The sequence below is a fragment of the Diceros bicornis genome, chromosome 40, assembly GCF_020826845.1.
Source record: "Diceros bicornis minor isolate mBicDic1 chromosome 40, mDicBic1.mat.cur, whole genome shotgun sequence".
Taxonomy (NCBI): Eukaryota; Metazoa; Chordata; class Mammalia; order Perissodactyla; family Rhinocerotidae; genus Diceros; species Diceros bicornis.
Window position 1 is genome coordinate 20,199,235 of NC_080779.1, and position 72,089 is coordinate 20,271,323.

The window sequence follows — 72,089 nt, forward strand, 5'->3', positions numbered from 1 at the left end:
AAGATAAGCACAATGAGATTCACAACTACACATATTATGGTTAAAATGATCAAAGACAAAGATCAAGAAAATCTTGAAGGCAATAAGAAAAGAACAATTCATTATATAAAGGAAAACCATAATAAAGTAATTTTCTAAATTTTCATCATGACCAGTGGAGACTAGTAAATGGTGACAGATTTAAAGTCCTGAATGAAAAAAAAGTCAACAAAGAATTATATTATCGCAAAACTATCCTTCAAGAATAAAGGAAAAGTAAAAATATCTTCTAATAAGCAAAAATGAAGAGAAGTCATTAATGACAGATGTGCCCACAAGAAATGCAGGAGGAAATCCTTCAGAATCACAGAAAATGGCATAAGGAGCTAACTTCCTTCCTAAGAGGAAGAAATGAAGAACTCAAAAGTAGTAAATAAACAAGAAAGAAGATAGAAACAAAAAATGCTTACTTCAACTTATATGAAGTTCAAGTCCAGGAAAACCAAACTATTAATGATAGATGTTAAAACAGCAGTTGCCTAGTTTGGGTTATGGTGAGTCACTACTGATTGGGAAGCTACATCTGGAGAATTTGAAATGTTCTATATATTGATCTGGACAACAAATATATGTAAATTTTACTCAGTTGCACAATTATTTTTGCCCTTTCCTCTGTATTTTTTTATCTGAATTGGAAAAAAAAAAGACAAACCTAGACTCTTTAAAGCAAACATGAAAATAGAATAAGAATCACCGAATATTTATGGAAGTCAACCTCATAAAAGAGAATGTAAAGGTGGCTGGGAGAGTACTAAAGAACTAGAAATCTAGTAGAGGAAAAGGAGACATTTAACTGTGTCTCTTTCCTCTGAGGCATAAAAGATTTTATCTTTATTAGTTTTCCTTCAAACACAGAGACATTTTATCTTACTTTGCTCTCAGGAGAGCCCCTCCCACACTCCCTCTGGCTCTCTCCACAATGCTGCACCCATCAAGGGATTTGCATATTGTATCCTAGGGAGGACCTTCCCTTGTGAGTCTGAGATAAAAGATCAGCACTAACCTTGCTTTGACTTATCAGGACTCATCAGTACAACTTCTCAAAATGAGGTTCTTTGCTCAGCTCCTGGGGCTGCTAATGCTCTGGATCCCAGGTAACAGCAGGGGGGAGATGAGAAAGGAGCATGGGGTGAGGAGAGTGAGCTCTGGGGGCACCACTGCCCTCCAGGCCTATTTTGCCCAAGTTTGTGAAGCTAATGTCTTATCCTTCAGGAAGGAGAATGTGATATTTAGATCTACAATACTGAGGAACATTCTGGAAGGAACAGGACCTGTGCTTTGGTGAAGAATGTGACATGAAAAGAGGCAGATGGAATAGGCAACTTCTAGAGACCCCTTTGTGCATTGCAAATCTTAGATTCTTTTTTAAATTGATATTTTGGTATAACAAAATCACAAAAATAATTTAGCTTGAAATAAATTACAAAAGCAAAATTATGAACATGGTTCATATATTTGTACATAACCTTTCACTTATCTCTCTTTATTTTAGGATCCAGTGGGGATGTTGTGCTGACCCAGACTCCACTCTCCTTGTCTGTCATCCCTGGAGAGCTGGCCTCCATCTCCTGCAGGTCTAGTCAGAGCCTCCTACATAGTGACGGAAACACCTATTTGTATTGGTTCCTGCAGAAGCCAGGCCAGTCTCCAAGATGCCTGATCTATGGGGCTTCCACCCAGGCCTCTGGGTTCCCAGACAGGTTCAGTGGCAGCGGGTCAGGGATAGATTTTACACTTAAAATCAGCAGGGTGGAGGAGGAGGATGTTGGAGATTATTATTGCTCACAAGGTACACAAAGTCCTCCCACAGTGGTACAGCCCTGAACACAAACCTCCCTTGTGGGGTGGCCAAGCTGCTCAAATGTGCAGCCTGTCTGGGGAGCGGGCACAGCAGATTCTCTGAGTCTTTGTAAGAAGAAGATGTTGGTGAACCTGGGGAATAGGTTACAGCTGAGGGCTCTGGACCATGTGTGTCTCAGCTACACCTCACACACTACACATTAAGGCCCGTCAGCTGCAAAGCCTGGGCGTGACGGAAGCAGCAGGAGAATGGGGGGTCCAAGCGCCCTCTGAGCAGAGTCGTGAGGAAGGGACAGGTGAATGAAAGCTCATCCTAGTTCTCCCTGTATTGTGCACAGTCGTCAAATAAATTTAATCAGCATAACAGACAACTGAGACAGATTTGTAGAACACAAGTTAAATATATGTTGGAGTTTAGCAGTTTTGGTATGTTTTCAAGAGGGCAATATTTGGTAATATTAAGAAATTGTTTTTTTTCCCACTTTCCCAACTTCCTACTTCTCCTTTTTACTATGTCTCTTCCCACTCTATTAACATGTTTTAGACAGCATTCTACACAAGCTAGTGTCAGGTGGGATTAGTGGAAAATAATTAGTAAAACTTTTGAGCTTTGAGCGTTCAAATAGGCTTTTGTAAATTCATAGCAGATGCAAAACCCTAATGCTAAAAGTCTCTGATTTGTCTCAATTACCTTTTGCAGAAGGAAAATGTGAACTCTTGAAATTCCAGAAGTGGAATTTAAGGAAATGAAAAGCATAAATTAGAAGAAAAAAATGTACTCCATAGTCAATGGAAGAATACAGAATGACATGAGATTTTTTCTTTCCCAAAAGTAAAGACTTTCAAAGTTGTGGGAAGACTGCAGGAATGGGAACATGAAGGGAATATAGTAGACATCGGCGATTAGACACAATGCTCTCATTGGCTCACATTTGGTGGCCTTGGGGATGATGGTCAATGTTGGGGGTTGATGATATAAACCCAGAAAGAAGACCAAATGTGTCTTTTGTGAAGAATCATAGAGCTGAATGGACTTCTACCTGGCTTCCTAGGTCATGCCTGGGCTGCTGCAAGTTTCGCAGGAAATGAGTGCATGGAGCAGGGGTTTAGATCTGTAATCATCAAAGGATCAGTGAGGCTCCTGTGCAAGGAGACTGGAGGTCATGTCACACAGTCTCAGTCAACCCAGCACAGTAGGGAGAGCTCCTGAAAACTTATTCTCTCCCCAAAAGTGGTCCAGAATAGATGGTATGATTGGAGTGAGGATGAGGGAAGATGCAGCATACCATGACGTGTAAACCAGAGCTCCCAGCAAAGCCTACATCAGCAGGGGATGCAATGGAGATGGAAGTAGATGTCCATGGTTCAGACATATGTTAAGCATAGTCTGTGCAGCCTTGGAAGCAAAAACAAAAACAAAAACAAAATAGCACCCTGAGTAGGTAGGAGATCTCTGACTTCTGGTCCAGCATCCCCAGCCTGCCTGGCAACTCAGACCTCAGCAATGTCCTCTTTAGAAAGTCGGCCATGTGTTAGAGGGGGCCCTGTGCTCAGGGGATTCTCTCTTCCCTGTTGTGTTCCTCTACCTGAGCCAGGTCAGAACATCTGTCCACATGCAATTTTGGCAAATAATGCAGAGGAACAAAATGTCAGGTAAACATAAGCTCAACTAGAAAGGGTTGTTCTTAGCCTGAAATTTTATATCATTTAATTCTTACTTTCTCCACCACTCTCTGATGTCGTCAAAATATGACTGTTGTACTTTACCCTTTTTATTTTTTGCACCCTTTGCAGTAGTTGTTTTGGACTTCCAAGCCCTGCAACATTCTGTCTGGGAATGGAGATTCCTTTCATTTTTTTAACCTAAATAATATTTCAGAGATGACAATTTGGTACTATATTGTTATAAAAAGAACAAAAATTTCAAACTATAAACAAATGTTATTTTCACATGACAGGGTCATTTCATGACAACAAATCTGATTTATATTTTCTAGTGATAGTTGTATAGAAAATAAATGCTTCAAGTAGAATTCACTTAAAATAATGATCAAAAAAATTTCCAAATTAGTAATGGGCATGTTGGTTACATGTCATGACATAGTTAGATCAAAGGAAGAGTATTTCAGTCAACAGGATAATATAATCCTGTTTCTGGTTAAAGAAATAAACCATATTAGAGATGATTGCCTGTTCCAAGATAATGCATTTTATGGCAAGTGGAAATAAAATTGTATTCTTAATCAGCAAGTCAAAAAGAAAAAAAGAAGAAAATGGTTTAGACCAAGGAGTTGGTAGCATATACAAAGAAAGACAAGTCTTCAGAGTGTATTTCTATACATATTAACAAATGGAGACACACATCCAACAAAAATTCTATAAATTTCATCTTTACAATCACCGATGTGGAACTGGGAGAAGCTGCACATACTCCTGTGAGCAGGACACTCACTGGCCCCTGCAGTGTAACAGCCCCAAACACAAACCTCCTAAGGAGGCTCGGCCTCTCAGGGCAGCAGGAGCAGCTGTGGTGACCAGAGGACAAGTCAACACCATGCTGGGCTCAGGTGGAGATGGCTATAGAGCTTTGAGGAAGAGGCCATGGAGGCCTCAGTCACAGCCACTGGGCACCTCCTCTGTATTAAAAGGGTCCAGGACATCGCCAGGACTGCCTCCCAGAGCCTCTTCCTTCCTCCCCACTTAGGTATTCATGCCCCACAGACCCTCCAGAGAATGGCTGCCATGTCCTCCCTGGAGCATCCACTCAGGTTCCCTGCTGATCTCATGGCTGCTCAGAATGCTGCCATGTGATGTACTGTCCTGATGTCACTCACAGCCACTTAATCCCTTCAGGGCACTTCTTCTCGCCTTTGCCCAGTGGTCATCACTCTCACTAACTATCAGGAGAATGGAAAGCTGCCTGTACTGTGTGATTTTTGGCTTTTAAGCAAGTCATATCTCACTGGAGTCTCAAATATGTACAGAACCATAGTAATATTGCCCAGTACTCCTCTTTGACTTCCCTTGTCACTGAATTCTCTCTGAATACTTATTTACTATAACCATCCAATCTCATTTATTTTTCTTGTGAATCTTCTACTGTGTGTTTTTCTTACAGATTGATATGATTCCAATGCTGCAAACCTAGATATGCACACATTACATTTCCACATTTCTATGGATGCAAATATTCTATAGTAAAACTCTTGATTTTTTAGTTTAATTATTCTTCTTTTACTGGTCTCAAGTTGTAAGCAGAGGTTATTGATTGTGACTTTTGCAAATAATATACATATTTAATACCATAAATTCAGTGTGACATATTCACTGCTTCTTGAAACCCACAAATTTTGATATTCCATGTTTTCTTTCACTTTGAAATAGTTTATAATTTCCCTTTTCACTTCTCCTTTGAACCAAGTTTCACTTAATAGGGTGTTATTTTTTTTCCACATATTTGAGGATTTTTCTGGTAACTTTCTGTTACTGATTTTTAATACGATTGACTTATCTTGTGCCCCAACGTATGGACCATTATAGCAAATATATTTTAAAGACTATGTATTCTATTATTTTTTCCCCTTCTTTTCTCTTTTTTTCCTGAGGAAGCTGCGCCCTGAGCTAACATCTGCTGCCAATCCTCCTCTTTTTTTTGCTTGAGGAAAACCAGCCCTGAGCTAACATCTGTGCCAGTCTTCCTCTATTTTTATGTGGGACACCTCCACAGCATGGCTAGTGAGTGGAGTAGGTCCGCGTCTGGGATCCGAATCTGCAAACCTGGGCTGCCGAAGCGGAGTGCGTGGAACTTTAACCACTGGGCCACAGGGCTGGGCCCAAAATGTATTCTATTATTTTGGTGGAGTATTCCCTAAGTGTCAATGATGTTGAGATGATTGATGGAGTTGTTTAAGTCTTATGCATCCCCACTGGCCCAAATGGCAGGGCTGCTTGCACAGCAGGCTGTACCTGCTGCAGAGCCCATTGCCCTCGTGGGCACCATTTAAAGCTGGCTGACCTCCATGTCACCTCGTACATTGGCCAGTACCAGTATCCAGACTCCCAGGTGTAGAATGTGTTGCTTCCAGAAGTCAAACAAGCTTATCAGTGCTTCCTTCCTTTAGATATAGAGACACGCATTAAACACACTGGAATGGAATGTATAGTCCTCCCTCCCCCGCACTGTTTATGGAGCACATGTGAGGGCTCCATTATCAGTGGAGAAAAAATATTTCATAAGATTTGGTTCCAACAGTAGAGGGGAGCGTCCGGAGATACGAGCTACACAGCAACTCTAAGTAGGGGACGTCAGCTGCAAGACCTCAGACCGGATGTTACCAGGCAGCCCAGAGAGAGCTTCCAGGCCATTTGCAGATGGTTTTGCTTGTTTTGACACAATTTCTAGACTGGCGCTCTAGTTAGGAGGATCCAAAATATGACAGTATAATTTCCATGCTTCTTTTGTAGCTACTTCCTACAGGTCTTTCTGCCAACAGCACAGTAGGGGGCACCCAAGGCAAATTCTCAATAGATATATTTATCCTCTTCCAAGTTCAAGCTCCAAGTTTTTCTGCATTTGCCTAACTGCCTAAGTTGTTAATACTATGGGGATGTTTACGGGGATCAAATTGTGCCTCACTGTATTTCTGAGTCTCTGAAAGTGTTAACCTGGGACAAATTTTGTTAATAGCCCTCTTTATGTCTTCATTTTGCTCTATGAGTTCTGAAGGCAAATTAGTTTACTGATCTTAAAACTTTAGCATTAAGCCAGAAACATCATTGAACACCAAATATATATTTTAATTTCTCCATGTAATCAACAGGCTCTCCCTTTTATTTGGCTTTATATGGATAATTTTGGTGCAATCATTTTTCCTGATATAGATTAGTAAAATATATTCCTATAATTGTTTTCAAATTTCAACTGGGCCTGCTAAATATTAGAATATGAGAGAGCCAAACAGTTTCTGGCTTGTGGAGCTTCCTAATTTTGAGGCAAGCATAAAAAAGATGAGTAAGATCTGCCCAAGTGAGTTTCTAGCAAGTAATCACAGCTTCTAGTTCTGCATTAAATTTCATAATTATGCCTTATGACTGCTCCAATGAGTTCAAAATTAATTTGATTTCATTTCTTTTACTATTGTTCATTCAGATTAGGCAGATGGAGAATATGGTCTTGAGAAAACAGAAAAATCAGGCATGTAAAGATATCTGTTTCTATAAACTCAGATGATAAACACATTCACATGCAGAGGGCCTTTCCTGAGCTCCCTGTGAACCAGAATATTTATCCAGGACTGTGTGACAATACAGTTGTCACACAGAAAGACAACCAACTTCCATCACAGGTACCTTAGAGCTCAGGAAGCCACTCCAGTCACCTGTAGCTGGGGATGCTCGCTCTGCTGGATTGCTTGTTTTCGGTTCTCATGCAAGGAGAAAGTCTCACTTTTATCAGAAAGAACCTCCATTTGGTCCTATCAGGGAACAGGCCTCTGTGTGTTTCTAATCTTGGCCAAAGTATTCTGGGTTTGCACTGTTTGGGCTGATAAAGTTTATAGATTAAAATACAGAATGTATACAAATTCACACTCTCCACCCCCACAAATTCTGATTCCAGGAGAACAAACGCAAACAGTTTCACCAACTAGACTGTCTTCCTAGGTCATAGAAATCACACACAGGCTTCCAGTTTTATTAAACCCAAACTAACATCCTCTGGCAACAGAGACAAAACTACAATAAAACCCACCTGTATAAGTTCCTCCTCATCCAGTTGACTGTGGTCGAGTATAGAGACACAGAGAGACCTGCTCTGTTCCCCACTTGGACACCCAACATCCCTTTACCAACTCTTATTATTTGTGTCCAGGATGGGATGACCAGCCTGGCTAGTGGTCATTTTGTTGTCCAGGCCACAGCATGGTTTGTTAACATGCAGGAGACAGAGATTCTTTTTTAGAATTAGGAATATTACACTTTCTGTGCATAAATAGTACAGGAAAATTTCAAAGCCTTTTTCTGACGAAGAAAGAATTTTTATAAGATTTTACATTTTCTGTACATTTCAGGGAAATATATTAAGAGATAAAATACCGATCAAAATTGGAGATTTTTAAAGGTTTTATGTTAATTTCACCAAAATAACAATATTCTCTCAAACTCAAGCATCTTAAAGAATATTTTGTAAAAGCAGTCTTTTTAAGAATTAATTTGTAACAAAAGAAAACATGATATGTTTCTCACTGTTAGTCATTTTTTCACAAAACAAATTTCCATGTCGTATAGTGAGTGTGTTAGTTTCCTGGGGCTGCCATAACAAAGTACCACAAATGTGATGGCCAAAAGCAACACAAATGTATTCTTCAACAGCTCTGGAGGCAGGAAGTCTGAAATTAATGCCTCTGAGCAGCTCTGACCTAGCACCCTATTCGATAGTGACTGTCTTTGATGAAGGCCCTGGAAAATGTTGGTCATAGGTACAGGTTACACGGAGACTTTAAAGGAGTGGATACAATTTTTGTTGTTCTAACATAGAGATCTTCTTTAAACTGTGGATTCGTAACTTTGGCTGTCCAACATATATGTTGAGAAAGAGTACATAATGGGAAGAATCTACAACCATTCAGAAAAAAATAATAGAACAATATAAAAGTATTTCTTTTTCACTCTGGTCCATCATTCTGAGGGAATTTTTCCCTTAAGAAATCCTTTGATTAATCTGGTATACATATAGTGATGTAAGTGTGATAAGATATTCATCAGTTTATTATAACTGGCTACCAGGAATTTCTTTTTCACTGCCTGAGGCATAACATTGTTCCCCCTTTTCCTTTTGCCTTAAGCAAGACCATTAGCTCCCTAGTTGGAAGAGAGAGGCTTTTTTCCCCAAGATCTTCTGAACTTAGTGCTGTATGGAGTTTAATTCACTAGGTCTCAGAGAAAGACAGTTTCTAACACTTGCATCTAGCTGTTTAATCCTTAAACAGTTAACTTGGTAATAGAACATACCAGACAACCTTTAAACTAGCTCAGGTCCATGCTGTTATTGGAGAAAACTCTGATGATCAATACTAGTGGGGGTGGAAGCTGTTTCTTCTCTTGATTAGCTAGGAGAGACTAAACAGGACGACCACTCAGCTCCCAGAGATTGACCTGCACACACATGTCTACATTGTCAGGGTCTCCGATGCTTTCTTAGAGGGGCAGGGCCGGGTACACTGGGTAATGCAGGAGTTCCTTAAGCGGGTGACCCTTAAATTTTTGGATCACTATTGCACACACATACACAACATATGTCTAATACTTATTTTCAAAATCGATGAAGCAATATTTACCATTAGACCATAGGAGGTACCCTTGGTTTTCTATTCTATTCCACTTTATTTTATTCTATTATTCTTGCTTTTGTCATTAAACATTCTGGTCATTAAATTAATTTAATTAATTTATCCACCCATGAACAGATAAAATCTTCCATTTTATAAAATACTACCTTGGGGAATAGGCTACTTAGTGTGATATTTTCCAAAGACCCTATATTACAAGCCTAAAGAAATTATACTGGATCCAGCCCTAAAAAGACAGTGGGAGTTTTTCTTTATTGTGAGTCATGGGACAAGTATTAGAAAAATAGAGAAAAGATTAAAAAGGCAGAATAAGAGTTATATAAGAAAGAAGAACAACAACATGACATTTTAATTTTTCATAGGGTAAAGTTTTGATATGGATGGTGGGAGGAAATACGTTGAACAGGTGTAGGTGGGCAAGATTGAAGGTCTGAGCAGTTTGGTGTAGATTAAGATGAAACAATTAGGTTTTTAAGAGTTGTGAGCTGAAAAACAGGCCTAGAACTTAATGTGGATGTAGATGAAACATACTTGGATTAGATTTAAATCTATTTTCCATGGTTACTCAGTCTACATGTAGTGATGATGGTGATGATGATGATGATAAATATTATAATGAAACTAATAACAAAATTAGTAGCAGCATACATTATGACCTGGGTACTGTTCTAAATGCTTTATTTTGCTTAGTTAGTAGGCAGCATTATAAGATAGGTACTATTATTCTCACAGTTTCACGGATGGATCTAGACTAAGGGACTCAGGGAAGTTAAGTAACTTGATTGATGTCACACAGACAGTGAGTGGTGGAGCTCTGGCCCCAACTCAGATGGTTAGACTTCAGAACCTGCCATGTTAACGACCATAGCCATGGATGAGGCTCTAATTCCTAAATGGATGGAGGTTTGCTTGGGACTTGCAGTGGCATTAATAAAGCTGCTTTCTTGATAGGTAATGAAAAGTTAGGGAAGAAAAGGAGTTTAACTGCTTTAGAGAAAGCAGCAGATTTATAGGAAATGAGAATCAGAGACAGAGAATGTAGCCCAAAGAGCTGCTGTGCCTGTGCAGGCGAACATCCCTGGACCAAGCACTCACTGCCACCTGTACACAATTCTGAGTAACAAGCAAAACCCAGATTGGATTCCTGTTAAGGTCAGGAATATAAACATAGTTTTCTCAAATTGTTGAGGCGAGGAGGGTCTGAGTCCAGATGACATGGACGCTTTGTGCAGAATGGAGTGTGTAGAGAATAGAGGATCACCCAAGGACTAGTTCCCTGCCTGTGGGGACAGTAGCACCATCCGTCTTTAGAAAAATGGTGTCTCTACACTGATGAGTCAGAGCCCGGGTCCTGCTCGTCTATGCAGTTGTGGTCGTCCCTGCACCCACACTGCTGGGACTAATTGGGTGTTGCTCTTTACTGGGCCTTCAGGAAAGATGGCTAACAAGTAAAAGTAAGTTGTGTCCAGAAGATAGATTTCTTCTCCTGGTTGGAATTCCTCATCCTATCTGATCTAATCATTCACCAAGGGAGTCATATAGGCACATTGGTGATAGAAAAAGAGAAACAGGACCACAGGCTTCTATTTTCTTCTCAACAGGCTTATACTAAATACCATCTGGCAGAGTCTAGGTAATTGGTGAGACAGGAGGACACAGGGATTAAATCCTGTGATCACAAGAGAGAAATTCCTCCCTCAGGCTGAGACCATGGCCTTTTCTGACATGACCACCTGGGGATGGGTTGCTCAAGTGTAGAGAAGAGGAGCCAAATGGTCTCTGCAGCTGGAAGCTCAGCTCGCCCCACTCCAGCTGCTTTTCATGTTCCTGCCAGTCCACCCTGCTGTCCAGAGCTCATATCAATGCCTGGGTCAGTGCTCTGGGGAAGTTCTGCCTCACTTAGGGCACAGAGTGGACCATGGAAGCCCCAGCTCAGCCTCTCTGTCTCTTGTTACTCTGGCTCCCAGGTGAGAGGAACACAGGTTGGTTCTGTGTGTCAGTGAGAAGTTTGTCAAAGTTGTTGGATCCTGTGACCTAGCACCTTTGCTCAGCAAGCACAATAATTAAAGCTCAATGTCGATCAAGCATCCTGGCTTTGCTAGGAAGACAACAGTTAAAATTTAGATGACAGAGGTGATTTTTAAATTTTATTTGTAATCTCAGATATCACCATAGAAATCATGATGACAGTCTCCAGCCTCTCTATCTTTGTCTCCAGGCGAAAGGGCCAGCCTCATCTGCAGGGACAATCAGAGGGATAGCAAATACTAAGCCTGTTACAAGCAGAAACTTTGTCAGGCACACATGCTCCTTATCTATGATACATCCACCAGGGCCATTGGCATCCCAGCCCAGATCATTGGCAGTGGGTCTGGAACAGACTTTACTCTCAACACCAGCAGCCTGGAATCTGAGGGTGCTGTAGTTTACTACTGTCAGCAAGACTCCAACGGGAGCCACAGTGATTCATTCTCCATCGCAAACCTCACTAGCCCCATCCACATTTACCCTCTCTCTTTCACCTCTGGAAAACAATTGCTTACTTTAGAGCCACAGAGAAGATATTTGGCAGTTTTCTCTGTTCCCTCTGCAACCCGAAAAAGGAGACTGTGAGAACTAAATCATGCTTCATTCAGGTCCTATAAAAGATGTGTGGTCTCTTAGACACTTTTGCTTCCCCTCATAAAATGTCAGATGTTAAAGAAAAGCAGAGAACACTGTGATCTCATCTACACATTATACCAGGAGGAAACTGACGCTCAGAATGAGTCATAAATATCCCAATTCATGCAGAGATTTAATAGTGAATATATTAAGAGAAATCTCCTCTCCTAGATTCTCCATGAGCATCCAATTTGACCTGAACAAGTGATGGTCTCATCTGTGAATGGACAATCTCTGACAAAACGGTTCCAGAAATTTTCCCCAGGTCTCCTCAGATGATATGTCCTCTCAATCATAAGAATACGATCTGAAGACTCTCCTCCAAAACCCTACCCTGGAGTCTAGATATTCTCAGTTCCTTCTTTCTCTGTGTCTCAGCACACTTGTCTCTCAGCTATTGCTGCTATTATTCTTGAAGCCCAGGGCTCCACTGAGGTGTGGAAAATGGAGAAAATCATGACCCAGGTTCATACGTTCATTCCTTATATCTAATACTCAAGCTGTATATTGTGGGTTTCTGCTTCATTTCCCAATCCAGAATTCTGTTTTTGCTTGGGTGCTAAATGGACAAGATTGACTTCTATTTTCATGGACAAGGTTCTAGTTCCATCAGAAAGGAGTCTTTGTAGCTCATGGACACTAGAGGCAACAAATCCCAATAGGTCTCTTTCTCATATAAATCTCTGTATCTATTTCCTGGGGAAAATGCTCCTACCTAATTCCTGATATGCATATTTTCCCACTTCTCTACAGATGTTGGGCACTTATTCCTTCTTTGCATTATGTGTGTCCTTCAATGAAAACCCTCAGTGTTTTGCATAAACCTTTTCCCTGGAGGAGAGTTTAAACAGTTTGAACAGCTTGTCAGAAATGCTACCATGTTATGAGTGAGTCCTCTTCTCTGGGATTAGCTACTCTGTGTTCTTGGTCTTGATTTTTAATAAATCATCTTCTGATTATGTCATCTTCTATGGGAACTGAAAGAAAAAATATTTTACTTCCATTTGAGAGCTCAAGGGAGTTTTATGAGATGAAAGGCAAAATGTAGTGTAGAATAGTGGTAACGAACTTTGGTTTTGAAGGTACAATTTTCTCTAATTTTGGCTCCCTTACTTAAAAATGTGTGACTCTGAGGGCCGGCCCCGTGGCTTAGCGGTTAAGTGCGCGTGCTCCGCTGCTGGCATCCCGGGTTCGGATCCCAGGTGAGCACCTACCGCTTCTCCGGCTATGCTGAGGCCACGTCCCACATACAGCAACTAGAAGGAAGTGCAGCTATGACATACAACCATCTACTGGGGCTTTGGGGGAAAAAATAAATAAATAAAATCTTTAAAAATGTGTGACTCTGGGCAATCTAAACTTTTGTTCCTCAGTCCCCTTATTTGTGCAACGGGGATAATAAAAGCGACTTGCTCAGACTTGTACACTGAAATAAAATAAAAATTCATTGAAAGAAATTAAAAAAAAGACTTAATTAAATAGAAAAACATCCCTGTTCATGGATTGGAAGATGTAATATTGTTAAACAGCATTTTTTCCCACACTGATATATAGATTCTCAGGTCCTAGGTCCCTGGCATTTCCAAGTACTCCCCCAAACAGCTGGCACCTAAGCTCAGAGTGCTCAGCGGCAGACTCCAGAATATTCCTGACTGACGAGACAGCTCTCTGCTGGGATGAGACATCGGGGAAGGCAATGCTGGAGTGGGAAGAGAGAAGTAAATATTTCTCTGTGCTTAGTGTTTAGTGTCTTCAATGTCTTTTTCCGTTTATGTGTTTATAAAAATATATATATTTTTGTTTTGTGTAAGTATTTTTACTTTATGTAGATGTCACCTTTTAAAAATGTATCATGGTGTTTGTTTATTACTTTTCTACTGAGAAATCTGTTTTAAATTCCAATAGTGTTGATATGGGTGACATTTACCTGTTCTTTCTCTTTGCTGCCTTTTATTCCAGAGCAGATAATAACCACATTGGCTTATTTTCCTCGTAACAGACACCTAGCTTGCCTCTAACGCCTTACCTTTACAAATAATGATGCAAGGTCTTCACTGAAATCTCCTTAGTGGACCTCAGTTTTGTTTTTGTTTTTGTTTGATTGGTTGATTTTTTGGGATATTACATGGAGCAAAATCGATAGTTCATATGTATATATTTATTTGGCCTGGGTAGTATCAGAATATTCTTTGGAAAGCTTGAATCAACAGAAGATATTAATGCTGTTATGTTAATTTTTAATCAAATTCTTAATTTTAAGAAAGAGACAGCTTCAATAATGATATCGCTTAAAGATCAAAAGGCTAGTGGCCTCTTTCGGGATTCTTCTTTCTCCGTCTAGAGGATAAATCGAGCTTTCCTGTAGAGAAAAACTAACAAAGAATATCAAATTCAAGCAGTGGAAGAGTATTTTTTAAATCTCAGGAAATCTTTAGGTTTAATCAGAACTTCTCAAGAAAGAGGTTCCCTTGTTCAAGGGGGAAACTTTGGGGTTGGGAATGCAAAATCTTATACAAGGTAAATAGTTTATAAGACAGATATTGCCCAGGTGTGTGTATGGTCAAGAGGAATGTCTTCCTCACTTTTTCAATTATAATGTGGTGAGATGGGAACCAAGAGAAAGACAGCATTAATAGGAGAAAATTCTTCTGATCTAACAGACTACGTTTGCCCCCACTTCTCCACAGGGCTCCATTGTGTACTTCCATATGACTGACATTTATTTATCGCAAGGAAAAAGAATGAAAAATAAATTATACCAATTGAGAACTGATTCAGATTATGCAGGTGGAGATCAGGGCTTTGAAAGATTCAGATCCTTCAGTATTGTGACCAACCTGTTTCACACAGGGCTTAGAGGTAGCATATAAACTCAGAAGATAAACACATTTATAGGATCTTCTCTGAGCTCTGTGTAAAACAGAATATTTTTTTTTGTGAGGAAGGTCGGCCCTGAGCTAACATCTGCCAATCCTCCTCTTTCTGCTGAGGAAGACTGGCCCTGGGCAACATCCATGCCCATCTTCCTCCACTTTATATGGGACGCCGCCACAGCATGGCTTCACAAGTGGTACATCAGTACGTGCCTGGGATCTGAACTGGCGGACCGCGGGCCACTGCAGTGGAGCGCGGGCACTTAACTGTTTACGCCGCCACCGGGCCGGCCCCTAAAACAGAATATTTATCCATGAATTTAACGAGCAATTCACAAGTGTTCCAATTTCTCCACATCTTCACCAACACTTGCTATTTTCCTTTTCTAAATTATAGCCACACTAGCAGTTGGTGTGGAGTATTTCAGTGTAGTTTGATTTCCTTAATGACTAATGATGTTGAGCATCTTTTCATGTGCTTATTAGTCATTTGTATGTCTTCTCTGGGGAAATATCTATTCAAGTTTGTAGCCCATTTCTGAATTGGGTAGTTTACTTTTTTTGTGGTTGAGTTATAGGAGTTTTTTAAAGATATATTTTGGATATTTATTCTTTATCAGATATGAGATTTACTAATATTTTCTCCCATTCAGTAGTTTATCTTTTCATTATCTTGATAGTATCCTTGATGCACAAAAGTTCTTATTTTAGTGAATTCCAAATTATCTATTTTTTCTTTTGTTGCCTATAGTTTTGGCAGGATATTTATGAAATCATTGCGAAATCTAATGTCATGAAGGTTTTTCTCTAAGACTTTTATTGTTTTAAGTCTCACATTTAGGTCATTGGTCCTAAATGAGTTAATTTTTGTATGTGGTGTAAGGTAAGGGACCAACTTCTTTCTTTTCCATGTTGATATCCATTTTTTCCAACAACATTTGTTGAAAAGACCGTCCTTTGCCCCACTGAATGGTCTTGGCACCCTTGTCAAAACTTATTTGAACTCATATGTGAGAATTTAGTCCTGGGATCTCTATACTATTCCATTGGTCTATATGTCTGTCTTTATGCCTGTACCACACTGTTTTAATTATAGTAATTTCACAGCCAGGAAGTGTGAGACATCTTTGTTCTTTTATTTCAAGGTATTTTTGGCTCCTCAGGGTTCCTTGAGATTCCATATGAATTTTAGGGTGGATATTTCTGCTTCTGCAAAAAAAAAAAGTCATTGAGATTTTGATAGGAGTTATATTGAATCTGTAGATTCCTTTGGGTAGTACTGACATCTTAACAATATTAAATCTTCTAATCTATGAACGTGGGAAATCTTTCCAATTATTTGCATCTTCTTTAATTTTTTTCAGCACTTGATATTTACACTCTCATTTGGAAAAAATAGTCCATTGGCAACATGAATATAGATATCATGCTAGGGAAATAGAGAGTGTCCCAGAGACAAAATTTAGCTGGAATAAGGAAAGAAATCTGAGTCCTCTGTTGTCAGTCTTAGGAGCAGGACAGGGCTCCAGACCTAAGGGAAGTTAAAATCAAGAATCCTCAAATTCCCCAGTAAGAGTCGCTTAATCAAAACTGGTATTATATGGGTAACTAATGAGCAAGAGAAGGTAACACCTTAAATGGCTATTTTCATTTTCATGTCTTGATTGACATGAAAACAAGTGAATCACCCATTACCTATAATTAAGAATATTCTTTAATGCTTGTCAGAAACTTTGAATATCTCCTCCTTCATGCATCTAAAAATTCAAACTGCAGTTTGAAAATAATATTTTTTACTCTCGTTATTCTTTTTTGTGTGTGTGTGAGGAAGATCTGCCCTGAGCGAACATCTGCCAATGCTCCTCTTTTATTTTATTTTTTTTGCTGAGGAAGACTGGCCCTGAGCTAACATCTATGCCCATCTTCCTCTACTTTATATGTGATGCCGCCACAGCATGGCTTGACAAGTGGTGTGTTGGTGCGTGCCAGGGATCTGAACCAGCGAACCTCCGGCTCCTGCAGCGGAGCGCGAGCACTTAACTGCTTGCGCCACCGGGCTGGCCCCTACTTTCACTATTCTTTTTTCTTAATTTTTTGTTTATTGCAGTAACATTGGTTTATAACTGTATAAATTTCAGGTGTACATCATTATACTTGTATTTCTGCATAGATTACATCATGTTCACCACCCAAATACTAATTACAACCCATCACCACACACCAGCTGAATTATCCCTTTCGCCCTCCTCCCTTCCCCATTCCCCTCTGGTAACCACCAATCCAATCTCTGTCTCTATGTGTCTGTTTATTGTTGTTATTACCTACTACTTAATGAGGGAAATCATACGGTATCTGACCTTCTCCCTCTGACTTATTTCACTTTGCATGATACCCTGAATGTCCATCCATGTTGTCACAAATGGCTGGATTTCATCGTTTCTTATGGCCGAGTAGTATTCCGTTGTGTATATATACCACATCTTCTTTATCTATTCGTCCCTTGATGGGCACTTAGGTTGCTTCCAAGTCTTGGCTATTGTGAATAATGAACACAGGGGTGCATGTATCTTTACTCATTGGTGTTTTCAAGTTCTTTGGCTAAATACCCAGCAGTGGAATAGCTGGATCATATGGTAGTTCTATCTTTGATTTTTTGAGGAGTCTCCATACTGTTTTCCATAGTGACTGCACCAGTTTGCACTCCCACCAGCAGTGTATGAGAGTTCCCTTCTCTCCACATCCTCTCCAACACGTGTTGTTTCCTGTCTTGTTAATTATAGCCATTCTGACTGGCGTGAGGTGATATCTCATTGTAGTTTTGATTTGCATTTCCCTGATAGTTAATGATTTTGAACATCTTTTCAAGTGCCTGTTGGCCATCTGTATATCTTCTTTGGAGAAATGTCTGTTCAGGTCTTTTGCCCATTTTTTAATTGGGTTGTTAGTTTTTTTGTTGTTGAGATGCATGAGTTCTTTATATATTTTGGAGATTAAGCCCTTATCAGATGTATGGTTTGCAAATATCTTCTCCCAATTGTTAGGTTGTCTTTTCGTTTTGTTGATGGTTTCCTTTGCTGTGCAGAAGATTTTAGTTTGATGTAGTCCCATTTGTTTATTTTTTCTATTGTTTCTCTTGCCCGGTCAGACATGTTGCTTGAAAATATGTTGCTAAGACCAATGTCAAAGAGCATACTGCTTATGTTTTCTTCTAGAAGTTTCATAGTTTCAGGTCTTATGTTCAAGTCTTTAATCCAGTTGGAGTTAATTTTTGTGTATGGTGTAAGGTAAGGGTCTAGTTTCATTTTTTTGCATGTGGCTATCCAGTTTTCCCAACACCATTTGTTGAAGAGACTTTCTTTTCTCCATTGTATGTTCTTGGCTCCTTTGTCAAAGATTAGCTGTTCATAGATGTGTGGGTTTATATCTGGGCTTTCGATTCTATTCCATTGATCTATGTGTCTGTTTTTGTGCCAGTACCACGCTGTTTTGGTTACTACAGCTTTGTAGTATATTTTGAAATCAGGGAGTGTGATACCTCCAGCTTTGTTCTTTTTTTCCAGCATTCCTTTAGCTATTCGGGGTCTTTTGTTGTTCCATATAAATTTTAGGATTCTTTGTTCTATTTCTGTGAAAAATGTTGTTGGAACTTTGATAGGGATTGCATTGAATCTATAGATTGCTTTAGGAAGTATGGACATCTTAACTATGCTAATTCTTCCAGTCCAAGAGCACGGAATATCTTTCCATTTCTTTGTGTCTTCTTCAATTTCTTTCAGCAATGTTTTACAGTTTTCCATGTACAGCAGTTTCACCTCTTTGGTTAAGTTTATTCCTAGGTATTTTATTCTTTTTGTTGCAGTTGTAAATGGGATGGTATTCTTAATTTCTCTTTCTGCTACTTTGTTGTTAGTGTATAGAAATGCAACTGATTTTTGTATGTTGATTTTATATCCTGCAACTTTACCATATTCGTTTATTACTTCTAAGTTTTCTGGTGGATTCTTTAGGGTTTTCTATATATAAAATCATGTCATCTGCAAATAGTGACAGTTTCACTTTTTCCTTCCCAATTTAGATCCCTTTTATTTCTTTCTCTTGCCTGATTGCTCTGGATAGGACTTCCAATACCATGTTAAATAGGAGTGGTGACAGTGGGCATCCTTGTCTGGTTCCTGTTCTTAGAGGGATAGCTTTCAGTTTTTCACCATTGAGGATGATATTAGCTGTGGGTTTCTCATATATGGTCTTTATTATGTTGAGGTACTTTCCTTCTATACTCATTTTATTCAGAGTTTTTATCATAAACGGATGCTGTATCTTGTCAAATGCTTTCTCTACATCTATTGAGATGATCATGTGATTTTTATTCTTCATTTTATTAATGTGGTGTATCACGTTGATTGATTTGCGAATGTTAAACCATCCTTGCATACCTGGAATAAATCCCACTTGATCATGGTGTATAATCTTTTTAACGTATTGTTGTATGCGATTTGCTAGTATTTTATTGAGGATTTTTGCATCGATGTTCATCAGTGATATTGGCCTAATTTTCTTTTTTTCTGTTGTCCTTGTCTGGTTTTGGTATCAGGGTAATGTCAGCTTCATAGAATGAGTTAGGGAGCTTCCCCCCCTCCTCAATTTTTTGGAAGAGTTTGAGAAGGATAGGTATTAAGTCTTCTTTGAATGTTTGGTAGAATTCACCAGGGAAGCCATCTGGTCCAGGACTTTTATTTTTGGGGGAGGTTTTTGATTACTATTTCGATCTCCTTACTGGTGATTGGTCCATTCAAATTCTCTACTTCTTCTTGATCCAGTTTTGGAAGGTTGTATGATTCTAAGATTTATCCATTTCTTCCAGATTGTCGAATTGGTTGGCATATAGCTTTTCATAGTATTCTCTTATAATCTTCTGTATTTCTGAGGTGTCTGCTGTAATTTCTCCTCTTTCATTTCTGATTTTACTTATTTGTGCCTTCTCTCTTTTTTTCTTGGTGAGTCTAGCTAAAGGTTTGTCAATTTTGTTTATCTTTTCAAAGAACCATCTCTTGGTTTTATTAATTTTTTCTATTGTTTTTTTGGTCTCTATTTCATTTATTTCTGCTCTGATTTTGATTATTTCCCTTCTTATACTGATTTTGGGCTTTGTTTGTTCTTCTTTTTCCAGTTCCTTTAGGTGCATTGTTAGATTGTTTATTTGAGATCTTTCTTGTTTGTTGAGATAGGCCTGTATTGCTATAAACTTCCCTCTTAGAACCGCTTTTGCTGTATCCCATAAATTCTGACATGTCGTATTTTCATTTTCATTTGTCTCCAGGTATTTTTTGATTTCTCCTTTAATTTCTTCATTGACCCGATCGTTGTTCAGTAGCGTTTTGTTTAATCTCCACGTATTTGTGGATTTTCTGATTTTCTTCCAATATTTGATTTCTAGTTTCATACCGCTGTGGTCATAAAAGATGCTTGGTATTATTTCAATCTTCTTAAATTTATGGAGACTTGTTTTCTGGCCTAATATGTGTTCAATCCTGGAGAATGTTTCATGTGCATTTGAAAAGAATGTGTATTCTTCGGTTTCTGGATGGAATGCTCTGTATATATCTACTAGGTCCATCTGTTCTAGTGTGTCATTTAAGGCCAATGTTTCCTTATGGATCTTCTGTTTGGATGATCTATCCGTTGGTGTAAGTGGAGTGTTAAAGTCCCCTACTATTATTGTGTTACTGTCTATTTCTGTTTTTATGTCTGTTAATAATTGCTTTATATATTTAGGTGCACCTACATTGGGTGCATAGATATTTACAAGTGTTATATCCTCCTGTTGGACTGTTCCCTTGATCATTATGTAATGCCCTTCCTTGTCTCTCTTTACTGTTTTTGTTTTAAAGTCTATTTTGTCTGATATGAGTACTGCTACCCCAGCTTTCTTTTCATAGCCATTTGCGTGGAGTATCTTTTTCCATCCTTTCACTTTCAGTTTGTGAGTGTCTTTAGGTCTGAAATGTGTCTCTTGTATGCAGCATATATATGGGTCTTGTTTTTTTATCCAGTCAGCCACCCTATGCCTTTTAATTGGAGCATTTAGTCCATTGACGATTAAAGTAGCTATTGATAAGTGTGCACTTACTGCCATTTTTAACTTTTTTTTCTCAGTGCTTTAGTAGTCCTTCTCTGTTCCTTTCTTTCTCTATACAGAATTGATGGTCTCTTTAGTTTGACCTCTGTCTGAAAGCTCTACTCTTTAACTCCCCTCCTCCCTCCTTTTATGTTTTTTATATCATATCTAACCTCTTTTTTGTGCATTTGTATCCATTACCCTCTTATCATGGAAATAGATAATTTTTCCTGTTTGTGGTCTTCTCTTTGCCCCTTAAATAAGTCTCTTTAACATTTCTTGTAGCACTGGTTTCTTGGTGACAAACTCCTTTAATTTTTACTTGTCTGGGAAATTTTTGATCTCTCCTTCCATTTTGAATGATAACCTTGCTGGATAGAGTATTCTTGGCTGTAAGTTTTTTCCTTTTAGCACTTTAAATATATCGTGCCACTCTCTTCTAGCCTGTAAGGTTTCTGCTGAGAAGTCAGCTGACAGCCTTATGGGGTTTCCTTTGTATGTAACTTGACTTTCTCTTTGTGGCTTTTAGGATTCTCTCTTTATCTTTAATTCTGGACATTTTGATTATGATGTGTCTTGGTGTGGGCCTCTTTGGGTTTATCTTGTTTGGGGCTCTCTGCGCTTCCTGTACCTGGATGTCTGTTTCCTTCCTTAGGTTAGGGAAGTTTTCATCTATTATTTCTTGAAATAGATTCTCTGCCCTTTTGTCTTGCTCTTCTCCTTCTGGGACACCTATAACACGGATGTTAGTGCGCTTGATGGTGTCCCAGAGGTCCCTTAGACTGTCCTCACTCTTTTTAATTCTTTTCTCTTTTACCTGTTCAGCTTGGGTAATTTCTTCTAGTCTTTCATCCAGCTCGCAGATCTGTTCTTCTGTATCTTCTACTCTGTTTTTGAGTCCCTCTAGTGAATTTTTCATTTCCAGTATTGTATTCTTCATTTCTGATTGGTTCTTTTTTATATCTTCCATTTCTTTGTTGACATTCTCACTGAGTTCATCTATTCTTCTCCCCAGATCAGTGAGCATCCTTAACACTCTGAGTTTGAATTCTCTGTCGGGTAGGTTGCTCATTTCTGTTTCATTTAGTTCCTTTTCCCGGATTTTGTCCTGTTCCATTACTTGGAATGTATTCCTTTGCCTCCTCATTTTGTCTCTTTCCCTGTGCTTGTGTCTACGTATTAGGTAGGTCAGCTACGTCTCATGCTCTTGGATAGGTAACCTTATGTAAGTGATGGCTTAGGAGACCTGCAGTGTGCTTCCCTCAGTTCTCAGTGTTCCAGGGGTGACCCCTATGTGGGCTACGTGTGTCCTTCTGTTGTGGCCTGTTTGCTCTCCCTGTAGGCGCCCAGGGCAGCTGAGTTATGCTCCTGGCCAGCTGTTGTAATACTCAACTGCTAGTAGTTGTTGTGGGCCCTTCAGTCTCTTTATCAGGTGTGGGGAGCCCCAGCACAGTGGGCTGCAAGATCTAATACCACATTTGTGTTGCAGTATTTCTTTTAAATGAGTAGGCCCCCAGCGTGGCAGGTTGTTAGGCTCAGGGGCTTACAATTGCAATAAGCCTCCAGCCTTTAGGTCTCTTGTCAGCTCTCTGAAGATTGCAGCCAGGTGGGGCTGGCCTCAGGCATGAGAGCACCCAATTGTTTCAGGCTTTGGAAGGTGGGGCAAACCCCCTTTGTGGGTCTTTGAGAAGCACAAGTCTTCTGCAGCTGACAAGCCCTGCCGCCCACAGGTCCACACACACAGTCAACACAGTCCTGCCCCGTGTGCATGCCCTGACCTCCCGAAGCTGACCCAGTCTCTCCACGGCGGGAGCCCCACACACTCCACCACCACCCCACACTTTCCACCCACTCCTTGTGCACGCCCTGCCCCACTGAAGTCGGCTCAGTTGCCAGGCTGCAGAGAATCCAGTCATCAATCTATGCAGTCCCACAAGTTGCCTGAGGGCTTGTTGTTGGGTGGGGCCAGTCTCTAGGGTGGGCTGCCTGCCCTGGCTGAGCTGGATTAAATGGGTGCTCTAGCGGGTGGGGCAGACCCTGGGCTAGCAGGCCCCAGGGAGAGCTCCAATGGCGTCTGTGTCAGCAGGCCCACACCAGGCCACAATAATGTCCACTGCCAATGTTCCAGTCACTGGAGAGGTCTCACTTCTCACCGGGGTGCACTCAGGGCCTATCAGGTGAGTCTCTTTTCACCAAAGCACTGTGCACCTTTCTTTCTGGTGATTTTAGGTTGCTTTCTGAAACGGGTGAGTTTGTGCATGGGCCCTTTAAGAGCTGGTTTTAATTTCTTTGTGAACCAGCTTTTCTGGGGGTACTCCCCAATGCTTTAGTAGCAGGCAAAGTCAGTTATTCTGCCCCTTGCCTCAATTCTGCTGGGTCCACAACATGCTCACAGCGGGGGCGCTCCCTGGCTCAGGGCCCTGCACCTCCAGGGAGGGCTGCATACCTTTGGGCTGCTCCTGGCCGCCATGAGGCGCTGCGGCTTGTGAAGGTGGCATTTTTCCTCTCCAGAAGGGAGTTTCTGCCTCTTCTACTTCAGTTAGGATTGTTCATTGTTGCAGGAGTTCCTCTTATCCAGTTTTCGGTTCTGTCTCTGGGGTAATTTTTCCACGAGTAGTTGTAAATTGGCTGTGTCTGCAGGAAGAGGTGAGTTCAGAGTCTGCCTATGCTGCCATCATGACTTCCTCCCCCTAATTTTATTTATTTGAGTCTTTTCTCTTTTTTTCTTAGTAAGTCTGGCTAAGGGTTTGTCAATTTTTTTATCTTCTCAGAGAAACAACTCTTTCATTAATCTTTTCTACTGTTTTTTTAGGCTCAATTTCATTTATTTCTGCTCTAATTTTTATTATTTCTCTCCTTTTGCTGAGTTTGGGCTTTGTTTGTTCTTCTTTTTCTAGTTCTGATAGGTGTAATTTAAGGGTGCTTATTTCGGCTTTTTCTTGTTTGTTAAGGTGAGCCTGTATGAATTGCTATGAATTTCCTTCTCAGGACTGCTTTTGCTGGATCCCATATGGGTTGGTATGGCGTATTTTCATTTTTGTGTCCAGATACTTTTTGATTTCTCCTTTAATTTCCTCAATGATCCATTGGTTGTTCAGTAGCATGTTGTTTAATTTCCACATCTTTTTCATTTTCCCAGTTTTTTCTTGTAGTTGATTTCCAGTTTCATAGCATTATGGTCTGAAAAGATACTTGTTATGGTTACAATATTCTTAAATTTATTGAGGCTTGCCTTGTTTGCCAACATATTGTCTATCCTTGAGAATGTTCCATGTGTGTTTGAGAAGAATGCGTAGTCAGCTATTTTTGGATGGAGTGCTCTGTATATGTCTACTAGGTCCATCTCATCCAGTTTTTCATTTAAGACCTCTGTTTCTTTATTGCCTTTTGTCTGGATGATCTATCCATTGATGTAAGTGGGGTATTAAGATCCCCTACTATTATTGTGTTGTTGTTAAGGTCTCCTTTTAGTTTGTCAGTAGTTGTTTTATGTACTTTGGTGCTCCTCTGTTGGGTGCATATATATTCATAATTGATATGTTTTCTTAGTAGAGTGTCCCTTTTATCATTATATATTGCCCCTCTTTGTCTCTCTTAACCTGTTTTATCCTGAAGTCTACTTTGTCTGATATGAGTATGGCAACACCTGCTTTCTTTTGTTTGCCAATAGCTTGGAGTATCATCTTCCATCCTTTCACTCTGAGCCTATGCTTGTCTTTAAAGCTGAGATGTGTTTCCTGGAGGCAGCATATTGTTGGGTCTTGCTTTTTAACCCATCCTGCCACTCTGTGTCTTTTGATTGGAGAGTTCAATCCATTTACTTTTAGAGTGATTATTGATATATGAGCGCTTAATGTTGCTGCTTTATCACTTATTTTCCGGTTCTTTTGCAATTCCTTTGTTTCTTGTCCCATGTGTTTCAGACTGCCAATTTAGTTTGGTTGTTCTGTCTTAGTTTTTTCTTTATTTACCATATGTGATTTTATTCTGATTATTTGTTTAGTGGTTACCTTGAGGTTTGTGTAAAAAATCTTGTGTATGAGACAGTCCATTATCTAATGGCCTCTTATTCCCTTATACTAAGTCAATTCAATCTCTTTCCTCTTTGCCTTCTAAGTTATTCTTGTCACAACTTATTCTATCTTGTGTTGTGGATGTGTGTTTAAAATGATGAGGTTATATTTATTTTTGCTGTTTTCCTTCCATTGATCTTTTGGTATTCAAGTGATTGCTAACCAATTTGGGAAAGATCTACTGTTTTTCTGATTTTGTCTACTTATTTTTCTCCTTGCTCCAAGCTTTGTATTCCTTTTCTCTTCTTTTTTTCAGGCCTGAGGGCCTTCTTGAGCATTTCTTTTAGTGGCGGTCTCGTGGCCATGAACTCCCTTAATTTTTGTTTATCTGGGAAAGTTATTATTTCTCCATCATATTTGAAGGATATTTTTGCTGGATAGAGTATTCTTGGCTGAACATTTTTGTCTTTCAGTATTTTGAATATATCATTCCAGTCACTCCTAGCCTGTAAAGTTTCTGTTGAGAAATCCACTGACAGCCTGATGGGAGTTCCTTTGTACATTATTATTTTTTTTTCTAGCTGCCCTTAATATTGCTTTTTTGTCATTGACTTTTGCCTGTTTTGCTATCATATGCTTTGGAGTGGGCCTTTGTCTGTTCACATATTTAGGCGACCTATTGGCTTCACTTACTGGTATTTCCTGCTCCTTCCCCAGATTTGGGAAGTTCTCAACTATAATTTATTTGAATGGGCTCTCTGTTCCTCTTTCCCTCTCTTGTCCCTCAGGAACTCCGATAATTCTTATGTTATATTTCCTAATTGAGTTGGATATTTCTCAGAGACGGTCTTCATTTCTTTTTAGTCTTATTTATCTCTCCTCCTCCATCTGGAATATATCTGTATTCTTATCCTCTATAATGCTAATTCTTTCCTCCATATTGTCAGCTCTGTTCTTTAAAGATTGCATATTCTTATCTCCTCCATTGTGTTCTTCATTTCCATCAATACTGATTGGTTTTTCTTTATGATTTCAATCTCTTTTGTGAAGAAACTCCTATCTCGTTGAAATGTTTATCTGTGTTTTCTTATATTTCATTGAGCTTCTTTATGATAGCTATTTTGAATTCTCTGTCGTTTAGGTTATGGATTTCTGTGCCTTCAGGGTTGATTTCTGGGTTCTTGTCATTTTCCTTCTGATCTGGCAATTTAATGTACTTTTGCATCATGCTTGCTGTATTCACTTTGTTTTTCCTCATCTTGGAAATATCTGGTTGCAATTTCCACCTGCCACCACCATGTGGGTGTCAATGGCTGTGTAACCTGAGCCCCCTGTGCTCCACCACAGCTGCCTGCACTCAGCGGCTGCTCTGACTGGTTGGCTGAGCTGCATTGTCAGGCATATGGGAAGAGGGGATCTCTCTTTTGTCCCTCATTATCCACTCTCGTAGGGTGCTCAAATGTTGATGGCACCCCTGCAGCAGTTCTGAGTCCTCTCTATAGTAGTTTCCCACTGGCTGAGAGAGCCTGAAGAGCTATGATTTCCCTGCAGAGGGCCGTGCCTCCCCCCTCTCTGGGAACCATGTGGACCCGAATCGCCGATCTGATGGGGAGGGAGATGATTTATCCTTACCTCTCTCCACTTCCTCTGTATATGTAGAATCTAAAAAAAAGCAAAAAACAAATAAAAACAAGCTTATAGATACAGAGAACAGATTGGTGATTGCCAGAGGTAGGGAGTAGGGCTTGGGAGAAATGGGTGAATGGTTTCTTTTTTTTTAGTAAATAAATTGAATTAATTTTAAAAAATGAACAAAAATATAAAAATAAAATAAAATTTATGCAGAAATTAAGTGAAAAAATAAAAATAAAGTCAAGATTTAAGAAGAAGAACAAAATTTTAGAACTACAATAGACACAGAGTGAGTGAAAATATATTATGTATTCTTTGATACAGTTTTTTTTAGGTGCATCATATTGTAAAATAAAAATATTTCTCTGTTGCATAAATTGGCTTTACAAATATGATTTGAATCATCACATGGACAATTGTTTTTAGACTATACTAGGTCAAGCAGAGAATGATCTTTTTATTTTTTTTATAAAAATGAGTTAATTTTGATATTAAAATGTGAGAAGATAACACAGAAAACAAACCAATGTCATTTATAAACATAAATACAAAAACAGTAAATAAAACATTAAAATTTTCTTCTACTTCCTTATGAAAATGTTTTGACAAGTTATAGTATATTGTAAGAATGTTAGGAATTTGCATGAATGCAAGATTATTTTAATTTTAAGAAATTTATATGAATAAAATGTAGTTTCTTTCTGTTTGTCTGATACTGAATCACACGGAAATGTTGAATGGAGCATTGGAAGTTGTGCTGGGAATTCTTCGGAAGGGTGAGGATAATCTAGCCCCTGTCACCTATGCAAAATACACCTGTAGGAGCCCTCAGAGTGCTGATCTTTCTGCTACAGAGCAGTTAGAGGGAGGAGAGATTTTCATGATGTGTAGAGGTCAAGAGTATAAAGGTTTGTCTCAAAGTACAGACTGTGTGGTGTGATTGGAATTCACATTAAGAGCTGTGGCTGGACCTCTGGGAGATGGACAGCCACCTTCTGAGCAACTGCATGGGAGGAAACGAGGGTCCATGAGACTGCCAATGGGAGAGGAGACGTGTGAGGGTCTATAGATATTTTGCCCAAGAGAATAATAGGAAAAATAGATCCTCCCCCTCCAAAAACTCTAGGTTTTACAATGCAAAGCTCAAATAAAATATTACAAGTTCTGTTACTCAGGGTTGAAGGTGATTTACAATCAAGCTGCTTCCCCCATGGGCAACTCTATGGATGTCATCCAAGAAGAGCAACAGTAGGAAATTGTATGGTCAACCAGGGTGATGATGATCCCCAGGGGCTCCAGTGAGTTCAGATGCTTTATTAATGTAATTGTATTGTAATGAGTTCAGAGTAAAACATTTTAAATCATATTGATGGATGGTATAAATATATATGATAAATTTTTACATGTTACTAATTTTCAATTAAGAAATATCTTAGTAGACTAGGAATAGAGTCAGAATATGGAGTGACCATATGAATTTTCACCCAGGTTGAGTTATTTAGAAGACTAAAAAGGTGATGCTGTTAATGATATCATTGGAATTATATCAGGCATAAAAGAAGACCCAGTTATCCTCAGATATGATGATACGAGAGACAGAGATAGAGAACAAGAAAAAAATTAGTATAGAAAATGATAAAAATTTAATAAATAAAATACATAAATCTCCAAAATAAAGAATAATGCTGGCCATGGAAATATACTCCATCAAGCTATGAGCTTTCTCTACTGCACAGTGTCTGAGGGGCATTGCATAGATTTGCTCCAAACACATTAGTTCTTTCTCCTCTTTTTTTCCCCCATCGCTCACAATATCTACTTTTAGTAACATGTAAAGATAAAAGTAATATTTCACATCCATCTCTAAAGCATGATATTTCACATAATTCACAAGAACAATTATATGTTCATATTAATGTTTAAGTCTTGGAAAGTCATCAAACTTCTTTTCCTTCCTGATTCTTACAGGGAAGACTCTCTATTCCAATTGCAGACTCTTAGATCCTGAGGACAAATAAGGACCATAAAATATGGAGATTTTTTTTCTTGCAAACACTGGGGAGAATCTCCTCTGGCACTGAATGTGAATCCTAACCTGATGTGAACCCCCAGGAGGCACTGAGCCCTACAGAGGCACCGGCTCTGCAGCTGCAAGGCCGGAACTACCCAAACCCTCGGAGTTCATGTCTGCTCTTCAGAATCCTCATGAGCAGGCAGCTCAGTGAATCTGGGCATAAAAGAGCGTCAGGCAAGGCCTGGACTCAACATGGGTGTCCTGACTCGACTCCTCTGCCCTCTACTGTTCTGGCTCCCAGGCGAGGAGGGACACACAGGGAACACTCTGAGATGATGGGAGTTCTACCAACTGTGAGGGCTCCCCAGGCTCTCTGCAGATCTCTGACCCATGATCTCCCTTTAGAGACCCACGTGCTCTCAATTCAGGGGCCCAGGGCAGATAGAATCTTCTGGAAGGAAAATGGAATGGGATCTAGTTAACAATAGTGACTTTGTATCTTGCTTCCTTCTCAGGAGCCAGTGGGAACACTGTGCTGACCCAGTCTCCAGCCCTCCTCTCTGTGTCTCTAAGAGAGAATGGCTCCATCATTTCAGGGCCAATCAGAGCATTAGTGATTACTTAACCTGGTCTCAGCAGAAACCAGGCCAGGCTCCTAAACTTCTCATCTATGATGCTGATGACCGATATTATGGTGTCCCAGCCTGGCTCACCGGGATTCAGTCTGGGACAGAATTAATTCTCAAAATCATCAAGATAGAGACTGATGATGCTGCCAGTTATCACTACCTGCAGGCTTATGCAGTTCCTCCCACAGTGTCACAGCCCTGAGCATAACCCGTCCTCCCAGGCTGGTTGTGTGATGAGGGTCGGTGGTTCCAAAAGCTGCACTCTGCCCTGTGGTCTGTTCAGAGGAGCAGGGTCTATTTCAGGGAAGAGTTTGCAGGGCTCATGGGTAAATGCCTGCGAGAGATTTTAGTCCTTCGAAAGCTTCCTTTTATAACAACATAAAACAATCAAATCTCCATTAATCTAAAAATGAGATCTCTAGGTCAGGCCTGCCAATGAATTCATCCACAACAAGGTTTTTGAATCCCTTCTCTGAGAATCACTCTGAGAAGTGTTTTTCAAGACAGAGTACTAGGCAAAAGAAGATCTCATATCCAAGGAAATATGACAATTACTACTCCTACTCCTACTACTAATAAACATCAACAACAACTACATTGCTGATCGACATTTGCTGAAGTCTTGAAGACTTACCACGTGTTGAATATTCGACTAAGGGCTTATTCATCTAGTGCAATTAATCCCACAATAATCCTTTAGAGATGAGAAATCAGTGATACTCAGAGCTTAAATTACTCAAGGTACCAGTGGTTGTAGAGGAAGAAGATGGAAAAAGAATGTGTTATTCTGACTCTATAATTCATTAATTCACTCATTCATTTAAAAAAAATTTAGCAAAATCAAACACAGTAAAGTACATTTACTGTATATAAAGTGAATTTAAAGTGTACACCTGGATGAACATAAACATATACATGCCCCCCACTTACCACTACTCAGATCCAGATATAGACTGTCTCCATCATCCCAAAAGTCTCCATCATTCTCCTTAATTATCAATTCCAAGCCCCATAAACCACCACCAGAGGCCACCATTGCTCAATTTTCTATCCCTATTGCACAATTTTTCTCTGTTCTTGAACTTCATATAAATGGAGTCAGACAGTGTACAGGTTTTGATGTTATGCTTCTTTTGATCGACGTGTTCTTTGAACTTCATCTATGTTGTTGGTGTGGCCATAATTCGTTCCTTTTTACGGCCCAGTAGTTCTGTAGTATATGGATATGTCACAATTAATTTATTCATTCTTCAATTAGTGAGTTGTTTTAGATTTGAGGCTATCATTAGTAAGGTTTTTAGGAACATTCTTGCAATGTCTTTTGTGGACTTATGCCCTCACTTCCCTTGGGTGTATTCCTAGGAATAGAAGTGCCAAGTCATAGGGTTAGCATAGGTTTGGCTTTAATAAACAGTGCCAAATAGTTTTCAAAAATGGTGAACATATTGCATTCTACCAACCATGTAGAAAAATCACAGTTGCTGCAAATCCTTGGTAATATTTGCTATTGTCAGAGTTTTTCTTATACTCATATTGGTAGTTCTTGAAGTGGTATAATGGTTAAAATTTACATTTCCCTGATGAGTAATGATGTTGAGTAACTTCTCATATGTTTATTTTTCATTAGCTCTTTGGATATCATCTTTCTTGGAAGTGTTTGTTCAAATCATAGTTCGTGTTCTTTGAAGAGTGCTTTATGTATTCTTCAACTGAATCTTTTGTCAGAAACGTTCATTGGAATATCATGTCACAGTTTGTGGCCTATCTATTTGCTTTCTTAATGATACATTTGAAAATAAATTCTTAAAATTAATAGAGTCTAATTTATCTATTATTTCTCCTGTGACTGTGTATATGTGTCCTGTTTGATAAATACATTGCCCATCTTTAGAGCCTAAAGATTTCTTTCTGTGATTTCTTCTTGAAACTTAATTATTTTAGTTCTCACATGTAGACTATGATCTTCCACTAATTCATATTTTTGCTTGGTGTGAAATGGGTCAAAGTTTTTATTTCCACTAGATTACTGTAGCTTTACAGTAAGTCTTGAAATCAGGTAGTGTCAGTCAGCCAACTTTTTCTTCTCCTTCAATTTAGTGTTGGCTATTCTGGGTATTTGTTCTCCATATAAACTTTAGAATAAGTTTGTCGATATCCACAAAATAATTTCCTGGAATTTTGTTTGGGATTGCCATGAATCTATAGATCAAGTTAGGAAGAACTGACATCTTGACAATGTTGAGTCTTCATATCTATGAACAAGGATATCGTTCCATTTATTTGGTTCTTTTTTGATTTCATTTATTAGAGATTTTTTTTAGTGTTCCTTATACACACTTTATATGTATTTTGTTAGATTTATACGTAAGTATTTCATTTTTGGGAGTGCTGATGTAAATGGTGTTGTGTTTTTAAATTCAAATTCCACTTGATCATTGCTAGTATATAAGAAAGCAATTGACTTTTGTATATTAATCTTATATCATGCAACCTTACTATAATTACTTCTTAGTTTCAGGAGATATTTCGTTGATTCTTTTGAATTTTCTATATAGATGTTCATGTCATCTGTGAACAAACACAATTTTATTTCTTCCTTCCCAATCTGTAAACTTTTTATTCATTTTCTTATCATATTGCATTAGCCAAGACTTCCAGTATGATGTTGAAAAGGAGTGATGCAAGGGGACATCTTTGCCTTGTATCTGAGGTTAGTAGGAAAGCTTTGAGTTTCTCACCATTAAGTATGATGTTAGCTGTCAGGTTTCTGTAGATATTATTTATCAAGTTGAGGAAGTTCCCTTCTATTTCAAGTTTACTGAGAGTTATTTTTTACTCATGAAAGGGTGTTGTATTGGTCAAATGCTTTTTCTATACCTATTGATACGATCATGTGATTTTTCTTTTTTAGTTTGCTGATGTGATGGATTACATTAACTGATTTTCTAATGTTGAACCAACCTTGCATGTCTGCAATAAATCCAGTTTTTTATGGTGTGCAATTTGTTTTATTAATTTTATGGATTTAAATTGATGATATTTCATTGTGGATTTTTGCATTTGTGTTCATGAGTGATATGGCAGTTTCATCAGTTTTTGCTGCAAATAGTTTGATGCTCTGTTGTTAAAGCATGTACATGCTAAAGACTGTTGTGACTTCTTGGAGAATTGACTCCTTTATTGTAATGTATTTCCCTTATTCGTCCATGATAATTTTTCTTGCGTTGAAGTCTCTTCTCTCTGAAATTAATAAAGCTATATTTGCTTTATTTTAGTTAGTGTTATCATGGTATATTTTCCTCCATCCATTTACTTTTAGTCTACATATGTCTTTATATTTAAAGTGGGTTTTTCATAGACAACATGTAGTTGGTCTTATTTTTGATCCACTCTGACAGTCTCTATCTTTTAATTCGTGCATTTAGACCATTAGCATTCAAAGTGATTTTGATATAGTTGGATTAATATCTACCTTATTTGTTACTATTTTCTATTTCTTTCCCTTGTCCTTTCTATTTTTGTCTTTCACTCATTTTCTGTCTTTTGTGGTTTTAATTGAGCATTTTATATGATTCTATTTTATCTCCTTTCTTAGCATATCAGTTATACATCTTAATGTTTGCCCTAGATTTTGCAGTATAAATTTAGAGCTAATCCAAGTCAACTTTCAAGTAACAATATACTACTTCACAGGCAGTGTGAGTACCTTATAATAATCCCAATTCTTCTCTCTTGTCCCTTGTATCAATGCTGTCATTCATTTCATTTATATACAAGCATAAGTATATATATATATATATGTGTGTGTGTATAGATAATGTAAATGCATCTATATGTGTTATGTATATATATTTTGTACATGTACATATGTGATATATATATATAAACTTATATAACCAAATATGACAGTCAAATTGTTGATATTTTTAACCGTTTTCTGTTAGATCAAATAAGAATAAGAAAAATAATACTTCTTATTTTACCTTCATTTATTCCTTCTTCAATGCTCTTCCTTACTTTATGTAGATAGGAGTTTCTGACCTACATTGTTTTCCTTCTCTGTAAAGAACTTCTTTCAACATTTATTACAAGGCAAGTCAAGTGGCAACAAATTTCCTCAATTTTCGATTGTCTTTATTTCTTCTTCATTTTTGAAGGATAATTTTGCAAGAGAGAGTTCCAGTTTACTGTTTTGTTTTTGCTTTCTTAAGTATTTCACTCCACTATCTTCTTACTTACATCTTTTCTGAGAAGTTAGATGTAATTCTTGTCTTTGCTACAGTAAGGTGGCTTTTTCTTCTGGCTTCTTTCAGGATTTTTTTTTTGTCTTTGATTTTCTGTACTTTGAAAGTTATATGCTTGGTATAAATTTTTTTTGACATTCATCCTCTTGCTGTTCTCTGAGTTCCTGGATCGTTGATTCAGTGTCTGATATTGTTTTGGAGAAATTCTCAGTTATTATTGTTTCAAATATTTTTTCTATTCCTTTCTCTCTTATATATCCTTCTGGTATTCCTACTAACATTATGTTACACTGTTTGTAGTGTCCCACAGTCCCTGGATATTCTGTTCTCTTTTTTTCAGTCCTTGTTCTTTTTGCTTTTTGGTTTTTCAGGATTCTATTGATATATCCTCTAGTTCAGAGATTTTTTTCTTCAGCCATGTCCAGTGTACTAATAAGCCCATCTAAGTCATTCTTTATTCCTGTTACAGTGTTTTCGATCTCTAGTATTTCCTTTTGGTTCTCAGGATTTCCATCTCTCTGCTTACATTGCCCATCTCTTCTTGTATGCTTTCCACAACATCCATTAGAGCCTGTAGCATATTAATTATAGTTGTTTTTTAATTCTCATCTTATAATTCCAATATTCCTGCCATGTCTGGTTCTGACGCTTGGTCTGTCTTTTCACATTGTGTTTTTAGCCTTTTGGTAGGCTTTGCAATGTTTTCTGAGTCGCGGGAGATAGTGTACCCCATAAAAAGAACTGCTGCAAATCGGCTTTAGTAATTGGTGGTGAGCTGTCAGGGGAGGAGAAGTGTTCTCTACTCCTGTGATTGGTTCTCAGTCTTCCAGGGAGTCTAATCCTTTGGACTGTGAATTTCACAAGCATTTCTCAGTCCCACCGCTTAGGATGGCTGGAGTGGGCAAGGGTTGGGTATTTCCTTTCCCCCAGGTCACTTAGCCTCTGATAATACCCCAGCAGGTTAGGCTTTGGTTAACTAGTTTTCCCTCAGGGCAGACCTTGTTAACAAAATCAGATTGCTCTGGCATATTTCAAAATGTTATTTTACTGCTCCCACTGTGGAAAGCAAGAGTGCTTTTTCTCTGATATTTACTGTGGGGATCTAGTTGAGCTCATGAGGTAAATCTCACAATATTGTAGGGGCACTTCTTATTACTGGGTCCCCCTGGAGTTTTTAACTCTCAGACTTGTCCACACTGAGCCTCCAGCAATTTGTCAATTACACCTCAGGTATTCTTGCACCGACGCTGATTCCGCTAGTGGTGTCTGCTCATGAGTCTCCTCTCCTGTAAGCTGAGACTCCCTGTGTTTGCCTCTTTGACTCTCTAATCGTGGAGGCAGAGGTTTTCCCTGAGTCCTCCCCTCCATCACTGATCCAAGAAGATTTTTGCTTTCTGTCTGTTCAGATTTTTACCTCTTGTTAGGGCAGAATGGTAACTTTCAAGCTTCCTACTTGCAGAACTGGAAATCTCAAGTCAGGTTTTGTATTTAATGGTGCATTCAGAGTATTATTTTTTTTTATATGCCAGCAGAATTGATGGAGCTATGCTTATATTTTCAATCATGACATATTTTTGTTCCATTTTTATCCTGAGTTCTGTTTTTTCTTCATTCTATTAATTATGAGAAACACTATGCAGCAATTTTCTTCTGGAATGTGCATGAGATTTTATTGTATTGTTCCTTTGTTTATCATTTTAATTTATTTCTCTTTTTTTTTCTTTCTTTCTTTCTCTTCCTCTTATCTTTTTAAAGGGCCTCAGGTTCATTAACTGATTGCAATTAATAGTAGTAATCAATGATGATCAATTACTTAATTTTAATTTTTGGTCCATGTCCCTAACATACTTATATCATTAGTCCATCCATGACTCTTTCTTATTTATTTATTCACACACTCACTAATTCATTTATTTGTTAATTTCAGCAATATAATAGGCTTTTGTGACTCTATCAAAAAAATATGTTAGGACAATAACTTATATATGATTTGAGGTTGTCCACAATCCCTTATGCCTACCTCTCTCCCACCAAGTTAATCACTATTCTGAATCTTGTATGTTTTTCTCTCTGTAGTTTATTTCTTCTATATAGACTTATCAAATAATATTTTATATTTATTTGTTTTAAATTTTATAAAAATGAAATCATAATAACAAGGTTTATTTTATTTATCTTTATCTTTATGCTTAGTACTTTGTTTACCTTCTTTAAGAAGTCTTTCCCTATCTCTAGGGTCATGAAATATGTTTCTATATTATTTTCTAGAAGTTTTACTTTTTGTCATTCATATTTATGTTTATGATTCATTTAGAATTGATATTTGCATATGGTAAATAGAGTAAGTTTCTTTTTGATGTAATATAGATATCCAATTCATCCAGTACAATTAATTTATTTTAAAAATGTCGACTAAACCACAGGGACAATTTTATTGTAAATCAGGTGACTACATATGTGTGGATCAGTTTCTAGATTTTCTAACTCATTACACTGGCTTATTTGTCTAACTTTTTACTAATATTATTTTAATTACTGTTAATTTTTCTAAGCTTTGATATTGGGTAGTGTTAGTCTTCCAAATTTGTTCTCCTTATGCAAGATTATCTTGACTATTTTCAGCTTTTTGAATGTATGTCCATATGTATTTCAGACACATCTTTTTAATTTCAACAACAATCTTCTGGAATTTTTATTGTGAAAGTATTAAACCAATTTGGGGAGAATTATCATATTTATAATATTAAGTCTCTCAATTCATGAAAGTGGTATAAACTTCCATTTATTGGGATTTTCTTTATTTTCTTTCAAAAACATTTTGTGGTTTCTCTCTGGTTTTCTTGATCATATTTTATATAACTGTTTTTATTTTGGCATAATGTGAAAATTAAAAAAATATTACAAAAATAGTATAAGAAACCCCCATATACACTTTAGTCAAATTTCATTTTGCATCAATAGATAATTTCTACTTCCATATTTCTTCTACATTTATTAGTTGACATTCTGGTTACTATTGATTCAAAGCTAATCATCCAAAAATTTCATGGCATATGAAAACTATTGTTATTTTACTATTATCTCCATGGTTCCATGTGTTTCCTGGGCTCACCAAGATTTCTGCCTGGGGTTTGTTATATTGATGCAGACAGACAGTAACTGCAGCTGGAGTCGTCTCAAAGGTGGTTGATGCTGAAAGTAGGCTGAGTCTTCATCCAGAGCAGTTAGCCTGTACATGTGGCTATTTGACTCCATCTACGCTTCCCCTAAGAGCACAAGGCAGAAGTTATACAGCCTCTTATAACCTCTTATGTCCTCAGAAGACATGTGGTGTTACTTCCACCACAATCATAGGCCCATCCAGGTTCAAAGGAAAAAAAATATGCCAATAGATTCAATAGGAGATGTCAACATCACACTATTAGAGGAACTTGCAGGATGGGAGACCTTACTATAGCCGTCTTGGAGAATACAATTGACAACTGTCTACCCTTTGGCCAAAACACTCCACATTCCTCCCCTTTGCAAAATACACTAACTCTCACCTCCAATACTCACAAGTGTTTTTCCATAACGGCAACAGGTGAAAGTCCAAGATCTCATTATCTACACCAGGTCCTCTATGGATGAATCTCCTTGCCCATAGTTCCTGAATATTGTTTCTCCCACCTCAAGGGCTGTGATTAATGATGAGACAGTAATAGGCTCTAGACACTGCTGTAGACACTCTTATTCAATAATAAGGCACATAGCAGGCAATATCTCAGGTACCATATAGCAGAAGCTTTCTTTTTGGACTTTATGCTTTCAAACTTTGTCCCAAGCTGTACTTCTTATCCCTTTAAATGCTTTATCAAATGTAACCACAAATTGTGAGTCTTCATGAATATCTATGTTGATCTAAATTCTCATTCTGCTTTGCTGTTTTCACTTTATTCTGATTTTTCCCCTGAATTTAAACCACACAATATTATTATCCTCAAAAATGGCTGGTAAAGCTCTTGTAAAGAATTTTCCAATTTCTTCTCCTCTGTTGTTTCCCTCAACTCTAAAATCTCAAGTTCTGTTACTAAGACAATTGGCCTCATAATCTTGATTTGTCATCATCAGAACATTCTCAGGTTTAGGATCATAGCACAAAAGGGGCTGTGTATTCAAGGAGTCTGAATTCAAATCCAATAGCTGTGTAAGCAATTATTATTCTTGATGAACACAGCTTCATAAGTTTCATATAATATGCTTGTGGTCATTCACAGTAGTCACCACCAGTTAAAGATCATCTGTAACTGGGAACTGAGGAAATGTTCTGGTAATTTGAACAATTATGTGAGAGCTCCAGATAATTCCTCCCTAACTGAAGACACTAGGGGCTGTGAATTTATCTGCTCTGGAATTGGAAGACTCAAATATCTCAATACAGCACAATTGTGCACATTTTCTCAAGAGTACTTGGCTACATACGAAAACCTTTATCCATCTGCTGGTCCCTGGCTGAGGGTGTGTGTTTCCCTCACCCACGTATAGAATGGACATGAGGAGCTCAATTCCTCTATCCTCTGCTGCTCTGCATCCCAGATGAGGCAGAGATTACAAGGAGTTGCCATGTGATGATCAAGATTGTTTTCTTCCCACTGTAAGATGAATTCTGAGTACTCATTAGGGTCTGTGACATGTGACTTCTCACAGAACACTCACAGTCTTGAGTAACATGAGAAGATCATAGAGTGCCATATGTTTAACGTCAATGATATTTGTGTTTAAGAGCTTTTTTAAAAATTTCAGATGCCAATGGGGACACTGTGCTGCCCCTATTTGTAACCTCCAGTCAAAGCTTCAGGAGAGTCACCATCACCTGCAAGTCAAGACAAATGTATTATTTATTAGTAGCTACTTGAACTGGCACCAGCAAAAAACAACAGGCTCCCAAACTTCTCGTTTACATTTCTCCTGTATCCTGGTGTCCCTGCCTGGTTTAGTGAAGGACGGTTGGAGATAGATTTCACCCTCACAATCAACAGTGTAGAGGCTGAAGATTCAGCTCATATTATTATTATCAACAACGTAAGAACTTGGAGAACTCTCAAGTGTGACAATCTTAAACAAAGAGATTATACTGACCCTTCTATTTCCTCTTCTTCGTGTCACTGATTTATAGTTGGAGAAATCTGGTAGAAAGCTCTGTGAAGGGAATTTTGAAACATTGCTTTTTCCCACCACTGAAGACAGAAGTTGGAGCTACACAGCCCTGATTGGAATTTTGTCTCTTCTGTCTAATAGATCTATGAATTTGAAAAGTTATTTAAACTTTCTCTTCTTGGTTTTTCCATCTATAATGAAGGAAAATAAAGGAGTAACTACATCATAAGGCTGTTATAAGGCTGAATTAAATAAACGAATACTTATAAACTATTTATAATATTGACTGGTAAATGTAGTAAGCACTCAATACATATTAGTTATCATCATTTTGATTCATCTCATATCTGTGTAGATCCAATCATTTCCAAAATATTTTTTTCTTTCAAATGTTTCACAAAATTGAAGATTCATTTTCTGAAACTCTCATTTTGTTAAAAGATGGAACAGTTGATTTCATAGCAACCTACCCAGAACAACTAGAAAAAACTGGACAGAATGCAAAACAAAACAACAACAACAGAAAACCACATATATTTTAAGGCGTCAGAGAGGGACCATGTGATACAAAGTCTGACTCCACTTTTATTTATTTATTTTTTTGTGAGGAAGATCAGCCCTGAGCTAACATCTGTGCTAATCCTCCTCTTTTTGCTGAGGAAGACTGGCCCTGAGCTAACATCTATTGCCAATCTTCCTCCTTTTTTTTTTCTTCTTCTCCCCAAAGCCCCAGTAGATTGTTGTATGTCATAGTTGCACATCCTTCTAGTTGCTGTATGTGGGATGCTGCCTCAGCATGGCCGGTCAAGCGGTGCGTCAGTGGGTACCGGGGATCCGAACCCAGGCTGCCAGCAGTGGAGCATGCGCACTTAACTGCTAAGCCACGGCACCAGTCCCGACTCCATTTTTGATGTTTGATCACTGACAGCTTTCAATCCACAATTCCCACTTTCCTTTCTGCCTCAAATTTGTGCAACTGCCAGTGGGACATTCAAACTTCTCATATCCCCAGCAAACCCAAGGAAACTTTTCTCCAGTCTCATCTTGTAGCCACCATAGAAACCCAAACCTTTGCCTCTCTCAATCCAGTCTGGACCAACTTGTGTACACCCTGCTCTCCCCAGGATTCCCTCATGTGAGTAAGAAATTTTCTGTCAAATACTCTTCATGTGGCATGTCAACAGTCACAACATAATTCATTAAAAAAGGATGCATCTCACCACCATGGGTGACCACAAAACATGCCAAGACAGCATGCATTTGAGGAGACAAGAAAAGAAGAAAAGAATCTGTCATGGACTGAATATTTATGCTCCCCCCCCCCCCAAATTCATGTGTTGAAGCCCTGACCCCAAGTGTGGCTGTATTTCAAGATGGGGACTCTAAGGAAAGAATTAAGGTTATATAAAGGTGAGGCCCTGATCCTGAAAGGATTAGTTTCCTGAAGGAAGAGACACCAGAGAGCCCTCTCCCTCTCCACCACGTGAGGACACAGTGAGAAGGCTGCTGTCTGCAAGCCAGGAAGAGAGCTCTCACCAGAAACCACTCATGCAGGTACCCAATCTCAGACTTCCAGCCTTGAGACCTGTGAGAGGAGAAATTTCTATCGTTTAAGCCACCCAGTCTGTGGTGTTTTATTAGCACAGCTTGAGCAGACTTATTCAGAAATTCAGATGGATGAGCCGTATTTTTTTTCTCTTTTATGTACCTTGAGGCATTTGCTGGCTCAGAAATGGCTGCTCAGAAGCTGAAAATCTGAAAGGAGATGATGAGAGTCCTCAGAGCCAAGCAGAGCTCTCAGCAATCTCACAAGGTCATTTCTAAAAATCTTTCTACAAGGGCTGCAAAGAAGGCAGGGTCATGGCAAACACCAAGCTCTTCAGTTGGTGGGTTACTTCATCTTGGAAGGGTTACACCCAAGTAGGGGGAATGGCAAGGCTTCATCAGTACTGAAGCCCAGGATCAAATTAGTGCAATCTCTGATTGAATTAGGATTATATATGCCTAGAATTTCAGCCTGCCAGAATCAAAAGTAAATCCTTTCTGGAGGATAAAAATCTTTCCAGAGCCTAAAATCATATCCACATATTTTAGGGCAAATATGTGCATAAACCTACATAAATACTAAGTATGTAAAACACACACTGATTTTCAGTCAAAAATACACAGGCATATAATACCAATGGGAAAAACAGGCAGTTGAAACAGACCCAAAGCATTGGCACTTATTGGAGTAATCAGAAATTATATGATTAATACACTAAGTGACAAGATGTATAATTTTAACAGAGAGCCAGAAACTGTTAAAAATAAGAAATAAAAATTCAAGAAATAGATAAAAAGTGAAGAACTCAATAGATAAGTTTAACAGCAGATCTGACTCAGCTGGGAAGTGAAATGGTAAAAGAGAAGAGACGTACATCAGAAGCTTGGAGCAACAAATAGACGGAAAAAACTATCAAAGGCTAAGGGGCATAAAGGATATAAAAAAATTCAAATGTATGTGTATGTGTAACTGGAGTTCTAGAAGACGAGGAGAGAGTACAGACAGATAGTGTTTGAAGACTAAAAGCTGGGAAATTTTAAAACTGATGATAGACTGAGGTAATGCATGAATCCTAAAGACGATAAAACCAAGATAAATAAATAAATAAATATAATACCACCTAGGCCCCCCCTAATTCCAATCCTGAAAAAATACAAACAAGCAAAACCAGAGAGGGAGGTGGGGGGAGGGGGCAGCAATAAAAATGTGAATAACTTAGCGTATACAGTGGAAGCCAGAAGACAATAAAATATATATTCTAAGTGTGGAAAGAAAAGAACTGCCAATTCAGTATTCTGTGTAAGAATATTCTTCACAATGAAGGCAAAATAAACATATTTCAGAACAATGGATACATACAAAATTAAACACCAGAGGACTTCCACTAGTAGAAATTCTATAGGGAGTTTTTCAGGAAGAAGAAAAGTAATTCCAGATGTAAATTCAGAGATTTAAAAAGGACTGAAGAGGAATAGAAATAATAACTATGTGGGAAAGCTCACATAAATTTTGCCTGTATCAATAATAATATTATCTTGTGATATATAAATATATGTAGAATTAAAATATATGATCAATTAAAATTTTTAAAAAGCATGGAAAAGGCAGATGCGGATGTAATTTGGGTTAGAGTTTTTAAGATCTCTGCATTGTCTACCAAGTGGTAAGATACTGAGCTATATAAGAAATGATAAGCTAAGCATATGTGTTGTAATTCTCTACGGTACTCAAAGCATAATAAAATAATATACAACTAAACAACTAATAAGATGAAAATGGACAAATACTATGTCTATATACCAAATCAATTCCTAGTGAATTTTATGTACAAGATTAGACAAAAAAAGAAAAAGTCACTTGGAAAAAAGAAATAAACATTAAACAAAATCAAAAGATAACTGAAAACCAGGAGAAATTGTCATTAATATATTATACAAATAAGGGATTAAAATTCTAATAGATAAGAATTATTTTAAAAGTTAAAGCGAAGGATCAAAACATCTAATAGAAAAATTGGGAAATACAGAACACACAATTCACAAAAGAGGACATATAAATAGTATTTGAATTCATTCAAAGATGTTCAATCTTAAATAGTCTTTGAATTCATTCAAAGATCTTCAATCTCACTAATAATTAGAAACATGAAAATCAAAACTACTTTGAGATAGCATTTCTCTTCTATTAGTTTTGAGAATATTAAAAAATTATGAAGCACATTTTTAGATAAGGTTATGGTGAAACAAACACTCTCATTATTAGCTTGTGAGAATGGAAACTACTATTACTCTTTTGGAGGAGAATAAGACAATCTCTACAAAGTAACATAAGTGTTTAACTTTTAATCATAATCCAATTTCTAGGAATCTCTCTGACATCTCCAATACTACAAGTACACACGCACAGGGCTATTTATTGCAGAATAGTCTGTAATTGATTGCAAAATATTGACAACATGAAAAATGACCGTATACTAAATAATGGTAGAAAAAACTATGGTATGTCCACACAAAGGTGTGTGTCTCAGTTGTAAAAAGGAGGAAGATCTCTAGGAACTGATATGGAGTGACTTCCAGGATATCCTGTTAAATGTAAAAGCAAAGTACAAACACCTGTCTACAGTGTGTTACCTTTCACGGTGCTGGCACATGGCAGGGGAGATTAAAACAACAACAACAACAGAAAACAACCTTTTTGTTTCTGTAAATTTGTATCTTCGGGGACTATATAAATATTACACAATTTCAAAAAATATATAACTGAAATTAACAACGATGAGGAATATCGAAATGGAGCATAAACAAAGGCGAATGAACCTAAATCCGTTGCAAATAAATGGATAACATACCCAGGGGTATGAATTGGAGAAGAACAGAGTAATGTAAGTAACATTGGAAGTATTTTGATTGTTTCCATGAAGGCTAAAGACAAAAAAAACTTTAAATAAATATTGCACTCAAGTTAGAAATTTTGATTTTCACAAGGGTGTGAGTATTTATGTGCATACATATTTTCCATTTCTATTTAAAGGTAACGGCTGCATAGAATTTGCTGCCCGAGTTTAGAACAAGGGGTTGCTGTGGCCCCGGGACAAGAAGTTTAGCTCCACGGCTACTTCTCTCCCCCGACACGACTGTGGACTCTGCCAGTTCCATCCGCTGTGCTTCTGAATAAATAAACACACCTGGAGTATTCATAGTCTCTCCTGTGAATCATGCAAGATTTCTCTCTCCTTCTCTCTCTCCTTCTCTCTCTTCTTTCCTTCTTTATTTTTATTTTCAAAGTTAGTATCTAGCACAGTGCCTGGCTCACAGCTGGGATTCAATATGTGTTTGTTGCAAAAAGGGTCAAAATGAAATTGTGTTTCTTCTTTCTCAGAGAAACTCAGGGAACAGAGAGAATCCAGGCGAGCATTGTGACACTCTCCTGAAGGACTTTGGTCAGAACGTGTAGTAATCTGTTATAAACAGTAAGATGAAAATTTTTCCTATAAAAGTGAATGTAATTTAATTGTATGAATTATTGTTTCAAAAATTATAGGGTAATTGATTGCACGTTGAAAGAAGGAACAATCATTCATTTTTAGATTAAAAAATGTGAGAACTGTTGCACTAGACAGAGAATTGAGAGCCCTGGGGCAGAGGAGAAAGAGCTAAGCGATGAAGGGACAGACCTAAAGAACACTCGCAAAACCCTAGAGAATGCAGCTTCGTTGTCTTTTGTGGAACCAGAGAGCAAAGCAGAGAACAAAGACACTGCCCTCAGCCTTCAGACTCTGATTTCAAAATTGTTTTGAAACAATAATTTGAAATTTTCTATATATTGGCTTAAACATGCTTAAAAATGCAGGATGTACTTGGTTTAGGGAAGATAGAAGGTGTTCCTTCCCTTCATAATAATCTGGCAGGCACCCGCCTGCTCCCCTGAGATTACTAAATGGAGTGAAGCTCAGATCTAATCATAGCTAAAAACTTGAAGACAAGTTTTCCTGTGCAACCATCACACTGTCCTCCCAATCCATCCCAGGGGGACTGAGGGACACCAGTGGAACAGAGAAGAGAGAAACTGCCCCAGAGATTATTATCGAAAAAGGACAACAAAAATGTGGTGTAAGCACAGAATAACTGAATTGTTGTGGACCCCAATCTTGATCACACTACAGTAAGTCCATTGCTATTAGAGAGTGTCGAACAGCAAATATCGAGTGACCTCTATGGCATTTGGATCCCAGACATGGCGGGGAAATACCAGTTTGTAGACCACTGATGTCTAACTATCTATCTAATGTGGCCACACTTTTACATAGTAACTGTAAACCAATTATGATCTGTTACAGGCATCAGGAATAAAACATGTTTGAAAATGTGCAAGAAAGTACACATTACCATAGAGACGACGTTGACAAATAGAAAAAACCCCAGGGTGTCTCCCCACAAGTGGCCACAAGAGGGAGCAGGTGCACCACAATGATCTCAGGAGGAGCTCTGAGTCTGTCTCTAGTAATAATGACCAAGAACCCAGATTGATTTTAGATATCTTCGCCGTCATCATCATCATCATCATCACTACATCTTTATTCCATTTCAGAGCTTACCCTTTCCATCTAGGAATAATTCCACACCTTCTCTTGCTGCCCATTCTTCCAGCAGACTCCACAGCCATCATGAAAATAACCCTTAAGCAAGATTCAGAAAGGACACAATCAATAGTTATTTAGCTGAAAACAAATCTCATCTATTGCATACTCTCCCAAGCAGAGTAACTCTGGGGAAATGACTCGCAAAGAAAATGGGTGTTGAAAAGAATTCTGGTGCGAGAATCCTTCTAGTAAAGGAAAGAAGTATGGTCTAGTCAGTGAGGGGCATCGGGAGGACACAGATCAAGGTGATCCTTAATTTAGGAAGGAGAAAGTGCAAAAGATTCAGGTTCTCCCTAGACCGGTGGTCATGGCTTTGGAGACCTGTAGATCAGTCTCACATTTGTTCACATCTCCAGTCACCACCTGGCTTAACAGATAGAATTGATGTGCTCTAGCTTTCCAACTTGTCAAGACTTGTGGACACAGTATGTCAGTGACTAACAGGACAATTAAAACAGTGGCTTTGGTTAGGATTATACCAGTAGCTATATTCCGGATAGAAAAATGGACAGAAGAGACATCTCTCAATACCAAATTAAGAATCATGACCTTGTGACTGTTTTCCAATAGATCCCCTAGGATCATATTTGAAACCTCAGAGTCTCAAGTGAACCTCATGTTTTGTTGTTAGTGCTAAGTGGATGATGACTCCTAGCAACCCTGTGTACAGCAGAGGGGAGCTCTGTGTAGACTTTTTGAGTCACCCTTTCATCTTCTGGCACTATATCAGACATTCAAAGTGTTTTCATTGCCAATTTTTTCAGATGTGGGAGGCCAGGTCCTTCTTCTTAGTCTGTCATTTCTGGAAGCTCCACTGAAACCTGTCTACCATGGTGAACCTGCTGGTATTTGAAATGCCCGTGCCATAGTTTTTAGCATCACAGCAACACACAACCTCTGCAGTATAGAGTATGACAACTGACAGACGGGTGGTGTAGTTCCCTGGCTGAGAAAGGAACTCCGGCAACAGCGGTGAGAGAACTGAATCTTAACAACTAGACCACCGGAGCTGGCTGAACCCTGTGTTATTCAGCCCCAGTCTTGGCCCTGCCCACCTGACTCCATGATGGGACCATCCACAGGCATCGGTATACATTCTTTAGATGACCAGTGTCAGGGACAGCACGGCTGAGGCAGCTCACAGACAGCTCCATGCTGACTCTCTCCCCTCAGCTGTGAGCATCAGTGACTGCTGAAGGAATGGCCACCTGTTCTCCAGGCACCAGGAGCACAGGCCTGCCCCGCCCTGACTTCACTGCAGAACTCACAGCCTGATTGCAGGTTCCACTGGTTAACAGACAGTGTGGGGTCCCCAGGGAGAGGTAGCTCTGTGGGCCTGAGAGAACCGTCTTTCACTTCATCCCTCTGGTGGAAATTCCCACGCCATTACAAACTGAATACTCCAAATACTGACTATCTTTAAAACGGAAAACTATCTGCAATCTGAGCTACATAAGACAAGGAAGAAGTTTAAATCTCACATTGGTGTCATCGAGTCAGAGCCTCCAAATTTTTTCAACTGAAACTGACTCTGAACATCCTGGTTAATGGGACATCTCCATGTGGTCCCTGTGCTCTATCCATCCCAGCTCAGGATGTCTCTCCCTGGCTGCCCTGAATGCCAGTTTTTTCCTCCACGTTTGACATGCTTCTACCCTAACAATGTTGTAAATTTACTGTCTTGCTGGATTCCTATGGAAACAAGTTCCTTCAAGCTCTGGCCCTTCTGAGATGGAGAGGTGGAGGGCAAAAAGGGTAGAGTGACCACATACATATGAAACTGACTTGCCACTTAAACTGCAACTTTACCTTTTTGTTAAGTTATCCCTTTTATCTGGGAAGAGTTTCTAAGTTGCAAGTATTAGATTTATTTGAAACCACCTGTGACTTCTTCAAGTACTTTTTTTCGAAGTCTTTTTCTCCAAAAGTCCAAATAAGACTAACTATAGCCGGTAGAGTGTGGTTGGCTCTTCTCTGATATCCTCTCTCTATACGCAAAGTCTTCACCCTCTCCTAATTTTTCATCTTTCATAGCAATCAAGAGACATAATCCTATTGACTAGTCAGATCAGAACTGGAAAACTTACGTATTTCTAGAAATAAGTGCCAGATATAGTCACAGGTGTAGTCTTCAACTTAGGTACCACATTGTCAAAGTTTCAGAAATAGGGTCACAGTGTGTGAATTCTAATATGGTATCAATGCTATCTCCAACTCCCCAGTTAGAAGAATCTCTGTGCATGCTCTACCTGTCCATTCAATCTCTGCAATATTCTCAGTGGTACAAAATTCTACTCATTTTTCCAAATAGTTGACTCAATAACAGCCATCCATTATGTTTTAATAGATCCCATTTTTAAATAAATTCCATGTTTTAATAAATTCTATTCTTCCTTTCCTTTCTTCAGGCTATCAACATCTGTGTTGCAAATGGCCAACAAAGAAATATTTGTCATCTAAGAGTGAACATAATTTATTTCCTCAATATTCTCTATTGGGCAGAAGAGTTTAAAAAAAATTAAAATCTAAAAAAAATAAATAAATGAAGGCAGGCTCCTACAAGAATAGACTATTCCTAATATTGTCAGAATATAACCAAATAAGAAGAGTGTTAAAAGCGGCTACCTTGGTTATATTTGCTCAACAATTTTTTTTTTTTTGAGGAAGATAAGCCCTGAGCTAACATCCATGATAATCATCCTCTTTTTTTGCTGAGGAAGACTGGCTCTGAGCTAACATCTATTGCCAATCCTCCTCCTTTTTTTCCACAAAGTCCCAGTAGATAGTTGTATGTCATAGTTGCACATCCTTCTAGTTGCGATATGTGGGACGCGACCTCAGCATGGCCGGAGAAGCGGTGCGTTGGTGTGCGCCCAGGATACGAACTCCAGGCCGCCAGTAGCGGAGCGCGTGCACTTAACTCTTAAGCCATGGGGCCGGCCCTGCTCAATACTTTCTTACAAGAAGTGTTTCGTGAGTCACATTCCTCATGCCCAATAACAAGACATACTGACATTATGTAAATTCAGATATAATGCACAAAGAAGGATACATCCCTTCTTGTCCAAAATGAAAAATCTGATTCTAATCAATAGAAAACATCAAACAAATCTGATTAGGGGGACATTCTGCAAAATTATTGTCCAATACACTTCAAGAGTTTCAAGATCATAAGAGATACGAAAAACTAAAGAATTGCAATATGGAAATAAGGAGACACAACAAACAAATGCAATATAGGATCCTGGATTTTATCCTAGAACATAGAAAGGGCATTGGTGGAAAAATCAGTGAAATCCAAATATAGATTCTTAATTAGTTAATAGTATTGAATCAATGTTAATTATCTGGTTTTTATAATTATAGTATGGTTATATAAGATGGTGACATTAAGGGAAGCTGGAGAGTGTATAGGAACAATCTTTATATTTTTGAAACTTTTTATGTCTGAAAATATTTCAAAATAAATACATAAATGAAAATAATTAAAGAAAAGAGTATGGATTCTTATTGAACAATTCCACAGGCGAGTTCTTATTGAATAATTTCACAGATGTCTTTCTATTTTCCCTCCTTTACCTATTTGTAGTTCTCGTCTCTGGTAGTGACAATCCTGGCCCCCATTATTCACAGTATATTCACTTATCTGCTCAATCTTAGAATATGCATAAAGTGTTTTGAAAAAGTCTAGTGCGTGAACTCTGCGAATAAGAAATCTAGTGAGTAGAGTTCCATATATGTTTAGAGTTCTGTTTCTTTGTATCCTGTGGGCACAGAGTCCAAATTGCTCACCCAAAGTTACTTGTGTTAATCCACACTCTCATCTCCTTTCAGTGTGTCTGTTATGTTTATTTAAATTCAGTTCAGAAAGTATTTCTGGATATGGTGCTTGAAGAGTTTGGTTAATCCTCTCTGAAAAACAAACAACTATTTGAAAACGTTTTCAAAAACAGCTACTTCAAAGCCCTGGAATTTGCCAAAGGCATAAAACAAATTGAGAAATGTTTATCCTTGAAAAGTACTAGGACTTTGTGTAAGGACAGGAGAGTCTGTGTCCTTTTACTTGAGATGGCTCCCTTCTACCTCCAGCTCAGTCATCAAGAACTGTAGTTTTACCAACATAAAAATACAGAAAAACTAGCATCTAGCTGACAGAGGGAGTGCACTTGATTTTGGAGTGGAGCAAGATTCTTCAGTGTTTACAGTTAAATGGGGTGAACTCTGTAGGAAACAAACAGGGAAAACTCACAGCTTTGTTAGCCAAAGATGACGGCCTCAATCGGAGGAAGTATAAACCAGCCAGAAAGTTAATGGTGAAATCCTAGAAGTAACAGAGCCATAAAATTTCTGAGTTAACCTCTCTACATATTGCTGGCTGACTTAGAAGCTGCAGGTGTGAATGTCAGAGAGCCAACACTCACCAATGAAAAGTAAAAATGAAGGCAGTTAAGAACTGACTGCCCTTTGACCACTCTCCTGAAACCACACAGCTGCACTGGCAGAAGATACAAGCTTTCTGGGCTCAAGGTGTTTGAGCAAAACTACGGCCCAAATCATTGGTGACAACCAAGATATACAGATATAGGGGCAGTCCTAGACATCCAAGCTAAAAATAAAAGATAATAAGAATTAAAAAAGAACAGAGACATCAGTGGTCCAACACCAAGTGGTAGATAGATTCTGCAATGTAAGTTTAGGCAAGTTACTAAAAAGAAACCCAACAATCCTCAAAAACAAAGACAAAAAAAACCAGAATCCAGAGGTGTAAGACTGTACTATCTAAAATATTCAGATTTTAATCAAACACTCCTGCAAAGAAATAGAAAAGTGGGATCCCTATAGAAGGGGAAAAAAAGAATAAACAATCTATGGAAGTTGACTCTGATTGACCCTAAATACTGAGTTTAGCAAACAAATACTTCAAGGCAGTGTCAGGGGAAGAGGTGGAATCTCCCTCTGCCCTTTTCTTTAAGGTTCGTACGGCTGGCCAAATAATTAACAAGACAGGTTAGCAGGAGAAAATAATACCAAGTTTAATAACATGTATACATGGGAGAAACTCAGATATGAGCAACTCGTCCCTCTGTCTAAGCTGCTTGCTTAAGTATTGCAGCTAAAGGCAAGGAACGTGTTGGGGGTGGGTAGTGGCCTGGGACTTCAGAGGGCAGGAGGACAATTCTTTTCAGGGTCATCTATAGATAATGTGGTCAGGGAGAGACAGAGATTTTTGATAAAAGAGGCTTGGTGCCTTTGCTATTGTAACCTCTATCCTACATTATCTTTATAGCCATCATGATAGAAGATCTGTTCCAGGAAGGAGCCACCATGTCAAATTCTTTAGGCAGTTAGTGGGGGAGGTCAAATGTCCCTCAGAGAAATCAATCAAGGTAAAGAGATATATTTCAGGGTGGCCAAATCTTGATCTCCCACAGCAGCTATTATAATGATACTCAAAAAATATTTTAAAAAATTATGCTCAAAGACTTAAAAAGGAAAATATGAAGACAATGACAATTATTAGAGACCCTGAATAGAGAAATAAAAAGAGTGACCCAATGTGACAAAATGTGAATTTTAGGACCGAAAAGTGCAATAACCCAACTGAAAAATTCACTAGATAGTTCAAACAGTACTTAGAGATGACATAAGAAAGAATCAGTGTGCATAAAGATAGATCAATAGAAATTATCTTACCTAAATATTGAAAGAAAAAATATTAAAGAAAAATAATATTAAAAAATAATAATAAAATATTAAAGAAAAATATTAAAGAAAAAATGAACAAGGATTCAGAGATTTATAGGTCAATGTGAAGAACACCAACATATGTGTAATGGGAGACACAAAGGAGAAGAGAGAGAGAAAGAGATTGAAACATATTTGGATAAATAATGATAAAAACCTTTCTAATGTAATGATAAACTTCAGTCTATAGATCAAAGAAACTCTGTGAAGCTCATTCATGATAAACACACAGTAATACATAACTACACACATTAGAGTTAAAATGCTGAAAGACAATGACAAGGAGAAAAACTTGACTACATCAAGAAAAAACAAACAACTCGTTATATGCAGAGAAATATTAAAGCCATTGGTTAACATTTTCATTGTGACCAATGGAGACTAGAGCACAGTGGAATGATACATTTAAAGTGTTAGAAGAAAAAAAGTCAACCGAGAATTATATATCCAATGAAATTATCTTTTAGTAATAAAGGCAAAGACAGTCTTTGATAAAAAAAATGAAGACAAGTCTTTACTAGAATATATACCCTGTAAGAACTTTAAGAGGAAATCCTTCAGAATCACAGGAAACAATAGAAAACAGTAACTCAAATACACAGGAAGGAATGAAGTCCTGAAAAATAGCAAAGAAAGAAGAAGGAAGCTAGAAAGAAACAAAAAAAAATTGCTTACTTCAGTTTATATGATGTCAAAATCCAGGAAAAAGCAAACTATTGTGATAGATCAGAATAACAGTTACCATGGTTGTCTTGCAGGGAGATGTTATTGACTGGGAAAGTGCATGAGGGAGACATCTGAAGAATCTGAAATATACTATGTTTATATGTGGATAGTGAATAAGCATAAAACCTTATTCAGTTGCACATTTAAGATTTTTTCCCTTTACATTGTGTGTGTTTTATCCCAATTAAAAAGTAAAAAAGACAAACCTAGGATCTTAAACAAACATGAACAAACAAATAAGAGGCACCATGTATTTATGGAAACAACTCAAGCTTTTTAAAGAGAAATATAAAATGTGCCTGCGGAATTGCTGTAGAACTAGAAATGTGGCAGAGGAAGCAGAAAGAAATATTTGATATATCCCTTTCCCCACTTAGGCAGCATAGATTTTATCTCCATTAGTTTCACTCCAAACATAGGACATATTTTACGTCACTTTGCTCACAGGAGAGGCCCCCACCCTCCCTCTGGCTCTCTCCACACTGCTGCACCCACCAGGGGATTTGCATATTCTTCCCTAGGGAGGACCTTCCCTTGAGAGTCTGAGATAAAAGGTCAGCTCTCATCTTGCTTTGACTTATCAGGACTCAACATTTCAACTTCTCAAAATGAGGTTCCTTGCTCAGCTCCTGGGGCTGATAATGCTCTGGATCCCAAGTAAGGGGAGAGGGGAGATGAGAAAGGAGCATGGGGTGTGAAGGGTGGTCTGGGGGCACAACTGCTTCCCATGTAAATTATTTCCGCATGTTAGATGGATATGTCCTGCCCTTCAGGAGGGGGCATGAGATATTTAGACCTGTGAGAGTGAGAAAATTCCAGAAGGAAAAATGTGAAGACTAAAAGAAAATGGGGGATGGTATAGGCAACTTCTAAAGACGCTTAGTGCCTTGCAATCTTGAGGTTTTCTTTGAAACTGGATAGTTTTGGGGCATGAATCAAAATTACACAAAACACGATTTAGCCTGAAATAAGCAGGAAAAAGAAAATTATGAAAATTGCTTGCAATGTTTGTACCTGACCTTGTACTCTTCTCTCATTATTTTAGGATCCAGTGGAGACATTGTGATGACCCAGAGTCCACTCTCCCTGCCCGTCACCCCTAGAGTGCCAGCCTCCATCTCCTGCAGGTCTAGTCAGAGCCTCCTACGTCGTGATGGATACACCTATTTGGACTGGTACCTGCAGAAGCCAGGCCAGCCTCCACAACTGCTGATCTATGAGGTTTCCAAACGGGTCTCTGGGGTCTCAGACAGGTTCAGTGGCAGTGGGTCAGAGAAGGATTTCACCCTTAATATCAGCAGGGTAGAGGCTGAGGATGTTGGAGTTTATTACTGCATGCAAGGTACACAAGTTCCTCCCACAGTGGTGCAGCCCTGAACATAAACCTCTGCATGATGTGGCCCAGCTGCCCACACGTGTTGTTTATCTGGGGAGCAAGCACAGCAGATTCTTTGAGTCTGTATAAGAGGAGATGTTGGAGAATTCAGGGGAATTAGTCACTGTAGAAGGATCTGTCCCATTAGTGCCTTGGCTACACCTCAGGTGCCACTCATTTATGGCCCTGTCAGCCACAACAGCCATGTGACCTGCTCCACGGGCCAGACCAGGACTCCTAGATGTGGAATGTGTTGTCTTCACAAGTCAAAGGGGGCTGTCAGGTGATTCCTTCCCTTAAAGGAAAAAATACACATTAAACACACTGGAAGGGAATGTATACCACCACCCATCCTACTTATGGGGCACAAGTGAGAGCTCTCTTGTTATTGAGGGAAAGTATTTCATTTGATTTGATGTCAGATGTAGAGGGGAGTGCCCGGAAACTCAAGCTGCCTTGCACTTCCGTCTTGGGGAATTTAGCAGCCAGACCATAGCCACAATGTTACCAGACAACCCAGAAAGAGCTCTCATGTCACCTTTAGATAATTTTGTTTGTCTTGCCACAATCTCTATACTGGTGCTTAGTTAGGACATTCTAAAATTTGAAAGTGTTATTTCTGTACCTACTTCAGTCTAGTGCTTTTGTCAATAGCACACTGGGGGGCATGTAAGTCAAATTCTCCATAGACATATTTATCCTGTTTCGTGTTTTCATCCAAAGTTTTCTATATTTGCCTGTCTCATTGAAGATTTTAATGCTATGAAGATGGTTAATCAAACCTTGCCTCCCTCTCTTTGCTTCAATACAGAGATAAAGATATAAATACATAATAGATGGATAGATAGATAGGTAGATATAAATATCTTTCTTTCTCTGAAAACTGGAAACTTTAACCTTGGGACAAATTTCATAACATGTTTTTCATCATGTCTACTTTTTTCTCTACGAGTTCTGAAGTTAGTTGAACTATTATTATGACCACTATTAAGAGTATAGTTTAATTACAAGGCAAATTACTTTTAATGAACCTTGAAACACAAAGCTAGATAAAAAATGTTGTTCTTGTTTAGAGGCATACTCAACAATATAGTTAACAAGAAAATAATTGCTTTAATTTTTCATTTAATCAATAAATTTCTTCTCTCTATTTTGCTTTAGATAATTTTATTGCAATCAGATTTCCTTGGATAGTAGCTTAATGTAAATTCTCATAATTGGTTTCAAATTTCACTGAGGGCTAGTAGAATTCCACAATATGAGAGAGCCAAACTGTCTCTGTGTTTGGAGCTTGCTCATTTTCAAGTCAAGAATATTAAAGATGAGTAAGTTCTGCCCTAATAAGTTACTAACAAGTTTTCATTGCCTCTAGTCCTTTCCTAAACTTTATAATTTCATCTCATGACTGTGCCAGGGAGCTCAAAATTGTTTATTATTTTCTTTTTTATTTTCCTTTATTACTGATCCTTCATTCTCTACTTGGCCTAAGATGTGTTTTTGAAAGGCCAACATGTAAGTATCTAGAAGTACTGGAAAGTGAGGGCAATTTCCACTCATAGAGCACATAAACTTTGGGTTATCCTTGGCTCCTGGCCAAGAAAGACAAAGGTGAAGTTTACCACTGTGAGGCTGCTTCTGTCTCATAGCAGAGACCCATCATTTCCACTTGTTGATGCAGAGACTGTACTGTCATCTTCAGTCAGCACAACCTCCACTGTGTACAGGCAGAGAGCAGACGTCTGTATACCTTTAATCTCATCCAACGTGTGGGTTTCAGATTTTTGGTCTGACAAAGTCTACAGAACAAAGTTTACAGAATGTGTAACAGTATCACACTCTCCACTCCATATACTCTGACCTCAGGAAAACAGAAGCAGACAGTCCCATCTCCAAGACAGTCTTCCCAGGTCGTACAAATCACAGAGTGCCTTCTAGTTTTATGGAACTCAAGCTAGAGCACCTGACAACAGAGACAAAACTACAATAAAACCCACCTGCCTAAGTCCTTCCTCATTCGGTTGACTTTGCTCAGTTACAGAGACACACAGATGCCTGGTCCCCACCTGGAACTAATAGAGGTTATTCTTTCAACCCTCACAAACCCTTATTATTCCTGTGTGGTGTGAAGTGACTAGTTTTGGCTGCAGGTCATTTTTGTTGTCCCAGCCACAACATGGTTTGTTAACATACAGGGGACAGAGATACCTTTTTAGAATTAAGAATATTGTACTTTCTGTCTATACGGAATGTAAGAAAATTTCAAAGACTATTTTTTTTACCAAGAAATAAGTTTTAAGATATTTTGCATTTTTTGCATGTTTCAGGGCAACAGATTATGAAATGAAACGACCAATCAAAACTGGAAAATTTTAAAGACTTTATGTTAATTTCACAGAAAATAGCATTACTCTCTGAAATTCTAGCATCATAAAGAATACTTTGTAAAAGTAGCATTTTCAAAAATTGATTTGTAGTAAAAGAAAATAGGACAGGTTTCTCACTGTTACTCATTTTCCCACAATCTACATTTCCATGTTGGACAGGGGTGTACTCATTTCCTAGGGCTGCCATAACTAATTACCACAGAATTGGTGGCCTAAAATAACAGAAATGTATTCCTTCACAGCTCTGAAGGCTTGCAGTCTGAAACTAAAGAATTGACCAGGCCATGCTCTCTCTGATACCTGTAGGGGAGGATCCTTCCTTGCCTCTTCCAGCTTCTGGTGGCCCCAGGCCTTCCTTGGCTTCCTTGGCTTGTGGCAGCATCACTCCGATCTCTGCTTTAATCTCCACGTGATTGTTTTCTCCCTGTGTGTCTCTGTCTTCATGTGTTTTCTCTTCTTATAAGGCCACCTCATCTTAGCCTATTTTATCTGTAATAACTTTTTCCAAGTAACGTCACATTCTCAGGTACTAGGGACTTAGATTTCAACATAATTTTGAGGAGTACACAATTCAATTCAATTCATAAGAGTGGATAAAATTGATAAATTTATGCCTTATTTCCCCAGTTTTATTGAGATATTGTTGAAATATATGTAAATTTAAGGTGCACAACGTGATGATTAGATACATGTAAATGTTGCAAAATATTAACACAGTATGTTAATTAACACCTTCATCTCCTCACATAATGACCATTTTCTTTGTGTGTGGTGATAACATTTAAGATCTGTTCTCAACAATTTACAAGCACATAATACAGTATTGTTAATTACAGTCACCATGCTGTTCATTAGATCCCCAGATCTTATTTTTCTTATTGCTAGAACTTTATACCCTTTGATCAACATCTCCCCATTTTTCCCAATCCCCAGTCCCTGGCAACCACCATTCTACTCTCTATTTCTATGCGTTCAGCTTTTTTAGATTCTACATATAATGAGAACACACAGTATTTGTCTTTCTCTGTGACTTATTTCACTTAGCATAATGCCCTCAATGTCCATCCATGTTGTCTCAAAAGGTAGGATTTCATTCTTTTTTGTGGCTGAATAATAATCTTGTGTGTGAGTGTGTGTGTATCTGTTTCACACCTTCTTTATTCTTTCATCCATTGATGGACACTTAGGTTGTTTCCACTTCGTGGCTATTGTGAATAATGCTGCAATGAACATGCCAGGGGCCAAGTCTATTCGAGATGATGTTTTCATTTCCATTGAATGTATACTCAAAATTTGGATTGCTAGATCACATGATAGTTCTATTTTTAATGCCTTTTTAGAACACTCCTTCAAAATGCTTTAAGATTTATAATAAGTCCTCTTTTTATTTGTGTTCCATTTTTTTTCTTTTTTCTTTCAGTTGCTTATCTTTCTACTCTTTTCAGTAGAATGGTTAATTAGGAGGGCTGGAATTCCAAGACAACAGCATCCTACCCAGTTATGAAAACACCTGTCTGCATCTGTACCTTCAGAAACCAGGTGTAAGACCGAGAATTGCATTGCTTAGCATCATGAAAATTGATCAGGTCAAAGAAATTAAAAGTCTTTTTAATATAATAATATAAAGGTGTAGATCTTATACTGAGTAGAAGATATGGGACATGTATAATTCTGCAGCTGCCTCTTCATCACAGCTCACCCTCAGCAAACCAGTTACTGCCATGGAGATCAGAGGATAAAGGTCAACATCATTGTTGCTTAATTTTCTTTTCCAATCAAGTTTTAAGAATCTTATTCCTGAGATTTCCCAAAGGATATTCAGACCAAGCTTTTTTGTAATCTTAAATAGAATTATATTTGTTATTTTTTTCTTGGTCAATTAAATAAGACTTTGGGTTTAAATTAGCTGAGATTTAATAGGACTGCAAACTCTAGTTTTCAGGACAAAAGCAATTTGACATTTGTCCAATTTTTGAGGAGCTGACCTGCATCAGGCTGGCTCATGAAAAACAATTGGATTGTTCCCCTATTTTAATGCAGGGTGGTGTAGTAGACTCACACCCCTGAGCAACTCTGACCCAGCACCCTATTCCCTAGTGACTATCTCTAAATGAAAACCCAAGGAAATACCAGTCATAGGTACAGGTTACACTGAGACATTAAAAGAGTGGATCCAGCTCTTGTTCTTCTCACATAAAAAATCTTCTTTTGAACTGTGGACTCATTGCTGTAGCTGCCCAAGGCATAAGCCAGGTGAGAGACTTAGGTTTTAACACAGAGCTAACAGAAAGCTGGAAAAACCCTGATAGCATCTGGGTCTATATGAAGGAAAATAATCTGTATGGGAAAAGTTTTTTCTAAGCACCACTCAGAAAAAAATAAAATTATTCCTTGTTCATTATATCCCATCACCCCTAGGGAATCATTTCCCTAGAGACCCTTTGATTAATTTGGTGTACAGTGAGGTGAGCATGATACACACCAGATGGTATTAACTGGCTTCCAGCAATTTCATCTTCACCACCTGAGGGATAAAATTCTTTCTTTTTTTCCTTTTGTCTTGAACTGGGCTATTAGCTCCTTGTATATAAGTGACACGTTATTTTCTCCCTGTCAAATTCTTTTGACTTGAAGGCTCTAATATATTTAATTCACTAGGTCCCAGGGAAAGACCCTTCCTAACACTTGATTCTGACATTCTTAAACAGTTAACCTGGTAACTGTTACCAGGTTACAGCAGTTACCAGACAACCCTTGAAGTAGCTCAACTCCGCGCTGTTATTTGGAGAAAATTCTGACCGTCAGTACTAGTAAGGCTGGGAGCTGTTTCTTTCTCCAAATTTGGTGGGAGGTGTCGGAGTAAGATGGCCTTTCATCTCACAGGGATTGACCTGCACACACGTGTCTACATTTCAGGGTCTCTGATGGTTTCCTAGAGTAGCAGGGACATATGCTCTGTGTCCTCAGAACAGCTCTAGTCTTTTGCAGACAGATCCTTCTTCCCACTACTCTAGGCAGCATAGACTTTATCTCTATTGGCTTTCCTTCACACAGGATATATTTTATGTCACTTTGCTTAAAAGAGAGGCTACCACATCCTCCCGCTGGCTCTCTCCACACTGCTGCACCCACCAGGGGATTTGCATATTATTTCTCAATGAGGGCTTTCCCTTGCAAGTCTGAGATAAAAGTTCCACTCCAAATATATCTTTACTTAACAGGATACATCAGTTCAACTTCTCAAAACGAGATTCCCTGCTCAGCTCCTGGGGTTGCTAGTGCTCTGGATCCCAGGTGAGGGCAGAGGGGAAATGAGGAAGGAGCATGGGGTGGGGATGGTGAGCTCTGGGGGTACCCCTGCTTTTCATGTGTATTCTGCATGCTTGTTAGATGCATATGACTTTTTCTCCAGGATGGAACATGTGCTATTTAGATCTGTGAGAGTGAGGAAGATTCCAGAAGGAAAAAGGATCAGTGCTCTAGTGAAGACTGTGACACAAAAAGAAGGGGATGGTGTAAACACCTTAGAGGCCCCTTTGTGTCATGCAAGTATCTTTTGTTTTTTGAAATTGAATATTTTTGGTGTATGAATTAAAATATCAGACGCAAATGCATAGATTTAGCATGAAATAAACAACAGAAGAGAAATCATGAAAAACTCAAAATGTGTGTACGTAACTTGCTCTTCTCTAACATTATTTTAGGATCCAGTGGGGATATTGTGATGACTGAGACCCCACTCTCCTTGCCCATCATCCCTGGAGAACCTGCTTCCATCTCCTGCTGGTCAAGTCAGAGCCTCCTACATAAAAATGAATATAACTATTTTCATGTGTCCCTACGGAAACCTGGCCAGTCTCCATGGGAACTGATACGTAAGATTGCCCACCTTATCCCCAGGGTCTCAGACTGGTTCAGTGGTAGCAGGTCAGGGACAAATTTCACACTTAAAATTAGCAGAATGGAGGCGGAGGATGTTGGAGTCTATTACTGCGTGCAAACTCTACAACATTCTCCCACAGCCCTGAACACAAAAGTCCCTTCTTAGCACGGCCCATCTGTCCAAACGTGTTTCTTCTCTTGGATCAGTCCTGGCTGATTCTCCGAGTCTATGTAAGAGCAAGATTTTGGAGAACTCTGGGGAAGAGGTTGCAGCTGGACCATGAGTGCCTCAGCTACACCTTCAGGAACACACAGGAAGACCCTGTGTGCTGCAGCAACCTGGGCATGGCAGAACCAGCAGGAAAATGGAGGGGCTTCAAGTGCCCTCTGAGTACCCAGACATAACAAAGGGAGAGCTGACTTGAAAGCTCATCCTATTCCTCACTGCCTTGCGTACATGTATCAATTCAACTCACTTGGCCTAAAAGCCACGGAGTTGAGGATGTTTTATGACAATACAAAACCAGTACATTTTTTGGTATTTTTTTTTCTTTTAGCAGTTACTAGTAAACATTCAGCAGGAATGTATTTAGTGATATTAAGTCACTATTTTTCTCCCTTCCACCACTTTTGACTTCCAATTTTTCTTAGCATACATCCTTCTTCAGGATGAGGGTAGGCACAGGATTTTATACTACTGTCCTCAGGGAATTAGCCAAGGAAAACTAGTCACAGTCTTGTATTGACCTAAAACCAATAAACAGCCAACTATTTTACCAGTAGAAGGGGTTTATTTGGGAATGACAAAGAATTGTGGAAAACCACACAAGTCCAGAGAAACATTCTTGTGCGAAGTCCGGAGGGGCGTTGTAAATGAAGAGTCCATTGGAGGAGAATGAGAGTTTGAAGCGTAGTGGCTTTTCATTGGCTGAGTTATGGTATTTTCTCACTGGCTGAACTAGGAGGAATTTCTTCCTTCCTTCTGCTGGTGTCGTAAGTAGTATCACATCCCATCTGAGATGCAGGACATGGCTCTTCATTTTGGGGTCTCTTGTGTGCCGTTGAGTGGCACATGAGTGAGAGTACTCTCTTCTGGCATGTCGACTCTTATTTATTTATTTATTTATTTATTTATTTATTTATTTATTTATTTATTTTTGTGAGGAAGATCAGCCCTGGGCTAACATCCAATGCCAATCCTCCTCTTTTTTGCTGAAGACTGGCCCTGGGCTAACATCCATACCCATCTTCCTCTACTTTACATGGGACACCGCCACAGCATGGCTTGATAAACGATGCATGGGTGCACACCTGGGATCTGAACCTGTGAACCCTTGGGCCACGGAAGCAGAGTGTGCGGAGTTAACGCCTGCACCACCCGGCCAGCCCCTAGACTCTATTTTAAATGAGGTTTCCATTTATTAATTTTCACACTTGGCTTTATTTTAGCTACTAGATAGATTTTGGTAAATCTATTCAAAAACAAAGGCCTAGTGCCAAAGTCTTTGACTGATCTCAGTCAAAATGGTGTGTTCTGAATTCCAAAGATGAATTTTAAATATAAATACCCAAGTCTGGAAGAATTAGAGAGCATAAATATGTGCCACATTCAACAGAATTTTGATGAATATAAGATAATATAATCAATTTTTGCCATATGATAAACAAGACTTTTAAGACTTTGGGCAGAAAGCAGAGAATCTAAAGGGCAAATAGTAGAGGTTAGCTGTTGATACAACACCTAGCTCTGTGTCTCATGCTTTTGAGATGGGGATTCTGGTGTGGTAGTGATTGAGATTTGAACTCAGATGATAAATCAGATATATTTCTTGGGAAGAATCACAGTGTTGAAGGGACCACTGCATGGTTTTCAAGGTTGCGCCTTGCTGCCACTGGAAGATTCATGGAGAATTGGTACGTCTAGCAGGATTCTAGGTCTGTAGTGACTCAAGGGTCAGTGAAGTTTCTGTCCAGATGTATCTTAGGTCATAGCACATATTTCTAATAAACACAGCAAGATATTGATGAGCTTCTAAAAGCTGTTCTGCCTCCAACATACATCTGGGGATGATTTGAGAGAGAATGGTCATTCAAGATTGACCATTTAGTTAGGATAAAGATGATGTTGGTTGGAAGGCAGAGCTTGGGCTGTGAAGATCAGCAAGAGATGCAGTGGTGAGGGCTCAAGTCCCACATCTCAGACATAAAGGTTGATCAGTGCAGCATTAGAAGGGGGACGCCCCATAAGAATGTGGAAGATTTCACTCTGCCTTTCCGGCCTGATCACTGAGCCATCTTTCCCAGCCCAGACCTCAGCAAATGTCCAAAGGAGAAGTCCAGCCTGGTGTTCAGGGCTCAACTCCTGTCCCTTCTGTTAAGGCAGCTTCACGCAACTGTCAAAGTTCAGCTGGATTCTTTTCCCCACGGGAGTCCTCCTGCCTGGGCCAAGCCAAAATCTATGCTCACACACAATTTTGGCAAATTTCAAGAGGGAAAAAATGACAGAAGAACATCAGCGTACTTACAAAGGTTTATTCCCTCTGGAATTTTAGGTCATTCGGTCTTTATTTCTTCTGCTGCACTCTGATATCATCATAAATAAACTGACTTATGAATTTACTTTTTCATTTTCTTCCACTTTTGTTTTAGCAGTTGTGTTGTTCTTATAAGACCTACTACATCTTAACTGAGAGTTAGTTATAATGTAGAGATGCAGGTTTTGATATTTTATTGTAAAACATTAAACTCTAGACCAATCTATAAATGCACATCACATGATCACACAAATGCTGAAACAGAAAGGAAGAGAAAACAACTGAAGAAACAACGGTGATCATGTCGTCATCAAAATTATGGTGGGTAATGAATATAATTTCCGTACTCCAGTAAGAAATGTATAGAAATATATGTTTTAAATATACTCTACTTAAAATAGTGCTCCAACAATATGTTTGATTTAATAATAGGACACACCACTTATAGTATTATATTATAGAAAAAGTAAAAGAAGATTTGAATTAATAAAACAAATTAATCCTATGTTTTAGATGATTGCTTCTTTCAAGCTGGTATATCCAATGGTGTGCAATTAAAATTGCAAGGTATTATTTTTGTTGCGTTTAAAGGTTTTATGTAGAAGAATTGATGTAGAAGATGAGAAAACCCAACCCTTCAAATTATAAAAGAATGATCTTAATAAGCATTTTTAAAAGTATTAGGAGCACCAGAAAGAGAGGTACAGAAAATGGGGCAAGAGGAATATGCAAATAAATATTGTTTGAAAAACAAAAAAAGGTAGACACAGCAGTACTGTGTAAAAAAAGGCTAAAGATGGTTCTGTTGACAGAAGGAATGTGATCCTAGATAGAAACATGTATAAATATGAGAGAACAACACTGGAAAGAGTAAATATATGGATAAATATCAATTAATATTGGCAGCACAGAAGAACAAGTGTAATAACTTGTAGAATTTGAAATACATATGTATAACAGGAGTTCATGAAGAAAACAACACAAAAAAAGACAGAAAATATGGCATTAAATAGTAGTTTCTGGAAAGTGGTAAAATTTGTATTTTGTATTGGGCAGTAATAAGTCAAGGATAGCTGTTATATAAGAAATGAGTTCATAGTCAACAAGTTAATATAAGAAAAATTGTACATTATACAAAATGCTGAGTCTCATACAAAACAATATCATAAATTGGTGAAAATTTTGGTCAACTGATACACTCATACATTGCATGTGGGAGTGCAAATTGGAACAAACACTTTGGTAACTATGTGACAGTTTCAAATAAAGATAAACATAAGTTTCATATGACAAACAATTAATTCCAAGGTATAAAATAAAGAGATGGGAGTGTATGTGTCCACCAAATGATGTGTAGATGAATGTCAATAGCAGTTTTATTTTTATAGGCAGAAGATGGGCTATGATCTAAATGACCTAAATTGTGGACTATTCATAGTGCAAACATACAGTAAGAAGCAGGAGTACTTACTAATATACACAAAAAAAATGGATGCATCTCAAAGACATAATAATATGAGATAAAAGCTGGAAACAGAAGAATGCTACTTCCATGTATATGAAGTTCAAGTCCAGGAAAAACAAAGCAATGTGATAGATTTCAGAATAATACTTACCTTGGTGGAAATTGGGGACCGTTTTTGACTGGGAAGATGCATGATGAAGCCCTCTGAAAAATCTGAAATATTCTATATTTTGAACTGAATAGTGAGTATATGTAAAACTATTCCTTGCACATTTAAGATTTCTGCTCTTTACTCTGTTTGTTTCATCTCAATTGAAACAGAAAATGACCAAGCCTACACCCTTGTAAAGATAGATGAACAAGAAATAAGAATCACTTAATATTTATGGAAATGGATTCTTATTTTAAAAAGCATAAAATATGCCTGGGAGAACTGGAAACTAGAAAACTGGTAGAGAAAACAGAAGGGAACATTTAAACATTTAGAATATTATCTCAAAACAATTAAATGTAGCTGTATAAATACAACAGAATATTAAAAAATATGCAAACTTTTGAAATTTCAGTGAAAATAATTGGAGAATACCTCAACAGATGACCTAAATGGGAAAATATATGTGGATGAAGATATTTTTAGTGAGCTGGAACATAAAGTCAGTGGACTGTATCAGAATGAAGTACAATAGAAAATGAAAGAAAAATGTAAAGTAAGAACCAAAAATCAGAGATTTAGTGTTAAGTTCTGAAGATCTACACCTGTGAGCCTGATCCATGGAAAGGACAGAGGGAACTCTGGGGAGGAAACGATCGAAAGACCTAAGAGAAGAGAATGTCAAAGAATTCAAGAAAGAATGTTTTTCTGAGTTTCCAGAAAAAAAATATAAACTGTTTCAAATATTCAAACTACTTAAATATTCTTATCCTAGCCAATAGAAAAGAATATCAGGCAAAAACAGCTTATGTGTAGGAAATTAGAGATTAGGTATATTTAATAGTGATGAAAATGCTACTTCAACCTGATAATCTAGAAATGGCACATGAGAGTATCTGCCTTCCCGGGCTCTTCCAATACATGTACCCTGAGACAGTGACAACTCTTGTCCTCACAGCATCACTTGTTATCAAGATCCTCTGTTAGGGTGTGTGAGGAGCAGGGAAACAGCCAGACTGACCAACCAGCAGATCCTGTTAGCAAATACACAATCAGCTGTAACTACAGTCATGAACAGATGAGTGTAGCTCTGAAAACAATGTAGGAGCTCAGATCCCACGTGCCACCAACACCCTGGTGGATCTTCCACCACTAATATAACTTCAAGACAGGGTCAGTATTTAGGACCCCTTGGAAATAATTACTTGAAGAAAATATGGGTTCCAATTCTTACCAGAGTTTTACAGTTTGTGATATTTATGGAAATGCTGAACACGATGTATAAATAGAAGTTAGGCTTGGTCATCATCCCTTAGTAAGTAAATATTTAGAACCCCATAGAAATGTATATTTTTCTTAATTCATATCTGAGAACAGCATGTGGATGTGATTATCTGTAATGCAATGATGTGAATATTTATTTTAAAATGTTAGCGTGGTCTTAGAACAAACCACAACATGTATTTTGCTGTCCGATTTATCTTCATAAATTTTAGAATTTGCTAAAATTAAACCTAGAATTCTTCCAGAATGAGTATGTACATATGTATATTTCCAACCCATATCTTGATATTTTCTATACAATTAATCCTAAAAGGAGAAGAGGATGTGAGCCCAGAGAACAAAAGTCATTTACTTTTTAATATCCTTGGGTAATGAAGAGAAAAAATTACACACAAGCTGATCACTGAAGAAAAACCAGCTCTCAGATAGGAGCCCAGACCTCTCTCTAACTTGAGTTGCCTTGCTTTGTCCCTTAGATACTCTGAACCCTTAATAATAGGGTGGTCATGCCCACAGGTTCACTCCCTCACCTCCTGCTGCTCTGGGTCCCAGAGGGGAGAGGGGCATGGGGTGGTTCCAGGTCCTGATGGACACCACTCATTACTAGATGTTCCTCATGCCTCAGTGGCTTGTGACTGGTGACCCAGCAAGTAGTCAGCTCTCACTGCCCAGCTGTCCAGGCCAACCTGGCTATGCTGGGGGTCTAGGAATGCTACCTTGTTAACAACTGGGTTACACTGGTTTTCATTTTCAATGCAGCTGCAGCAGGGGACATCATCTTGACCAGCCTCCAACTCCCTGTCTGTGTCTCTGGGACAAAAGGACCTGATGGGCCTATCAGGACATCGGTGATGATTTAGGCTGTTGCCAACTCGAGTTGAAGCAGAACTCTCTGTGGTAATCTGTGAAGCTCCTGTCAGACACTCGGCAGCCCTAAATGCCTTCAGTAGCTCTTGGAATGAGGTGACTTTCACTGCCACAGAAGCAGTATGGAGCTCAAGATTTGGGCTAAGTCAGGCCTGCCCATGTGGTACAACCCTGGACAAATACTCTTGTTCACTGGATGTTCAGAGCCTCTGGGCCATGACAACGACTTTCTTTCCTCAGCATCTGCTATTTCTTCTGATAAAAGCAAATCTCTATTAAATACTTGGAAAATTGATTGTCATGTACCTGAGCGAACAAGCTACACATCCTTATGCTTCTCCCAAACCCTATTCAGCACGTTTACGCCAGAAAATCTTCTGAATATCAGGGGCAAATGACTAATTCAGTGACCTTACTTGACAGACCAGACTTGACAGATTGAAATAGAATTATTATATGAGAATTTAAAAACCGGACTCTGGGTCTTGTCACCCTCTTCCTCACAATGTTGTTGATTTATTTATTGACTGAGTTCCATTGGTCTAATAAATAAAAGTATGTTGAATAATTATATATCTTTTCTGACTAGGCTAATTTTCTGTTAATGTTCTCCTTTTTAGCTGACTCCTTTACCTGAAAAAATTCATTGGGTTATTGTTCATTTTAATTTTGTAAACAGACGGAATGATTTCCAATACCATATAATTAATGGAGGGCTGTGCATTAATCCACGATCCATTACCTTTAGAGTGATTGTTGATATCAATCCTGCCATTTTATCTTTTAATTTCTGGTTCCTTTACATTTCCATTGTTTCTTTTTCCTCGTGCTTTTGTCTGCCATTTCAGTTTGGTGGTTTTCTATGATGTGTTTCTCAGTTTGCTCTTTCATTTTATGTTTTGTGACTCCTCTCCGAATTTTGTTTTGTGGTTACCATGAGGTTTGTATAAAAGATCTCATAAATGAGATAGTCCATTTCTGCTGATGGCCTCTTATCTTCATTTGCTTGTGCAGTTTCTGTTTTTTTCCTTTTCCCCTTCTATGATGATTTTGTCACAAATTATCCTTTTTTGTATTGTGAGTTTGTTACCAAATTGAAGCTGTTATAGTTATTTTTAATGCTTTCTTTCCCTTTAATCTTTATGTTATAATTAAGTGTTCACTAACCTATTCCAGTGTAAAGCTGCAATTTTCTGATTCTGTCTGTCTGTTTATCACCTTCCTCAAAGCTTTATATAGTTTTGTCTTTTCATTTCAAGTAGGAGAGCTCCTTTCAACAATTCTTGTAAGGCGGACATAGTGGTGGTGAACTTCCTCAGCTTTTGTTTGTCTGGGAAAGCCTTTATTTCTCCCTCACATCTGAAAGATAACTTCACCAGATAGAGTATCCTTGGCTGATAGTTTTTATCATTCAGTATTTTGAATCTATTATCCCACTGTCTCCTGGCGTGTAGAGTTTCTGCTGAGAAATTTCTTATAGCCTAATGGGAGTTCCCTTGTAGATTATTTTTCTTTTCTTCCCTGGCTGCCCTTAATATTCTTTCTTTGTCATTGATCTTTTTTTTTAACCATTTTATTAACAGGTGTGTTTGAGAAGATCCTTTTGTGTTGTGATAATTGGGTATTCCATGAGATTCATGGATTTGTACGTATAGTTTCTTCTCCAGGTTTGGGAAGTTCTCAGCTATTATTTCTTTAAATAAGCTGTCAGCTTCCTACTCTCTCTTCTCCTTCTGGGATACCCATTATCTTTGTTGTCCTTTCTAATGGAGCCAGATAGTTCTTGCAGAATTTCTACATTTTTTTAAGTCTTAGTTCTCTCTCTCCTTCTATCTGTGTCCTTTCTAGATTTTTACCTTGAACTCACTTATTCTCTCTTCCATATGGTCTTCTCTATTTCTTCTGCTTTCTAATACATACTTCATCCCATTTATCAAGTTCCTTAGCTGCAGATTTGTGTTTAATTCTTTTATGGTTTCAAGCTCTTTGGTAAAGTACTCCTTCTGTTCATTGATTTTATTCCTGATATCACTGAACTGCCTTTTTGAGTTTTCTTGTAGTTCACTGAGTTTGTTCATAAGAGTTATTTTGAATTATTTATCAGTTAGATCAAATTTCCACGATTTTTTGCTTTGTTTCTGGAGAATTGTTATTTTCTTTTTGTGATTCCATGTTACTATGACTTTTTGTGGTGCTTGCTGAGTTGTTCCTCTGCTGGCTCATTTGTCATAGCAAATACTTTTATTATTTAGGTATAGTTTGGTTGGTTTTGATTCAAATTGTCCTGTTGCTTGGAGATTAGAAGCCTTTCTTTTGTTTTGCAGTAGGTGGCGCTATTGCGCTAGTTTTTGGTTTCTCTTACCTGAGGTACCTTTGCTTGTATTTGCGCATCTGTATTCCACCCTCCACTGCCTATATTTCGGGTGTCGCCAGTACTCTGGTTGTTACCACCTGTGCTTCTGGGGGGTCATCGATGGCTTGCCTTGCTGCTGCTGGTGTCCCTGCAGTCACTGGCTTTGCCTCCAGTGTCACAGGGATGGCAGACATTTCCCCAGCATCTGGAATCACCTGGGTCAGTAGCTGTGCTGCTGTGCCAGGGGAGGGTGAGGGTGGTGAGGGAGCCAGGTGTGCTGGGCAACATCTCAGCTGTTGCCTGTTACTTTGTGGCTGCAGGCACCACCGTAGTTGGGACGTCGCAGTCCTGTGCACACCTCAGCTGCTGCCACCAGGCTCCAAGCCACAGCCAGGGGCCCAGGATCACAGGTCTCCATCTCTGCTGCTCCACTTCCCATGGCCACAGGTACTGCCACGGCTGTCTGGCCTAAGTCACATGTGTGCCTCCACTGTTGCCCACCAAATTCTCTGAGGCTGGAGGCAGCTGGGTCAGCCACTATGCCCAGGGATCCAGGGTCCTGGGCTCTGCCTCTGCTGTTGCCTGTTTCGTCTCCCCTATGTGCTCCAATTCCCCCACCTTCGTATATACCTATGTGTGGATCTCTCTGGCATCCTGGTGTGTTGGGCAATGTAGCCTTTGTTGAGTTCTGGATGTTTTACTCACTGTAGGTTGAAGGACAGAGACAAAGTGATCCTCTCACACCACCATGAGGATGATGTCTCTCCCCTGGATTTTATGTGTCTGTGTGTTTTTGACTGAAAGCCAGACTGTATTTTATATACTTAATATTTACATCAATCTATGCACACATGTACTGTAAAACCTTTAGAGGTGATTTTAGGCCCTAGAATTGACTTTATTGTCTAGAAAAGATTCATGTTTAATTTTGCCATGCTGAAATGCTAGAGATATATCTCCTTAATCCATCAGAGAATGCACTCCTTTGAGGCTGGGCCACAACACTGATAATGCTTTGCTATTCAGAGTTGATCTCACCTCCTAGGGTATAACCTTTCAGGGGTCCCACTGAACACCTCGGCGTTAATCAGGATCCCTTTTTTATTGCAGTCTCTCAAGACTAATTTTTACCTCTGGGCACACGAAGTTGCTGAAAGCTCAGCTTGGGTTTGAGGCCTCTAAGCCTCTCCTTTCTTTCAGATTCTGAACTTCTGAGCTGCCATTTTTGAGCTAATAATTCTTTCTTATTGAATATTTTTTATTGAGTTCCTGCTATGTTAAAGATACCAATACCACAATACACGAAACACTGCTTCTGCCTCTTGGAGACTGCATTTGTTGAGTTCCTACTAGGTGTTATGTAGGTTTTCTTACCTTCTGGTTTTTTTTTTCCAGTTTTATTGAGATATAATTGACATGTATCACTGCATAAACTTAAGGTGTACAGGATAATGGTTTAATTTACATATATTGTGAAATGATTACCACGATAAGTTTAGTTAGCATCCATCATCTTGATGCGGGGCTGCTGAGTCGCGAGTCAGAAAAGAATTTTCAGATAGGAGTCAGTCGTTCATTCGTGCACCTTTGTTCTGTGTTCAGCATGGGGACAGGACCCATGGGCAGTAAAGAGCTGCAGTGCAGGTGTGTGTGCCGGGCCATTATGTACGATTTTAGCTATTTGACCACTCTAAAGAGATGCCAAAGGAACAAGTATTAGGTGATCTGGTTAGTCTCAAAGATTAGGGTATGGGGGCAGATGAATGAGATGTGTCCTGCATTCCAAGGTATAGTATACCACAAGGAACACATAGGCAGGAGATTAAAGTCATGGATCACCTCCTGAGGTAAACCCCTTCACTCCTAGCCAGCGGTGATAGAGTAATGTGGGACTGAGTGGAGTCTTATGGAAATTGTAAAATGAGTCATAAACAAGGTTTCGACTGCATCAATGTCATATACATACAATAAAAAAAGAAGAAAATTTCTCCTTATGATGAGAACTCTTAGGATCTACTCTTTTTTTTTTTTTTGTGAGGAAGATCAGCCCTGAGCTAACATCCATGCTAATCCTCCTCTTTTTGCTGAGGAAGACCGGCTCTGAGCTAACATTTACTGCCAATCCTCCTCCTTGTTTTTTTTCTTCCTCCCCAATGCCCCAGTAGATAGTTGTATGTCGTAGTTGCACATGCTTCTAGTTGCTGTATGTGGGACGCGGCCTCAGCGTGGCCGGAGAAGCGGTGCGTCGGTGCGCGCCCGGGATCCGAACCCGGGCCGCCAGCAGCGGAGCGCGTGCACTTAACCGCTAAGCCACGGGGCCAGCCCCAAGAATCTACTCTCTTAACAGCTTTTATATATATCATACAGTAGTATAAACTATAGTCATCATTTTGTACATTATATCTCTAGTACTTATTTACTTAATAATTTTGCACCTTTTTACCACCTTCCTCCAATTCCTTCCCCTCCTCCACCTCTAGTAACCACAAATCTGATCTCTTTCTCCATGAGTTTTTTTTATTTCTTTTTCCACATATAAGTGAGATTATACAGTGTTTGTCTTTCATTGTCTGACAGTTTACTTAGCATAATGCCTTCAAAGTCTACGCATGTTGTTGCAGATAGTAGGGTTTCCTCCTTTTTTTTTTCATGGCTAATGTTCCATTGCGCGTCTCTATATATATACCACAAGTTCTTTAGCCATTCACCCATCAATGGACACTTAGATTGTTTCCATGTCTTGACTAATGTAAATAATGCAGCTGTTAACGTGGAGGATGCAGATATCTTTTTGAGTTAGTGTTTTTATTGTTTATTTTCTTTGGATATATCCCCAGAATTGGAATTGCTGGATCATATAGTAGTTCTATGTTTAATTTTTTCGAGGATCTTCGAGACTGTTTTCCATAGTGGCTGCACCAATTTATGATCTCACAAAAGTGCACAAGGCTTTCCTTTTCTCCACATCTTCACCAACATTTGTTATTTCTTGTCTTTTTATAACAGCCATTCTAACAGGTATGAGGTGATGTCTCATTGTGGTTTTAATTTGTATTTTTCTAATGACTAGTGATACTGAGCATCTTTTCATGTACCTATTGGCCATTTGTATATTTTCTTTGGAATAATGTCTATTTAAATCCTTTGCTCATTTTTAAATAGGATTATTTGCTGTTGAGTTGCATGAACTCTTTATATACAAGGGGTTATATATTAAACCCTTATCAGATATATGGTTTTCAAATATTTTTCCCATTCTGAAGGTTGTCTTTTCACTTTGCTGGTGGTTTCTTTTGCTGTGCGGAAGCTTTTTAGTTTAATGTAGTCCTGCTTTTTAATTTTGATTTGTTGCTTGTGCTTTAGATGTTATATCCAAAATATTATTACCAAGATTCATATCAAAGAGCTTTTTCCTTGTTATCTTCTAGGAGTTCTTGGTTCCAGGTATTACATGTGAGTCTTTTATCCATTTTAAGTTAATTTTTGTGAATGGTATAAGATAGGTGTTAAGTTTCATTATTTTACATGTGAATTTCCAATTTTCCCAGCACCATTTATTAAAGAGACTGTCTTTTCTCCATTGAGTGTTCTTATGAGCAAGTAAATTCTTCAAGGGACATCAAAGAAAAAAAAAATCGAGCTTACCTTTCTGGGCTTCCCTCTTTCTTTTCTTATTTTCTTAAATCCTTACTCTTCTAGCATGTTTTGTGGTTAACTTTTTTTCCAAATGATAGGTATAATGTTGAGGCTATTGACAGTCCATATATAAGAGAATTTGAGAGTTTATTGCTCACACAAATGGTCCCTGGGGACAGCAGGGTGAGCCCAAGCTGGTCCAGGCTGGCTTGAGTGAGGCAGAGGTTTGGGTTTCTATAGTGGCTATGGGAAGGGACTGGGGAAAAATTCCTTTGGGTTGACTGGAGTTTTGTGAAGTTTGAATTCCCCACAGGCATTTGGACAAATCTGGGGTGAAAGGAAAGTGGGGGTGGGGTTTGACTGGTGTCAGTGATCAAATATCAAAACTGGAGTCAGAGTCTTTATTACATGTTCTCTGTCTGATGCCTTCAAGTAAGTGTTTTTGCATTTTGTCCTGATTTTTATACTTGTTTTTGGCAAGTTGGTTTGAATAAGCTACTCTACCATTTATCAAAATGAAAGTTTGAGAAAAAAATCTTTAATTTAGTGAATAATTTGAAAAAGAATATGATGGGAAGGATTGGATCTGCATAATTATAAGATGAAACAAAATGATGTTGATAACTAATGTTTATTGAATCCTTACTAAGTTTGCCAACTTAATATTATAAACTCTTTAAATTCATTCATTTAATTTGTATAGCAGCCCTGTGGTAATGTTACATCTTTATTTTCTTTTATTACAGATAGGAAAAACAAGGGAAGCACGTTTGAGTAACTTTCCGAAAGTCACATAACTACAGAGGAGAAGAGCCAAAAATCCAATCAAGGGTTTGTAGTTCTAATCCCTGTCTTCTGTCATGGAAGGAATCAATATATCAATGTCCCTTTCACTGAGCTTTCCATCAGATTTCCCCAATTGTATTATCAGTAACTTGGGCAATAGAAGAAGTAGCTGGATCAGTGTATTCTCTTTGCTGCGAGTTGTCACTCTACT

At 38.5% G+C, this 72,089-nt stretch overlaps 1 pseudogene and 2 gene segments (V, D, J or C); all 3 read left to right on the forward strand.

The window, feature by feature from the left end:
• The first annotated feature begins 1,084 nt into the window (after positions 1–1,084).
• On the forward strand, positions 1,085–28,707 carry LOC131399987 (immunoglobulin kappa variable 2-29-like). The segment is given in 3 exon segments: positions 1,085–1,133; positions 1,532–1,828; positions 28,595–28,707. Coding segments are annotated over 3 exon segments (459 nt in total).
• Positions 28,708–28,748: 41 nt separating this feature from the next.
• On the forward strand, positions 28,749–29,327 carry LOC131399989 (immunoglobulin kappa variable 3-11-like; annotated as a pseudogene).
• A 22,885-nt stretch (positions 29,328–52,212) lies between these two features.
• LOC131400011 (immunoglobulin kappa variable 2-28-like) lies at positions 52,213–59,893 on the forward strand. The segment is given in 3 exon segments: positions 52,213–52,382; positions 58,142–58,214; positions 58,625–59,893. Coding segments are annotated over 3 exon segments (573 nt in total).
• The last annotated feature ends 12,196 nt before the right edge of the window (positions 59,894–72,089 follow it).